This window comes from Chelonoidis abingdonii, chromosome 1 (assembly GCF_003597395.2).
Source record: "Chelonoidis abingdonii isolate Lonesome George chromosome 1, CheloAbing_2.0, whole genome shotgun sequence".
NCBI lineage: Eukaryota > Metazoa > Chordata > Testudines > Testudinidae > Chelonoidis > Chelonoidis abingdonii.
Genome location: NC_133769.1, coordinates 152,679,256 through 152,751,344, shown reverse-complemented (window position 1 = coordinate 152,751,344; position 72,089 = coordinate 152,679,256). Strand labels below are relative to the sequence as shown.

Here is a 72,089-nt window from a genome sequence, read left to right as displayed (position 1 = left end):
TAAGGATGAACATGGGGTGTAGGGTGTTTCCCCCAAGGTACAGAGCATCACAATGGGTTTTAAGCGACACCACCAGTCATCATCTCATCCACCTGCCCAGCCTGGTCTTCCAGGGACCAGGGCAGCCAAAAGGCGTCATTTTGAGGGTGTGCCTGAGGACGATGCCCCAGTCAGTGCACTAGATCCGCTCCCCATCTTCCTCAACTGCCTTCGCCCTTTCCGGTCAGCCTGGTGCCATATCACCTCGGACAGCTGAGTGCTTGACACTGCCTCATCAGGCTATACCCCGCAGTTTATAGCCAATCAGCCCTTCCACCCCACTTCCCTGTCCCTCTTCGGAGACCCTTCTCACAAGCAACTCCTCATTCAGGAACCTCTTGTGCCTAGGGGCAGTGGAAAAGGCTCCACAAAACATGGAAGAAAGAGGATTTTACTCCTGTTACTTCCTAATTCCGAAGGCAAAAGGGGGCCTCAGACCTATTCTAGACATGTGTTGCCTCAACAAGTGTCTCAAAATGCTGAAGTTTCATATGGTCCCCCTGGTCTCTATTATTTCCTCCCTGGATCCGGGAGACTGATATGCTGCCCTGAGTTTAAAGGATGCCTACTTTCATATTTCCATCTTGCTGGGGCACCAGCATTTCCTCTGTTTCACACTGGGCCAGCGCCATTTCCAGTTCATGACGATGCCCTGGGGTCTCTCATTGGCCCTGAAAATGTTCACAAAGTGTGTAATGTCAGTGGCCACTTACCTGCAATGTCAGGGAGTCCAAATCTACCCATGCATTGAGGACTGGTTGATAAGGTGTGGAAGCATCTTGATCTGATCTGTTCCACCTGCTGCAACCTGGGCCTAATAATAAACGACAAAAAGTCGTCCCTCACCCCAGTGCAACATATAGAATTCATTGGGGCAATACTCAACTCCACTCGGGCCAGAGCCTCCCTATCTGAGACTTGATTCCAAGGCATGGTGAACCTCATCTAGTCTCTTCATGCCCAACCACTCAGCACCGTCCACACCTGCCTGAGACTGTTGGGTCACATGGCAGCATGCACTTACATGGTCCAGCGCGTGCGACTCTGCCTCAGGCCCCCATAGGCCTGGCTGGCATCAGTCTGTGTCCCCAACTGGCACAGCATGGACCTGGTGATCAGGGTTCCAGACAGCGTACTGTCACCTCTCACCTGGTGGCAAGATCCCACATAGGTCCTGGAAGGAGTCCCCTTCGCAGCCCCAGTCTCCTGACACTTTGGATCTGGGTTGGGTAGCCCACCTGGCCGACCTCAGTACTCAAGGCCATTGGTCCAGTCACAATCAGTCCCTGCATATCAATGTCAGGGCGGTTCCCCTACCCTGCCAAGCCATTCTGCCTCACAAACAAAGTAATGTGGTTCAGGTCCTAATGGACAGCATAGCCACAGTCTTCTATATCAACAGTCGTCTGTGCTCTGTCAGGAAGCACTCTGGCTCTGGAACTTCTGTCTGCAGCACAACATCCATCTTGTGGACGCTCACCTCCCAGGGGCCAGGAACACTTGGCCAGACTGCCTCAGCAGGACATTCTCATCTCACCACGAGTGGTCCCTCCATCCAGAGGTGGTCAGTTCTATCTTATACAGGTGGGAAACTCCTCAGGTGGACCTATTTGTGTCAGGCACAAAAGAAAATGTCACTTCTGCTCGTTCCAGGACAAGGAAAGGGGATCCCTGTGGTCAGAAGCTCTGATGTATACTTTCCCTTCGGTGCCATTGCTGCCCAGAGTCTTCATGGAGATCAAGCAGGACAGGGCAAAGGTCACCCACATAGTGCCAATGTGGCTGCACCAACTGGAACCAACTGGTTCAGCACTCTGATGGACCTCTAGGAGGCGACCCCATTCTAAATGCCGCTCAGGGCAGACCTGTTGTTTCAGAACCACGGCAGCCAGCATAGCTCTGTCGGCTGGATACCTAGGCAGAGTAGGTGAGTTCATGTAAATACTGTCTGGTCCTGAAGCCTTTCCACCCACCACTGGCTCATCACTAGCTGTCAGGGGAGAGCTCATTCAGACCTTGCTTATAAATAATAATTTGAAATTATTAGGTAGGCTAATATAGCCAAAACAAATGTGCCAACATTGCCACAAATAACAGTTGTATGAGAAAGCTAGTCTTTGTTCATACTTTTCAAACCCATTATGCTTTCTCAGGTACAAGTATTTTTTCATATACTCTATATGCTTTTAAAGTGTGTATTAATGTTTCCATTTCAATTCAAATTTCCAACCAATGAATAAATTGGCAACACTGCATGTAACTGGGGGGGAGGAGTTGAGGGGGAAATTCAGGGGTGTGTACACTCCCCCGGGGGGGTGGTCTAGGGAAATCTCTGACATCAGCCCGCCAGGTATCTGAGATTCAGGCGCTCACTTTGGAACTTCCTTACATGGTCTTCTACAAGGACAAGGCCCAGTTAAGACCACACCCAGTCTTCCTACCCAATGTAATCTCTGTTTCATTCAAGCCAAAATTATTTACTTACTAGTCTTCTTTCCAAAGCCACATAAATTGGAGGAGGAGACCAGGCTGCATGCCCTGGTCATCAGACAAGCCCTGACCTTCTATATTGACAGGACCAAGCCGTTCTGTAAATCAACGCAATTATTCATTGCTATAGCCAACAGAATGAAAGGTCACCCTATTTCCACTCAAATAATTTTTTTTAGTGATCACGGCCTGCATTCACTTTTGCTATGATCAAGCGAAGATGCCTCCCTGGCAATCGTCACTGCCCACTTTATCAGGGCACAGACTTCTTCGGCAGCCTTGTTGGCCCAAGTGCCTATCCAGAACATCTGTAGGGCGGCCATCTGGTTCATCAGTTCATACCTTCACGTCCCACTATGCGCTTACCCAGCAGGCCCGGGATGATGCTGGCTTCGGTAGAGCAGTACAGCAAGCCGTCAAGCGGTGAACTCAAAGCCCACCTCAATATATGCTGCTTGTGAGTCACCTAGACTGGAATCGACACGAGCAAGCACGCAAAAAAGAAAAAACAGTTACCTATCTTTTCATAATTGTTGCTCTTCGAGCTGTGTTGCTCATGTCCATTCCATTACCCACCCTCCTGATGGGCCATTTGGTAAAGATGCATCAGCCGGAATCTGTGTCTGGGCTGATTTCAAGGCAGTAACAGATGTTTTAAGATCATTACTTTGTTGTAGTTTTAGTATTTTAAAATAAGTAAAAGAATGCCAGGATTGTTTTCTTGTGCATTGCAACTTGATGTTTCTGTTTAAAATGTTCTCTGTAGATTAATTCTGGATTTTGTGTGAATGAGGAATGTATGTATAAAGAGATACGTGTGAAGGCCATCACTGAGCCAGATGTACGAGGGAGGAACCAGAGACAGACACAAGGGCACCAGGAGGCTGCAATACGCCCCTATTGAAATGTCAGAGGAGGACAGATTGATGACTCTAATGAGACAGGCATTTATCAATGGGGACAAGATAGCGCTGTGATAAAGAATGAGAAGGACATTTTAAGAAAACAAGCACTCGTCAAACAACAATTGATTACAGCATGACGGTGCAAAACTCATTGGTCCCAATGAAGGAAAATCACTATATAAATAAGGCGCCTTGCATGAAACTTTGGGTTCGTCCTGCCAAGACTTCCTTGGAGTATTGTGCTGCAGCCGACAGAACTCAGCTCCTACCTACCTGTGATCAACCTAGCTGGCCACTAGATTGATCCGGACTCTGGACTGGTAACTAGAACATCGACTGGCGGGACTGTGGGGGGGGGTGTAGGGATGTGAGTGTGGTGTGATTGAATGCATCTGTTAATTGTTGTCTCTTCAATAAACACAGTGTACTGCCTTTTCCCCTGAAAAAGTTCCCATGTGCTTCATAAAAGCATAACACTGTGGAGGAAGAAATAAGGCAGCAATTCTTAGAAACCTTCAGGAAAGGATTACAGAGTATCTCCATGAAAGTTTAATTGAGATCCCTCAGGAGGATACAAGGGACATGGTTATGTACCTAAACTGCTCCACACGCCCCTTCCCCCTGTCCTGCCTAACCCAACAGAGGAACGAAAAGCAGATGCCAACCCAACCTCTGTTGTACTGCTACCTCTTATCAAATGAGTAAAAACAGTGAAAAGTTTATAACTGAATCTTGTTAACTTGTGGGTGGGCAAGGTGCCATCTTTATATTTACACTTTGTAAGGAAAAATGCATGCACACTGTCATGCGCTGGGGTGCAATCCAGACCAGTGAGAGGTAGTGTCACTGCCTGCCCTGTAACCTTAATTGTTTTTCCAAATAATCTGCAGCTGTAGTTCTCCTGTCTCAGTGCTCCCAGCGAGCATACAAGCCTGCACAGTGTGTGGGTGAAGCAGTTCTGAATCAGCAATTCTGATTCCAGCAGCCTGCTTGTTACACCCCAGCCACACTCTGGTTACACCTGCCAAAATGACCCCAACATACTCTCAATCCCAAAATTTACCCAAACCCTGTGCTCTGCAGTGTCTAGCCCTCTCTTGGAACACTCGGAGAAATAATCAGATTTGTTTGTTCCTTTAAAGAGACAAAACCCAACAGCTTGCCACTTGCTGGAGTTACCATTCGCTTGAATTGAAGCACAGCACTGGGTTAGCTTAGATTAAAAGTAGAACAAGTTTATTAACAAAAGGAAATAGGATTTTAAGTGAGTTGAGGTCAAAGGACAGAAATGGTTAGAAGCAAATAAAAGTGAAAAACACTTTGTAGAGGCTAGGACTTAACAAAACAAGCTACAGCCTTTGTTCAAGGAAGTTTTCTTACCAATCTGCCATACAGCACATTAACTGACCACCACCTCGGTCAGGATCTCCCACAAAGTCCAAAGTGCTCAGTTCCTTTGTCTTCTTAGGTGAAAGATCACTTGAGTTCTCTGCCCTTCTTGTCCAGTGAACCTTTGAAATAGATTCTTCTGAAGATTACCCCCTTAAATAATGTTCATTCAATCTCTGAGGAAGGTGAAACAGTGTCTCCTGGTCAGGGCCAGCTCTGGCTTTTTTGCCGCCCCAAGCAAAAAAAAAAAAAAAAAAAAAAAACCTGCACAGCAGCTGAAACAGCGAACCCCCACCCCCCCCCCCGCAGGAAACCAACCTGCCTGCTGTCTGGAGCAGCAAAGGGGGGCGAGAATTCCGGGAAACCTCCCAGCCGGTCGAAGCGATGAAGGGGGGGCGGGGTATGAAACAAACCTGCCGGCCGGAGCAGTGAGTGAGGGGGGCACGAAATAAACCTGCCTGCCGACCAGCCAAAACAGCAAAGGGAAGAAAAAATAAAAAAACAAAAAGAAAAAAAAATACCTGCAGGATGGCAGAAGCGCGGGTGCAGGGGGACTCCCAGCCCTGCAGACCCCAGCTAGTGGAGGGGAAGAGAGGGGGGCGGCCAGGGCTTCCTTAAGCAGGCCACTCGCCATGCGGTCCCTCCTGCCATGCCGCCTGCTGGGAGGGCTCCGTGCGGCTCCGGTGGGCAGGCAGGGAAGGACACGGTTTGTGTGCTGGGCTTGCAGCAGACCTGGCACTGCTCCCAGCAGCTCCCCTCCTCCGCCCCCTACAGGGCGGCAGGAGCACCAAACCAAAAGAAAAAACCTTGCAGGGGTGGCGGAAGCAGCGAAGTGCAAAAAAAAAAAATAAAGGATTGGATGGAATGCCACCCCTTGGAATCTGCCGCCCCAAGCAGCAGCTTGCTTGGTGGTGCCTGGAGCCGGCCCTGCTCCTGGTGAAGGAAGCTCCAGGCTGGTTTCTTCCCCTGCTGCTATTTGCTTAAATGCAATTTGATCTATTTCTTGCAATCTCCTCCCTGTCCTGATAGTCCTGGTTACCTTCCATGTAATTTGCATTTCCCTTGTCTCTTAATGTACCTTGGAGATGTCTTGCAGGTGGCTCTACCACCTTCCTTTGTCTAGGGTGGAGTAACTTTAGCCTCACCTGGCAGACATGTAATGTCCAATATGTTTGTAATTTTGAATTTCTCCTCTGTATATAAACCATGTAATACTAATGATCAGTATCTTATTAACTTTCTATTAATCTCTTATATTACAGCTTTTAGATACAGATACATTAGTGCATTGGGGTACATTCAGCCAATCAGGCCAGCTGAAACTTTCTACTGGCTGGACCTGCCCACTGCATTGCCCCTCTCGGTGTTCGTGGCAGGGATCTCTGTCTTGGGCTCTTCTGAGGTATTCACAATGGTCTGCAGGGTGGCATGTAGCTTGTTGTAAAGCAGCAGATCTGTACCTCAGAATCACATTGATCATTGGCCTCCCTGTGCTTGCAGTATGCCTGATTCAGTTCCTTCTCTTTCACGTGGCACTGCTTCTGATCCCTGTCATATCCCTTTGCTTGCAATCTTCTCATAGATGGTTATATTTCTATGACTGCTCCATAGCTGAGCTTGCACAGCCTCTTCTTCCCACATGCCCCAGAGATCCAAAGCCTCCTGTCTACTCCAGGCAGGAGCATGTCTGGTGTGTGCAGTTGGCATGGTTGGTTGGGCAGTTACACACAACAAGGGAGAGCTGCTAGGTGTGTTTGCCAAGATGGGCAATCAGGCACAAGTATTTCAAAAATACATGGGGGAGCTTAAAGAGGGTGGTGGCTTCCAGTTTCTATTACCCCTGGGCCATGGAGTTTACAACTATGACCAGAGTGGTCACAGTTGCAGAGAACGGGGCATTGTGGGACAGCTGCTGGAGGACTGTTAGAGTCAACACAGCTCATGCAGTGTCTACTTTCATACTGTCTCGACCTCAGAAGGTTGACCATGGGTCTATGCTGTTCAGGGAGGTGGTTTTACTGTGTCTCTATAACAGGGCACTTACACTGGCTGGAGAAAAATTTGAGTATAACTACAAGCACAAACTTGTCAACACAAGACAACTTACATAAACCTAACATTGTAGGCTAGACCATGTCTAAGAATATGATCCACAAAGCCAGCATGCTAGGCAGGGAGGTGCCTGAGCTTGCCAGTGGTAGATGTTGATGAGAGCATTGTGTCCTAAGCCCTGCTCCTTTCACAGAGCTGGGCACCTAAGTCCAGGCTGCAGGGGAGCATCTACCTCTGCTAGCTGTCCACAAACAGAAATCCCGCTCCTGGAGTCAGGCACATCAGGTGTTTCTGACCTCACTCCACACAAAATGGCCATCCACCATATACCTTTTAGGCCAGTGGTAAGAGCACTTACCTGGGAGACCAATGTTCAATTTTCCCCCTCTGCCTGAGGTGGCAAAAGGATTTGAACAGGGGTGTCTGTGATCCAGGGTGCTCTTTGTGCCAACTCGCAGAGGGCACAGGGGTACGTGAGGGTTAGAAAGATTCCCTGCATCTGGACTGTACATACTAGCCCACCGAAGAATGCTATGTAAGGTCTCTGATGAAAGCCTGTGTTACATGGGTCACCATCATCATTGCAAGTTGTACAGGCTCCCTCAGTTTGTCCTGTTGAAACTGTTCCATTGTGTATTAATACTTAACGAGGCACTGGGCCCGAGACAGAATGAGAGTATAGTCTGGTGACCAGGGCACCCCGCTGGGAGACCCAGGGTCTGCTCCAGTTCCCCTGCTCCAAGGAGTCTTTATTTATACACAAATCCTTTCTCCTCATCAGGCAGAAGGGGGAACTGAAGCTGGGTCTCCTACATCCCAGGCAAGTGTTCTAACAACTAGGCTAAAAGTTTGAAAATGCAGCACTTCACATGCCAAGGGAATGTTTACAGCAACAATTTAGGTGCCTATAGGGTTTGGCAGCATCTGAGCAGAAGTTTGTGGATGGTAATGGTACCTAAAACTTGGATTTAGGCATCTAAACCTCAGATTTAGGTGCCTAAGTACCTTTATAGATCTTGGCCAGACAGATTAAGGCCCAAATTAGTGGCCACCTCTTCATACCTAATATATCACAAAGGAAGTCAGTAGCAGAACCAGGAATAGAATCCAGCTCTCCTCAGTTCTGGTTGATCCTCTCATGGATCAGTAACTGGTTAAAAGATAGGAAACAAAGGGTATATATAAATGGTCAGTTTTCAGAATGGAGATAGGTAAATAGTAATGTCCCCCAGGGGTCTGTACTAGGATCAGTGCTGTTCAACATATTCTTAAATGATCTGGAAAAGGGGGTAAACAGTGGGGTGTCAAAAGTTGCAGGTAATACAAAGCTACTCACGCTAGCTAAGTCCAAAGCAGACTAAAAGAGTTACAAAGGGATCTCACAAAACTGGGTTAGTGGGCAACAAAATGGCAGATGAAATCCAGTGTTGATAAATGCAAAGTAATGTACAGTGGAAAACATAATCCCAATGGTACATATAAAATGATGAGGTCCAAATTAGCTGTTACCACTCAAGAAAGAGATCTTGGAGTCATTGTGGATAGTTCTCTGAAAACATCCACTCAATGTGCAACAGCAGTCAAAAAAGCTAACAATGTTGGGAATCATTAGGAAAGGGATAGATAATAAGACAGAAAATATCATATTGCCTCTATATAAATCCACAGTACACCCAAATCTTGAATACTGCGTGCAGATATGGTCAGTCCATTTAAAAAAAGATACAGTAAAAGCTTTTTTATCTGGCATGTTGGAGGAATGGGAGGTGCCAGTAAGTGAAAAATGCTGGTTAACTAAGATGGAGGGAGTTTGGGTGCGGGAGTGGGTGCGGGCTAGGGTGTGGGGCATAGGTTCTGGGTGGGAGTTTGGGTGCAGGAGCTCGGGGAAGAGAATTGGGATGTAGGAGGGGGTGCAGGGCATGGACTCTGGGAGGGAGTTAGGATTCAGGCAGGGACTTGAGGCAGGGACTTGGGGTGCTGAATCTGGGGGGTGCTCAACTCGGATGGCTTCCCACAAGTGACAACCTGTGCCAGTTGCTGCTAGGCAGTGGCATGGCGTGCTGCCCCTGCCCATCCTGAGCACTGGCTCCGTAGCTCCCATTGGCCAGGAACTGTGGATAGGGGCAGTGTGCAGAGCCGCCTGCTGCACCTCCACCTAGGAGCAGCCAGGACATGTCACCGCTTGTGGGGTGCCGCCCGAGGTGAGCACCTCCCAGATCCAGCACCCCAAGTGCCCTCCCACACCCTAACTCCCTCCCAGAGCCCATGCCCCACACAGCCCCAGCAACCCAACCCTGCAGCCCCCTTCTACACTCTGAACCCCTTGTGGCCGTTCCTTCACCTAGGAACAGCAGGGACATGTTGACACTTCCAGGGAGCCACACGGAGCCAGGTAGGGAGCCTGCCAGCCCTATGCCAAATGGATTGTACACCAGACTTTCTATGAAGATTAGAAATGTCAGTTTATAGAGCTTTCTGGCTGGTACAGGGCCAGATAACATAGTTTTTACTGTATATTGAAATTGGGAAAGGTTCAGAAAAGGGCAACAAAGATGATTAGGGGTCTGGAACAGCTTCCATATGAGGAGAGATTAATAAGACTGGGACTTTTCAGCTTGGACAAGAGATGACTAAGGCGGGGATATGATAGAGGTCTATAAAATCATGACTGGTGTGGAGAAAGTAAATCAGGAAGTGTTAATTATTCCTTCTCATAACACAAGAACTAGGGGTTACCAAATGACATTTATAAGTAGCGGGTTTAAGACAAACTAAAGGAAGTTTTTTTCTTCACACAATGCACAGTCAACCTGTGGAACTCTTTGCCAGAGGATGTTGTGAAGGCCAAGATTATAACAGAGTTCAAAAAAGAATTGGAAAAATTAATAGAATCATAGAATAGCAGGGCTGGGAGGGACGTCGGGAGGTCATCTAGTCCAATCCCCTGCTCAAAGCAGGACCAATCCCCAATTAAATCATCCCAGCCAAGCTTTGTCAAGCCTAACCTTAAAAACCTCTCAGGAAGGAGATTCCACCACCTCCCTAGGTAACCTATTCCAGCACTTCACCACCCTCCTAGTTAAAAAGTTTTTCCTAATATCCAACCTAAACCTCCCCTACTGTAATTTCAGACCATTACTCCTTGTTCTGTCATCTGCTACCACTAAGAATAGTCTAGATCCATCCTCTTTGGAACCCCCTTTCAGGTAGTTGAAAGCAGCTATCAAATCCCCCCTCACTCTTCTCTTCTGCAGACTAAACAATCCCAGTTCCCTCAGCCTCTCCTCATAAGTCATTTGCTCCAGTCCCCTAATCATTTTTGTTGCCCTCCACTGGAACTCTTTCCAATTCTTCCACATCCTTTTTAGTGTGGGCCAACACTGGACACGTACTCCGATGATACCTCACCCAATTCAAATAGAGGAAATATCACAATCCTCGATCTGCTGCATGCCCCTACTTAACAGCCCAAAAATGCCGTTAACCCTTCTTGCAACAAGGGCACACTGTTGATCATTATCCAGCTTCTCGCCACTGTGACCCCTAGCCTTTTCTGTAGAACTGCTGCTAGCCATTCGGTCCCTAGTCTGAGCATGCATGCGGATTCTTCTGTCCTAAGGCAAGCTCTTCACTTGTCCTGTTTGAACCTCAGCAGCTTCTTTGCCCAATCTCAATGTCTAGTCCCTCTGTACCTATCCCTTGCCTCCAGAAAGTATCTATCACTCCTCCCAGTTTAGTCGATCTGCAGACTTGCTGAGCAGTCCAATCCACGCCACCTCCAATCATTAATGAAATGTGACAAAAACGGCCCCAGGACCGACCCTTGAGACTCCGCTTGATACCGCGCCAGCTAGACAGGAACACTGAATACTAGATTGCAGCCGGAACATCTACGCTAATCCTTATAGTTCATCATTCCACCATACTTCTTTAACTGCTGCAAAGATACTGTGGAGACAGTAACAAAAGTTTTGGTAAAGTCAGGAATAACATTCCCACTGCTTTCCCCTCATCCACAGAGCCACTTATCTCACACAGAAGAACAATTAGTTAGTTAGCAACCTGCCTTGGTGAATCCATTGCTGACGGTGTTGACCCTTTCCTCTCCTGTAAATGCTTCAGAATTAGTCCTGAGACTGCTCCAGATTTTTTCAGACTGAGGAGAGGCTGTAGGTGCCCCAGGATCCTCCTCTCTTTTCCCTATCCTAGATTGAGCACTACATTGCCTGTTTCCCAGTCATCCCGGGACCCCCCGCATCGCCATTAATTTTCAAAATAATGGCCAGTGTCTCAAATCACATCCCCAACTCTTTACACTCTTGGATGCAGCCGCTCTAGCCCCAGGATCTGGGAACTGACCTGTTGATGAAGACCAGAGGCAAAAAAGGCATGATACCATTAGCTTTTCACTCCTCTGTCACTAGGTTGCCCCCTTATTCAGTTAAGACCCACCAACCTTTCCTTGACCACCACCTTGTTGCTAACGTACCTGAAGAAAACCCTCCTGTACTCTAACTCTTGCTGGCTGCCAACTCCAAGTGTAATTGGCTTTCTTGATTTCACTCTTCCTCATCAATTGTTCCAAGCTTCCCATTGTGTTAACTTCTTTGATGTTTAAGTCAGCGAGGATTTCACTGTTAAGCCAAGGTGTCATCCTGCCATATTTACTATTTTTTGTACACATTGGTATGGTTTTGTTCCTGCAACCTCAATAAGCATTCTTTAAAATAAACCCAGCTCCCTGGATCCCTTTCCCCGTCATGTTATTCTCTCCAGGGGATCCTGCCCTCAGATTCCTTGAAAGGAGTCATAAGTCTGCTTTTCTGAAGATCCAGGGTCCGATTCGCTGCTCTCCTTTCTTCCTTGTGTCAGGATCCTGAACTTCACCATCTCATGTACTGCCTCCCAGGTCCCCATCCAACTTTTGCTTACCCCTACTATCTCCCTGTTGTGAGCAAAGCCGGTCAAGACAGATCTCTCTCCTTAGTTGTTCTTCCAGCACTTCGTTTTCCACCAGGCAAATGTCCCCTGACACTTCCAAAAACTTCCTCGATGTCTGTGCACCACTGTTAATGGCTCTTTCCCATGCAGTATCGGAGTTTGATTGACTTCTCCCATGAGAACCAAGCCTGTACCTAGACTATTACAATAATACAACATCTAGAAAGACACTCTCGAGCGTGCGATCCCTTCCTGTGTGTTGGTGGTATCCTATAGCAGATTCCCACCATGACATCACCCTTGTTGCTCACACTTCTAAACTTAATCCAGAGATTTTCTGCAGTTTCCTACCGGAGCTCTGAGCAGTCATACTTGTCTCTAATACACGATGCAACTCCTCTACCTTTTCTGCCCTGCCTGTCCTTCCTGAACAGTTTATATCCATCCATGAGAGTTCTCCAGTCATGTGAGTTATCCCACCAAGTCTCTGTTATTCCAATCACATCGTAATTCCTTTACTGTGCCAGGACTTCCAGTTTTCCCTGCTTGTTTCCCAGGCTTTTTGCATTTGTGTATAGGCACTTAAGATAACTCACTGATCATCCTGCTTTCTCAGTATGAGGCAGGAGTCCTTCCCTCTTGTGCTTTCCTGCTCGTGCTTCCTCCCGGTATCCCACTTCTCCACTTACCTCAGGGCTTTGGTCTCCTTCCTCCAGTGAACCTAGATTAAAGCCCTCTTCACTAGGTTAGCCAGCCTGCTTGCAAAGATGCTTTTCCCTTTCTTTGTTAGGTGGAGCACATCTCCACCTAGCAATCCTTCTTCTTGGAACACCATCCCTGGTCAAAGAATCCAAAACCTTCTCTCTGACACCACCTGCATCGCCATTCATTGACTTCCAAGGTTCAACGGTCTCTACCTGGGCTTTTTCCATCCACAGGGAGGATGAACGAGAACATCAGTTGTGCCTCAAACTCCTTTATCCTTCTTCCCAGAGCCACATAGTCTGCAGTGATCCACTTAAGGATGGCAGTATCACTGATGCACACGTGGAGAAGCAGGAAGAGGTAGCCATCTGAGGGCTTGATGAGTTTCGGCAGTCTCTCCATCACATCATGAATCTTAGCTCCTGGCAAGCAGCACACTTCTCGGTTTTCCCAGTTGGGATGGCAGATAGATGACTCAGTCCCCTGAGAAGGGAGTCCCCGACCACCACCACCTACCTCCTTCTCTTGAGAGCGGTGGTCGTGGAACCCCCATCCCTCGGACAGTGCATCTCATGCCTTCCAATCAGTGGAGTCTCTATCTGCTCCCTTCCCTCAGCTGTACCATCTAGTCCACTCTCCACATTAGTACCTGTGGAGAGAACATGAAAACGGTTGCTCACCTGTATCTGCATTGCTGGTACATGGATGCTCTCCTTTCTTCTTCTGGAGGTCACATGCTGCCAATTTTCTTCACCATCCTTCTGTCCCCGCTGCGCAACCTGCTCTGATTCCTCAGAATGTTGTGCCCGCAGAAGCATATCCTGACATATGTCCAGGAAATCTTCATTTTCTCGTATGCAATGCAGGGTTGATACTTATTTCTCCAGTCCTTGAATCTTCTCTTCCAATATGGAGACCACTTGCACTTTGCACAGACAACGTTGCTTCTGTCCTGTGGAAGACAGACAAACATGGCACTTCCTGTGCAGGTCACAAAAGCTGATCGCTCACCATCCATATCACCTTCCTTCTAAGAGCTTCCTCAGGTATTGCAGCAACTACTCAGAGAAGTCTGCAAGTCAAAGGCCTCAGTGGGCTCTCCCCAGTCAAACTCCCTCTGTTAGCCACTCCGCTGTTCTCCGATCCACTGGTTCACAGCTGACTGCCTTTTTATAACAGTCAGGCCCACTCAAGGCCCACCTGGAACAAAGCACTCCCAGTTCACACTTTTCAAACAAACAATCAAGCACACAGTCTATCAATGGTTATTAGCCAGGATGGGCAGGGATGGTATCCCTGTTGCCAGAAGTTGGAAATGGGTGACAGGTGATGGATTACTTGATGATTACCTGTTCTGTTCATTCCCTCTGGGACATCTGGTATAGGCCACTGTCAGAAGACAGAATACTAGGCTAAATGGACTTTTGGTCTGACCCAGTATGGTCGTTCTTATGTTCTATTGTATTAACCATCCTTTTTCTTCTTGCAGCTCTCTTTGTTGTTCATTACCACTAGAAATACCATGAAATGAGCCAATTCACCTGTGTATCTCATGGTTCTTTGTAGGTGCAGGGATGGAGTAGTCAATCCATTACACAGAATTATAGCCACATACATAGATTTGACCTAATCTTTCTGAGAGTCCAAGTAGCCAAATGGGTAAGCATTTACTATATAAGGAAACTTGAATTTTATTCTGGCTCTCCTAGAAGTGATCTTGTACAACCTTTTAGGTACATTATCTGTAAAATGCTAGGAAGAAATCCTAATCATGGTATAGTTCCTTTGCTAGACAGAGGTGATAAACATCAATAATGATAGAGAAAGGCAGAAGTGTTGAGTAAATATATAAATTTCCAAACACAGAAAGGAGCTGGATGATGTAGCCGTATCTTACAGTGATAATGAAATATTTGCTATTTCAGTGGTAACCAGGGAGACTGTTAAACAGCAGCTACTAAGTAAAACATTTTTAAATGTACAGGACAACATGCACCAAAGAATTTTAAAAGAATTGGCTGAGGATTTCTGTTAAATATTTATATAGATTAACAAAGCTTACGACACTGGACAGGTTCTAGAAGAAAGCTGATGTTGTGCCAATATTTATAAAGGGCAAATGGGATCAAAGATAAATATAGGCCAAATATCCTAATACTGATGCTGCGCAAAATCATGAAACAGCTGACTCAGGATACAATCAGTTAAGAATTAAATGATGATAGCATGATTAATGCAATTCATAGAATCATAGGACTGGAAGGGACCTTGACAGGTCATCTAGTCCAATCCCCTGCACTCATGGCAGGACTAAGTATTATCTAGATCATTCCCAGCAGGTGTTTGTCTAACTTACTCTTTAAAATCTCCAATGATGGAGATGCCACAATCTCCCTAGGCAATTTATTCCAGTGCTTGACCACTCTGACAGTTAGGAAGTTTTCCTAATGTCCAACTGTGATACAACATGGCCAGAAGGCAGCAGGAGAGGGTTAGAAGGGAGCCTTATTCCCTGTAAGGAGAAGAAAGTTTGCTATAGATTAACTAGAGCACCTGAAGCCAATTAGAGCACCTGCAGTCAGTCATATGATAAACCCCCCCCAGCTTCAATCAGACAGTGTGGGAGTTGGAGCAGAAAGGATTGGTGTTGGAGCAGAAAAGAGTTTGAGGGGAAGAAGAGGAAAGTTTGGAGAAGTGCTGCGGTGGCCTAAGAAGTCCAAGACCCTAAGTAAGAGGCACATGGCTCGTGCAGAGGGAGGGCAGGAAGCCCCCCACAAGCTGAAGGGCAGGAAAGGGAAGTAGCCCCGGGGAAGGAACTGTCAGTTCAAGTGGTTCACCACTATCCTCAGGGCCTCTGGGCTGGGACCTGGGGTAGAGGGTAGGCCCAGGTCCCTCTCTCTCCACTCCCCTCCTCTAGGACACTAGTTGGGCAATTAATACTCCAATTCAGGGGCAAGAAATGGCACCCTGAGACCCCCCTCAAAGACGACAAAGCAAGAGACCCATCATAATAGTGCTAGCAATTTGCCATACCAACCTAAACCTCCCTTGCGGCAATTTAAGCCCATTGCTTCTTGTCCTATCCTCAGAAGTTAAGAAAAACAATTTTTCTCCCTCTTTCTTGTAACAACCTTGTACAAACTTGAAAACTTATGTCCCCTCTCAGTCTTCTCTTTTCCAGACTAAACAAACCAAATTTTTTCAATCTTCCCTCATAGGTCATGTTTTCTAGACCTTTAATCATTTTTATTGCTCTTCTCTGGACTCTTTCTAATTTGTCCACATCTTTCCTGAAATGTGGTGCCTAGAACTGGACACAATACTCCAGCTGAGGCCTTATCAGCGTGGAGTAGAGCGGAAGAATTACTTCTTGTGTCTTGCTTACAACGCTCCTGCTAATACATCCCAGAATGATGTTCTCTTTTTTTGCAACAGTGTTACACTGTTGACTCATATTTAGCTTGTCGTGCACTATGACCTCCTGATCCCTTTCCGCAGTACTGCTTCCTAGGCAGTCATTTCCCATTTTGTATGTGTGCAACTGATTGTTCCTTCCTAAGTGGAGTATTTTGCACCTGTCCTTATTGAATTTCATCCTATTTACTTCAGACCACTTCTCCAGTTTGTTCAGATCATTTTGAATCCTCCAAAGCACTTGCAACCCCTCCCAGTTTGGTATCATCCACAAAAGTTTGTAAGTATACTGTCTATGCCAGATATTCTTTGCAGATTCTAATAGAGCCTCATTAATTGGGAGAGCAACTCATCCCAGCAAAGATGTGTGCAGAATATCTAACAATTTATATGGAGATTCTTGAAGCCCTTTAACCTGGAGCTACTGTGATTCTGCCACTCTTTTAATGAAACTTGAAGTCATTGAATAAGATGATGTCGAAGGAATCACCACGTCATCCAAAGACAGAGGAGATGGCCACCACTGCCTGAATTTCCTCTTCCCTGGGCTGCTTTTCCTCCTCCGAGGGTACTCCAGGTTGTTTAATCTGAACAGAAAGCTCCTGTGGCTAAGTAGACTTATGCCCAAGTCACTCTCTCTCTGTGATTGGAAGTATGTTGCCAATAATGTGAGGGATTCCATTTTGGCCATGGTGGGGCACTATAAGGGAAAGAAAAAAGGGGTCCATGAGGATGAGTACCAGGACACATGGGAAACTTGATAATCCCTGCAGTGTTTAGAGTAGTGGGACATCCTACAATCCCTCTCTACAACATAATCTAGGGAGTGAGCTCTAGGAGAACAGATGGGCAAAGCATTTGCACTATGTTGAGAGTCAGGAGGAGGAGAAGTAGGGGTGGTGGGACATAACCCTTGAATGGAGTTGGTACCAGAGAGGAGGATGGTACCATTGAAATCCTAGACTCATGTACCAAAGGATCCTGACAGCGATGGGGACCTAGGTTCCTCAGTATACTGTAGGGCCCTAGATAACATATTTGATCAGTACTGATTAAGTTAAGATTTTGTCATGGTTACTTATAGTAAAAGTCATGGACAGGTTGCAGGCAATAAACAAATTACAGGAGCCTGTGATCTGTCTGTGACTTTACTAAAAATAACTAGGGGTCAGGGCTGGGAGAGGAATGACAGCTGAAGCCCCATGGGGCAGGGAAGGGGGTGTTGACAGCCCCAGCCATGGTGGGGGGATACACAGCCCCGGCTCCAGCACACAGAAGCTCTGCTGACACCCAAAATGGGCAGATGTTGTGAATGGAGTTCAAAGTTCTTTAAGATTAGACGGCTAAAAAGCCACAATTCCACAATCATGAAAGAGGACAACTTTGGTTAAAAAGTCCATCCTGTTTCAGTGGTGATGGAAAGACAGTAATTAGAAATTAAAAAAGCAACATAATAGAAAAAGGAGAAATAAATAGCAATTAATATGAATTAGAATTTATGAAGTGGTAGAAAATTGATGAGGGAAGCTAAAGACAACAGGAAAAAGTCCATGGCTTGCAGAATTAAAGACAATACGGTATTTTAAAATAGATTGGGAATAAAAGAAATCCCAGCAATGGTATGAGCCCATTATTACATTGAGATGTTAAAATTGTTAATAATGATGCAGAAAGGGCAGAAGTGGTCAATAAATATTTCTTTTGTGTCTGGAAAGAAACAGGATAATGTACTCGTATATATGAGGATGACGAAGGGATTACCATTCCATTAGTAATGAAGGAGGATGTTAAACAACTTCTACTAGGGATAAATGTTTTTTTTAAATCTGCAGGCTTGGATAACTTACACCCAAGAGTCATAAAAGAATTGGCCGAGGAGATTTTTGGCCTGCTAATGATAATTTTTAATAAATCTTGGAATATGAGGGAAATGGTAGAAGAGTGAATACCAGTACAATAGCACTTTTCCAAACAGGAGAAGTGGAAAAACCAGTTAACTATAAGCCAGTTAGCCTGACATCAGACCTGAGGGAAATAGCAGAAAAGCTGATACAGGATTCAATTAATTAAGGATAGGAATATAATTAATGCCAGTCAACATTTTTAATGGAAAATGACAGGTTTCAGAGTAACAGCTGTGTTAGTCTGTATCCACAAAAAGAACAGGAGTACCTGTGGCACCTTACAGACTAACAAATTTATTTGAGCATAAGTTTCCGTGGGCTACAGCCCACTTCTTTGGATGCATAGAATGGAACATATGTTGAGGAGCTATATATACACATACAGAGAGCATGAAAAGGTGGGAGTTGTCTTACCAACTCTGAGAGGAATGGAAAATATGACTCGTTAAACTTGACTTTATTCTTTGAGATCAAGTTTAGTTTATAAAGGTAACTGCATAGTTGTAGCAGACTTTTGCAAAGCATTTGATTTTGCACCACACATTCTGATTTTAAAATTTCCACTGTTAAGTATCAGAGCACAAATTAAATGGATTAAGAACTGGCTATCTGACATACCACAAAAGGTGGTAGTCACTGAGTAATCATCATCATTGAATGGGAATATTTTTAGTGGGGTTCTACAGCAAGCAGTACTATTCAACATTTTTATCAACGTTCTGAACGTAAATATAAAATCACTACTGATAAAATGTTTGAGTGACAAAGTTTTGGTGGAATGGTAAATAATGAGGAGGACAGGGTAGTCATATAGACTGATCTGAATTGCTTCATAAACTCGGCGTATTCATAGATTCTGAGACCCGGGACGAATGTCATCATCTAGTCTGACCTCCTGTTGAAAACAGGCCCACAGACCTTCCCCAAAATAATTCCTAGAGCAGATTTTTAAAAAATATATCCAATTTTGATTTAAAATTGTCAGTAATAGCAAATCCACCACAACCTTTGGTAAATTGTTCCAATGGTTAATTACTCTCAGCATTCAAACATTACATCTTATTTCCCTTCTGAATTTGTCCAGCTTCAACTTCCAGCCACTGTATTATGTTATACCCTTGTGACAAAGTTCCTCCTCTACCTTGGTGGGTCCTGCGCTTATTGGTGGATTTTGCTAGCCTCAGAGATCTTCCTGTGTTGGATCAGGAGTGGGGAGGAACTCAGGCCCGCCCTCTACTCCAGGTTCCAGCCCAGGGCCCTGTGGATTGCAGCTGTCTGTAGTGCCTCCTGTAACAGCTACATGACAGCTACAACTCCCTGGGCTACTTCCCCATGGCCTCCTCCAAACACCTTCTTTATCCTCGCCACAGGTCCTTCCTCCTGGTGTCTGATAACGCTTGTACTCCTCAGTCCTCCAGCAGCACCCCCTCTCATTCTCAGCTTCTTGCTCCCAGCTCCTCACACACGCAGTGGCGGTTGCTAACCCAGAGCCCAGGTCTGTGGGCAGCAGCACAGAAGTAAGGGTTGCAATACCATACCATGCCATCCTCACTTCTGCGCTGCTGCTGCTGGTGGCTCTGCATTCAGAGCTGGACTCCCAGCCTGCAACTGGTGCTCTGAAGGCAATGACAGCACCAGCAGCAGTGCAGAAGTAAGGGTAGTAACACTGCAATCGCCCCCCCGACCACCCATACAACCAACAACCAAATCATTTGGTCAAGGAGTTCGTGATATACAGCCTTCCCCCCACCCCCCCACATGTGATGCTTTTAACATTTTCAGATTTTTGAGTGTAGAGCTAGGGAAAATCTAAGGCACATCTTCATGAAATTTATAGTATGGACTGCTAGAATCCAAGGATGAGTTCAAATCCTCCACTCAAGCAATTTTTGCTCTGAACATTAGCCCTCTCTCTGAGTGAATGAGACAGGCACATAGTGCTCAGACTAGAGTAGGAGCTGAGAATGAGCATGCTCAGTGCATGGTACAGGCCCAGGAGGGCTCATACTGCTTGCCCTTTAATATTATCTGCTCTAGTTCAAACAGGAATTATTCTGGGGAAGTTGTATGGCCTGTGTTCTACAGGACATCAGACTAGATGATCACAGTGGTCCCTTCTGGCTGAGAATTTATGCACCTCTCAAATCTCACTGACAGTTCTGCCAATCTGCTCCAACTAATCTCTCCACCATTCAGTATTGCTATACCCGACAGTGGACACAACTGCAATGCCTGCAGATAAATGCAGCAGTTCAGTGGAGCACAACACAAACAATGACACATTCTTATAGTCCTTCCTCATGTCATCTTCTTATGGTACCACCCTTACCGAACCACTCTCAGATCCAAGGGGCAGAGATAAGATTGTGTTGTTAAGGTGGAAAGCATCTTACCTCTTTTCCTGGTTTTCAGCAGATTAAGTTTAGCCAGCCATTTAAATTAATAAATAAGAGCAGGCATGAGGCACGATTAGGCAACTTTGCCTCTGTTAATGAAGTTTTCGGGCTGTTAATAAGAAGTTGTAAACTTGACACAGGAACTACTGAACAAAGTGTTATGATCTGTGTTACGCAATAGGACAGACTAACCTATCACAGTGGACTTAATAACAATGAATAAAATAGAAGGAACTATAGTTACCAATCTGTATCCCAGTTCGGACTTCAGGCTTTGTTCAATAATGAGGGTTGCAAAGCACACAAATGATAATAGTAAGTCACTGTATGAGGTTAGTCTAAAAGTCATGGGCTCCTAGCTTGTGACTCAGTGTACCTTCTACTGATCTATAGGATATTTTATGGGTGTAACAGCTCATGTCAGGAGTTTACACAGTGTGCTGGAGATCTATAGTGGCATGCCAGCTGCAGCATGACATTCCCTAAATCCAAAAACAAAGTCTAATAACTATTTTTATGCCAAATGATAGACCTTCAGCATGACACCATGCACTAGTGCTCACCAAGAACACTGCAGCAACATATTGTATACATCTTGCAAAATTCAGCTTTCAACAGGAACCATGTTACAATTTTAATTGCAGAGCAGCTATTGCTGCCCTATAATACAAATAAAATCCTGTATTGTTGCTCTCTATGGGTGAGTTTCAGCATCTTTTTTTCAACACTACACTCCAATAGTGGAAAAGAATACATTTCTCACTGAAAAATGTAGGTTCAGAGTAGATGATCTGTTAACATCCATGGCAAAAAACAATGCAAAGAAAGGTAGCTTCTTTGCAGTGCCCTTAATCTCTCTACTTCCAGATATTCCAGCAGGCCCACTGATTCTCTTACAGGCAGTCTTTCAGTTTCTCATGTCCTTAAGAAATCCCTGTTTGTAGGTCTTTAGTTAATTGCTCTTCATAATCTACCTCGTAGATGTATAGATTCCAATGCCAGAAGTGACCATTATGACCTAGTCTAACATATATCACAAACCATAGAACTTCCCTGAAGTACTTCCTAGAGCAGATTTTTCTAAAAATATGCTATCTTCATTTAAAAATGGTAAGTGATGGAGAATCCACTGTGACCCTTGGAAATGGTTCCAATAGTTAACTACCATCACCGTTAAAAATTTATACCTTATTTCCAGTCTGAATTTGTCTAGTTTCAGCCTCCAGCCATTGGGTCATGGTATACCTGTCTACGTTAGACTGAAGAGCCCATTATTAAAGATTTGTTCTAAATGTAAGTACATACAGACTGTAATCAAGTCATCACTTAATCTTCTCTGTGGTAAGCTACATAGTAACTAAAGGAGCTCAATCACTATAAAGCAGGTTTTCTAATACACCTCTACCCCATTATAACACCATCTGATATAACATGAATTCAGATATAACATGGTAAAGCAGCTCTCTGGAGGGGCAGGGCTGCACGCTCCTGCAGATCAAATCAAGTTCAATATAACACAGTTTCACCTATAACACGGTAAGATTTTTTTGGCTCCTGAGGACAGCCTTATATCGGGGTAGAGATGTACTTTAATCATTCTCACGGCTCCTCTCTGAATCCTCTCCAATGTATCACAATCATTCTTGAATTGTGGACACCAGAAATGGACACAGTATTTCAGCAGCAGTCACGTTCACATAAAATAACCTCTCAACTCCTATTTGAGATTCCATTTGTGCATCCTAAGATCACATTAATTCTTCTTTCTGTCTTACATATTGTCTGCTGTAATTTGTGCTCCTTTCCATTGGCTTCAGTAAAGTTGGATTTCCATTGTCTGAAAGATACTTGCTTGGCTTGACAAACCTCAGACTTCGCCACTTAGCTATACAGCACTTTTTTGGTCTTCCTTCTTTCTTATTTTAAATAGCTGGCTGGACTTCACTGTGTCCATCTATTTTGGTATCTATCTGGCTCCCATCAGCGTAAGATCTGCCTGCTGGAGGTGTTTACCTGTCTTCAGTGTTAAACCATCTGTTTAGTGCTGAGGTTAGAGGGTCCTTTGAAAGGAACCTGTTCTTGAGTTACAAAAAACAAACACTACATGTTAGGAAGTGGCTTTCCAGGTTTATCAGGGCATGAGCAGTTTTCTTAGAAATAATAATAAAAAAACCTAATGAAATTGAAGTACAAATATGCATCTAATGCACTATTAAGGTTGAAAATTTAAATACCCCCCAAGTCACGAAAGGAAATGTGAAAGGTTATCAGAGCATGCTGAAGTTCAGCCTCACTGAACCTATGCAGTATTTTTAAGCATGAACCAGGCAGTCAAGTGAGCCCATAATATACCTTGGGCAAACTCCACAGCCAGTGGTTTCAATCAGGTTAGGCAGATGCAAAGAAGAGTATATGGCCCAGTAAGTGCAAAGTGGCATGTGTATACTGCTCAGACCTTTAACATTTCCTATCTTTCAAAGAACTACACTTAGGAGGGAAAAAACAAATGCACAAATACAAAATGAGGAATAACTAGCCAGGTGCAGTACTGCAGAAAGGGATCTGGGGGTTATAGTGGATCACAAAATGAATGAGAGTCAACAACATGATGCTGATGGAAAAAGACAATTGTCATTCTGGGGTGTATTAACAGGACTGTTGTATGCAAGATGCTAGAGGTAATCATCCCCTCTACTTAGCACTGGTGCGGCCTCAGCTAACCTAGTGTCCAATTTTGGTCACCCCACTTTAAGAAAAATGGGGACAAATGAGAGAGTTCAGAGGAGAGCAACAAAAATGGCAAAATATTCAGAAAATCTGACCTATGAGGAAAGGTTAAAAACTGGGTATGTTTCGTCTTGAGAAAAGACGACTTGGAGGAGGCGGGGGACTTGAAAATACTCTACAAATATTTAAGGGCTGTTATAAAGAGCGAGTGTGATCAATTGTTCTCTATGTCCACTGCAGATGGGACAAGAAGTAATGGTCTTAATCTGTGGCAAGAAAGATTTAGGTTACATACTAGTAAAAAAACTTACTAATTACATGTATAGTTAAGCACTGGAATGGACTTCCAATGGAGGTTGTGGAATCTCCATCACTGAAGGTTTTTAAAAACAGGTTGGACAAAAAAAATGCTCTAGGTAGATTTGGTTCTGCCTCAACACAGTGGGCTGGGCTAGATGACCTCGAGGTCCCTTCCAGCCCTACACCTTCAAAGATTCTGAGACTTGGTGCACATCCATCAGATGCCCTTAACACTGCATTAACTGAGAGGTTTTATACTGAATATAAAACAATTCATGATGTTCTGTCACCCCCAACTCCTGCAGTCAGTTTCATCTTAACAGAAAAAAATCTTGTGCCCAGTGTGCAAGTCTCTGAATGGCTGCTCCTGGTGCACAGGAGCAGGAACACACAATTGATACATTCCCCACCTGCTCACACCCATGCTGGTGCACAGGGGCAGAAACAACTCATTCCTATAGTGGCTCACACTCAGTCTTTGGGTACACAAAAACAGGAGTGCATGATTCTCCCATGTTGCTCAGTCAGGCTCCAGTTCACTGCAGCAGATGCACACACATCTCACATTTGGTCACATGGACAGGGCATGGTTACCACAAACCTACAGCTGCCCATACTCAGGTCCCGGTACGTATGGACAAGAACACCCAATTCACTCCCCTTCCAGATGTCCATTTCCATCCTGGGTTCACCAGAGCAGGAACGTATGAATTCTCTCATTTACACCTACTTCCTCCCACACCTCAATGGCAGGTCATACTCAACCTGCAGCCAGAGGAAGGCGTACGATTCATAAACTCTGGTGGCTAGATAATTCTCATACCCACTAACAGATGTGTTTATCCTTCCATTCCCATTCTCATTCATACTAATACTCCCTGCAAGGGGGACAATACTGCATAATTCTCATAGCCCATAGTCACTGATTCACTTCTGGAGCAGCAGCATATGAATATCACACTCCCATTGCTATTTACCCCCCAATTCCATCCACAGGAACACAGTTCTCATAATCCCATAGCCATTTCACTCCCTCTCTGGGGAGTAAGGCAAAAGCATGTGCTTCTCCTAACAAGCCATTCATGCACAGGGGAAGGAGTACACAATTCTTACACTCATACAGCCTCAGGCTAACACCCAGCACATCATTCTCACCTTTTTAGCAGCTGCTCATACTCAAAGCCAATAGAGGGCCAGGACAATTTCACAGTCCCTTATGCCCAGTACACAGAAAAGGAGTACATAATTCACAAAAAATTAATTGGATTTGAATGCATGGGAATCAATGTCCTGACAAGGCCGAAGGTGGTCTGCTACAGAACACTGAATCAAACCAAACAGGATGTTACTGCTTAAACATCTGTCTGATGCACAGAAAGAAAAAAATTGTGTTGATACAGGGAACTTCAATTTGCAAGATACTAGCTAGAGGACTCATATAGCCAGTAGAAATTATTAGTTTCTAAAAATTATAGATGATGATTTTCTAACAAACAAGGTATTGCACCCAAATCATTGGACTGGAAGTTGGCAGTTGCCTAGGGACCAGTGATCATTACCTGATTACATTCAATACAGGAAAAGAGAGGATGGTCCCAACCAGTAATATGAAATTTGGTGCTTCAGAAGGGCTAATTTCCCAAAGCTGAGGAAAACTATCAGTGACACTGATTGGGAGGAAATATTCAGACAGAAAAACGTGAGTGAAAATTGGGAGTTCTTTAAGAATTTATTTGATGGCCAAAAAGCCACGATTCCACAATCACAAAAAAGAATAACTTTGGGTAAAAGCTCATCCTGGTTCAGTGAAGTGAAGACAGCAATTAGAAATAATATATGTAAAAAATGGAAAAGGGTGGAATATATAGCAATTTATATAAATTAGAAGTTATGAAATGTAGGCAATTGATAAGGGAATCTAAAAACGTTAAGAAAAAGTCCATGGCTGGTAGAGCTAAGGACAAGAAGGCATTTTTAAAGTATATGAGAAAAAAACAGTTACCTTTCTGTAATTGTTGTTCTTCGAGATGTGTTGCTCATATCTATTCCAGTTAGGTGTATGCACGCACTGCATGCATGGATGTCAGAAACTTCTTCCCTAGCAGCTACCTGTCGGGCTGGCTGGAGAGCTCCCTGGAATGGCGCCGATAAGGCACTCTATATAAGACCCTGCTGGCCCAACCTCCCTTCAGTTCCTTCTTGCCAGCTACTCCGATGAGAGGGGAGGGGGGAGGAATGGAATAGATATGAGCAACACTTCTCAAAGAACAACAGTTATGGAAAGGTGAGTAACTGTTTTCTTCTTCGAGTGCTTGCTCATATCAATTCCAGTTAGGTGACCCCCAAGCTTTACCTCGGAGGTGGGGTGAGAGTCAAGGAACTGCAGACTGAAGAATCGCTCTGCCAAAGGCTGCATCATTGCGAGAGTGCTGAACAATGGCGTAGTGGAACATAAAGGTGTGCACTGAGGACCACGTGGCAGCCCTGAAGATTTCCTGGAGGAGAACATTTGCTAGAAAGGCTGCTGCTGATGCCTGAGCTCTTGTGGAGTGAGCCGTGACAGCAGGCGGAGGGACGTTTGCCAAGTTGTAGCAGATATGAATACACGCGGTGATCCACAAAGATGTCCACTGGGAGGAGAAGGGTGTGCTTTTCCTCTGCTCTGCAATGGCGACAAACAACTGGGTTGTCTTATGGAATGACTTTGTTCGGTCTATATAGAAAGCAAGCGCCCTCCTAACGTACAGCAAATGGAGGCGTTGTTCCTGAAGGTTGGCATGTGGTTTTGGGTAAAAAAACAGCAGGAAAATAACCTGACTTACATGGAAACAGGACACCACTTTTGGCAGGAAAGCTGGGTGAAGTCTTTATCTTAATGAAAAATGGTATAAGGCGATTCACACGTGAGAACCCATAGCTCAGACACCCGACGTGCCGAAGCGATATCCACTAGGAAGGCAACCTCCCAGGAAAGCTAGAGAAATGAGCAGGAGGCCAGCAGCTCGAAAGGAGGGTCCATAAGGCAGGAAAGAACTAAGTTAAGGTCCCAGGTAGGCACAGACGGCTTCCTTGGAGGATGCATTTTTTCCAAGCTTTTGAGGAAACGCCGCATGACTGGGTGTGCAAACACCGAGCGCCCGGCCACTCCTGGGTGGAACGCAGAAATGGCTGTGAGGTGAACCTGAAGGGATCCAAAAGCTAAGTACTGGTCCTTCAAGAACATCAGACAGTCCAGGATGCACAGGATTGAAGCCTGGAGCAGGGGCACCTGCTGATGAGCACACCAGCTGGAAAACCTTTTCCATTTAGCTTTGAAAGTAAGTCTAATTGAAGGCTTGTGACCTTCCAGGAGCACCCACTTTATCACGTCCGAACTGGCACGCTCAGCCTGGTTCAACCACAGATCCTCCAGGCTGTGAGGTGGAGTGACTGAAGGTCCGGGTGTAGGAGACTACTATGGTTCTGTGAGATGAGGTCGGGGCTGAGAGGTAGGTGTAGGGGAGCCCAAATTGACAGGTCCAGCAGGATAGGGTACCAACACTGGCACAGCCAGGCTGGGGCCACCAGTATGACGTCCACCTTATCCTGGCGGACCTTGAAGAACACCTTGTGGACCAGAGGAAATGGTGGGAGGGCATAAAGCAGTTGTCTGACCATGTGATCAGGAAGGCATCTGCGATTGAGCCCAGGCTGTGACCCTGGAAGGAGTAGAAGGCTGGGCACTTCCTGTTGGTCCGCAAAGTGAACAGGTCAATTTGGGGAAACCCCCAGATGTGGAAAAAAGATTGAATGATGTCCGGGCAAATCGACAATTCGTACATGAGAAAACACCTGCTCAAGCTGTCCAACAGTACATTCTGGACACCCGGCAGGTATGAGGCCTGAAGGGTGGATGGAGTGGGCTAAATAGGGAAGTGCTTCTTGGCAGATCTGCAATGACCAGGCTCTGCCTTGTTTGTTCAGACAGAACATGGCCGTGGTGTTGTCTGTTCAGACTGCTATGCAATGGTCTTGTAAGCAGAGAAGGAATGCTTTGCATGCAAGGTGAATCGCCCTGAGCTCCTTGATATTGATGTGGAGGGGCAGCTCATTCTTGTGCCATAAACCCTGCATTGTCATGCTCCTGAGGTGTGTGTCCCCCATCCCAGGGCAGATACGTTTGTAACTGGGGTCAGGGTGGGTTGAGAGGGATGGAATGGGACCCTGGCACCCAACATACGGGGATCCAGCCACCAATGTAGGGAGTCAAGTGTGAATCTTGGGACCGTGAGCACCATATCTAGATTGTTGTGGCCTGGTCAATAGATCACTAACCACGTCTGGAGAGGCCTGAGGCTTAGTCTGGCGCATTGCACCACATAGGCGCAGGATGCCATGTGACCCAGCAACCTGAGACACTGCCTCGCTGTGGTGGTGGGAAACCCGCAGAGGTTGGTAATTATGCTTGCTATACCAGGCGCCAAGCCTCAGGGAGAAAAGCCCACACAGTTGGTGCCGTGGCAACAGCAAGCATGGGGATTGGTGCCCCGAACGGTTTGGGTCTGAACGGTGCCATGAGGTTGCCAAGCGCAATCTGGACCTCGAGCGGGACCATATTCTGGCAGTTGATGGTGACCTCGAGCGTGAACAGTTCCGAAGGTCGGGGCTGTGGGACCAGCATCACAAGTCTAACCGGTGTCATGAGTCAGACCAGTATGTGGAGCGGTGCTGAGACTCCGACCGATGCCGGGACTCAGAGTTGTGTGGAGATGCTGGTCTGAGAGCTGACAGTCCAAACATCACCAGTTTGCCCCTATACAGTACCGGCACTTGGGCAGCAGCTGGTGCTTGAATCGGGGACACTGGTGCTGTCATTTCGCTGAGCCCTTTGGCAGCCTCGAGGGTATCTGGAGTGGAAGGTATTTGTCTAGCGGCTTTGTCAGCTTTAGAGGCCTGGTCCCAAGTTTGCTTGTTTGGGGCTGCAGCGACCGCTTCGGGCCTAATGGAGGGTCCTCCCAAGGCTTGCTTTTTTCGAGTGACTGGGGACTGAGAGCAGCGCCTGGATGGACGCCTTTGGGGCCCAGGAGCTCGTCGGTCCTGAGGCAGGTGCAGGATCTTTAGCAGTGCCACAGCCAGTACCATTGGGGGAACACTGCACACCGAGGCACTTGGTCCTGTGTCTTGGGAGGGACACAATGCAGATTCCATGAGGAGTTGCTTGAGATGGATTTCCCTCTCTTTTCTTGTTCGGGGCTTGAACGCTTTGCGGATCTTGCACTTGTCAGCCTGATGGTCCTCCCCCAGAAACGTAAGGCAGGAGTCGTGGGGATCGCCCGTGGGCATGGGCCTGTTACAAGAACTGCAGGGACTGAAGCTCTGGGATGGCATGCCCCAGAGTCCCGCAGGGCAGTCGCTGTAGGGTGGAACTGCACCCAACTACTAAACTACACTTAATACTACAATAATCACTAAACTACATTTAAAACTAAGATAACTATCAACAAACAACTAACACAGGTAACTATGAAGATAAGAGAAAGCTAGGAATTAGCGGAACACTTGATAAACAAGAGACCACTGTTTAAAGAACCGTCACAGGCGGTAAGAAGAACTAAAAGGGGGTTGGGCCGGCAGGGTCTTATATAGACTATCATATCGGCGCCACTCCAGGGGGCTCCCCAGCCAGCCTGCCAGAGAGCTGCTAGGGAAAAAGTTTCTGACATCCATGCACAAGGCGCACACACGCACCTAACTGGAATTGATATGAGCAAGCACTCAAAGAACAACCAAAGAAATCCAATCAATGGCATGGGCCCATTACTAAATGGAGATGACAGAATTGTTAATGATGCAGGAAAGGATAAATGTTCAATAAATATTCCTGTTCTGTATTTGGAAAGAAGCAGGATGATGTAACGATGATAAAATACTTTCCAATCCATTAATAATTAAGGAGGATGTTAAATATCCTCTAAAAGGGATACACATTTTTTGATCAGGAGGCCTGGATAACTTGCACATAAGAATCCTAAAAGGGTTGGCTGAGATCTCTGGCCCATTCAGGTTCATTTTTATTAACTCTCAGATTACCAGGGAAATTCTAGAAGATTGGCATGCCAATATTCAAGAAGGGGAAGTGAGATGTGTGACAGTCTGTACCCTTATCTTCACTCCTTTTACAAAACTGATAAATTCTGTACAAAGTATATCCTGTGAGGTATCATTTAAAGACGCATAATTTGCTGATCATTATTGTCCTGGCAAAATATGTTTGGCAACAATTTATAAGATTCTACTGTACAGGCAGTCCTCAAATTTATGACATTTGACTTATGACAAATGGCACTTACGTTTATAAATTGTCATTGTGTTTCGACTTTAAGATGTCGGGTTCAACTTTGACACTTGATCCAACATTGATCCTATGGGAAATTCGCGTTAAGATGTTTTCAGCTTAAGATGAGATTTTCAGGAACCAATTGTGTTGTAAGTCTGAGGACTGCCTGTATAATGTTAAGACATTCGAAATCTGGGGAAGCAGGTACAAACTAGTTCCTCAGAGACAAAAGGCAAATGGATGCCTCAGTCAGGTGTCAATGAAATCAAATGGACTATCACCTGGTTGAGTGGCCGTTCTTTGGCAGGAAAAAGGGTGTAAGTGAGAAATTAACATCTTGGCAAAGGAACAGCTGGAGGTTCCTGTTCCCACAGACTTCTTGTCTCCTGAACCCCAGCCGGAGATGACTCTCAAAGAATAGGAGAAGATACCAGAAGGGGGAACAGATGCTCTCTATCTCTCTACTCACAGTAGCTGCAACACCTGAGAAACAAAGAAACTGCTTTGTACTGAGGAAGGAAGTCAGCCAGTACGACTACTGAAGCATGTGGTGAGACTTTTGCTTCCAATTCACTTAACTTGTTAAATTGGGTATTAATTGTATTTTACTTTTTATTTCTTTGTAACCAGCTCTGACTTTTATGCCTCATTTGTAATCACTTAAAATCTTTCTGTAGTTAATAAACTTATTTTATGGTCTTATCTAAACCAGTGTGCTTGGATTCAAGTGTTTGGGAAACTATTTGAGATAACAGGACATGTGCATATCAGTTCCTATTAATAAATAACAGACTTTGTATGAGCTTGTGTCGTCCAGAAGAGGGCTGGGCAGTACAAGACACATTTCTGGGGTAAGTCTGGGACTGGGAATTTGCTGGTGTTGCCTCACCGTGTATTAAATGAGTGGCTGGCCATAGCACTCATACTGTATAACTGGAAGTCATTTACAGGCTGGAGGCTGTGTGAGAAGAGACCAGGACTGGTTGCTTTCACAGCAGCATAAAAGGCATGCCAGGTTGGAGAATTTAGAGGGGACAGCTGTTCAACAGTTCAGACTGTACCCTGGGTAATGTCACAGGATTGACCCAAATAACTATAGAATGGTTAGCCTGACAACAATCCCAAGAAAAATAATAGAAAAACTAAAAATAGGATTCTATTAATAAAGAATTAAAGGTTGGAGAGATCATGAATGCCAGTCAAGATGATTTCATGGAAAACTGGTCTTGTCATGCAAATCTGATTTCATTCTTTGTTGTGATTAAAATTTTGGTTCATAAAAGGTAACTGCATATATGTATCAGAAAGACTTTTGTAAGGTGTTTTGACTTAGTACAGCACAAGAACATTCTGATTAAAAAACTGCACTATATATCACTAGAGCACGTTAAACTGGCTGATAAATCTCAAGGAGTAGTTGGCAGTGGAAAATTATCACTGAAGAGAAAAGTGTTTCCAGAGGGGTTCCACAGGGATTGCTACTAGGCCAGATTTTCAGCAGTGATCTAGAAATATAAAAATCACTGTTTGCACAATTTGTTGATGACACAAAGATTGGCAGAATCAGGACAGAGCAGTTCTACAGAGCAATTTGAATTGCTTAGTAAGCTGGGCCCATTCAAACAAAGTGTGTTTTAATATACCCAAATGCAAAGTTACACATCTAGGAATAAGGAATGATTGCTCACACCTACAGACTGTATTCTGGAAAGCAGGGGCACTGAAAGGGATTTAAGTGTCACAATAGACAAGCAACTCCCAGTGATGCAAAAAGGACCAATAAGATCCTTAGATATATAAACAGGGGAGTACTGAGCAGAAGTAAGGGGGTGATTTTACCCCTGTACACGGTATTAGTCAGACTGATACCAGAATACTGCATCCAGTTTGGGAGTCCATATTTCAAGGATGTGGAGAAACTGGACAGAGCGTAGAGAAGAGCCACAAAAGTGATTTCAGGGCTGTGGAGAATACTTTACAGTAACAGACCTAAAGAGCTCCATCTGTTTATGTTCTCAGAGACAAGACTGAGAAGTGACTTGATTTCAGTTCAAACTATCTTCATGGGGAGAAAATATTGGGTACTAAAGAGGTCTTTAATCTAGCACGAACTGCTGGCTAGAGCCTGAAACTAGACTAAGTTAAGTTAGAAATTAGGCACAATTTTTAACAGTGAGGGTAACTAGTGGAACAAACTACCAAGGGAAGTGGTGGATTCTCTACCTATTCAAATCAAGCATGGATGCCTTTCTGGAAGATAGGCTTTAGCCAAACACAAAAAAGTGATTGAGTTCCACAGAGGGGTAACTGGTTAAATGTAATGGTCTACAATATACAGATCAGACTAGATGATCTAGTGGTACCTTCTGGCCTAAAATTTGATGATACAATCCCACAGCCATTTGCAGCAATGCATGCATAGGAGCATAAGGACATAACGCTCACAACTCCAGCCCACTCATGCCCAGCACAAAGAAGGAGGAGTATGTTCCTCTCTGTCAAAACTGTTCACACTCAAAGGCAGAGATGCACATTTATACAGCTGCTCACATAGATACGCTGGTGCACACAGGCAGGAACACACAATTCTTGCTCGCTTACCTTGTGCATAGGGGCAGAAAGATGTTCATGCTTACACCAGCACCTCCGTGCCCCAGTAAGCCTTTAACACCAATTTCTTTCTATACAATGTTGTAAAACACCCACCCTCCCGCGGTAGTTTATACAGAAGCTTGGGATCTTGGGGGTTTGGGGGTTTAATCTCAATAAATAATTTTTCTCTTACTTCCTTGTTCTCTTTCTTCTGAGCCAGTCTTCATGATCCAATTAAAAGCCAGACAGATAATTACATGATAATCCAGAAACCATATGGACCAAAAAAAGGGGACATTGAAAATAACTCAAAGACAAAAAGAGAAAGAGGAAAGAGGGGGGAGACACAAAGATTGAAAATAAAAATTTGCCTGGATAATGCACTTTATAAACACAGAGACAGAAACAGTTACAGCAAGAACAGAGCGGGCCAGGGGTAGGAAATAGATTTTTTTTTTTTAATAAATTCAAGGGGCTTTCAGTTTATTCTTGGCAGCTCCCCCTTCTCATTGGTTTGGTCTCTCCTTGTTGGGGTGTCTGTTCCCTTCCCTCAATTGTCCACCTTCAGGGGAATCCATCTGGTCCTGTTTCTAAAAGAAGCCACCATTACCATGTGAGTCCAGCCCGTCTTGGCAAGAGGGAGCCTGGAAGAATGCCCATGGTGAGACACGAGCAGGAGGAATTAGCCTTTTCCTGCCTCTTTGAAGAGGCTGGTCTGTTTCGTCTCCTGCTTTGGGAACCAGAAGTGAGACTGCTGAACTGAGCGGAGGAAGGGTGAGGGTCAGAACCCCTGCCCCTCGTTCCTGGGAAGGGGACATGGGAGGGGTGGGCAATGAGCACTGTGGCAGTTCTCTTATCCTCCCACTGCTTTTTTGGTTTCCTGATGCTGCCTGCAGACTCTATTGGGGGGAGAGGGAGACTGAGCTACTATTGCATTATCCACAAAGGGCAGGCCCAGCAGCGACCTGGAACCCTCTCCTGGATCTCTGTGGGGTGGTCTCTCTCCTACAGCTGGGTGGCAGACAGGGCAGCTAGACCAGACACAGACCCTGTCCATGTTCTCCAGTAGGGGAGAAGAGAAATTGCAGCTCTCCCACATCCTCCAACAGCTTAGGCAATGTCAAACCCAGGAAATACACATCACCTGCCCTGTCCCCAAAAGTTCTCCCTTTCACCCAGGGAACAGGGGAATTATCCTAGCCTAGGGCTGGAGAACTGACCCCTCCTCACTTCCATAAGTAGGAGAAGGGAATTAATGTTTTCCTTTAGCCACATTAGAAAATCCTAAAAAAACCCATACAGTGAACCTTGTCAGAACCGTCAATGCTCTGCTGCCAGCATGTGTTCAAGCCCCTCTACACAAAAACAGCCTCTTTCCATCCCATCCTGCCACATGTGGCCCAGGGGGTGCCCCCTCCACCAGCCTTCAAGACACGTTTTAAAATTATACAGGAGGCAAAAATGAGGCCTTTCTTATGTGTGTGAACTCAGGGGCTCATATGTGAGGAGCTGGCTCCCAGCACACGAAAGGGGCTCTTGCAGGTGAGAGTATCCCCTCTTTGGAGCAGGCTGTTGCATAAGATGCCTGTGGAGACAGGCTATCACTCCAGAGGCTGCCATTAATAGGGTACACTGCCAGGAGAGGCTGTTGCACAAGGAGAGGCCAGAGGCTGTTGCACCAGGAGGGGCCATTGCACAAGCATTGCCCCTGGGCATAGGCTATGCACGAGAGATTTTCTGCTCCCTGGGTCAAAGTCGCTCTTAGGAGCTGGAAAGATGCTCCACTTGGATGGTGCTGGTGCTGACAGTGAGGCAGATGTTCTTGTGGTGCTCTGAAGTCTTGTAAGGGGTCAGGTCAAAGGAGCAATGGGATGGAGGGTTGGGGGGGTTAGTGTCTCCAGAAGGGCCCCCCGCTGCCCCACCACCCTGCGGCTGGAAGTGCTGCTGGGAGGCCTGAACTTGAGCCTGTGCCACTTGCTGCTGTGGATCAGGGATGTTGTGTTTCCGCATGTGCTTCATCAGGTATGTCTCCTGTGAGGGGGAAGGAATCAGGGTGAGAGCGAGCTCCTGGGAAAACAGGCATCAGTGATCCACTGGGGACAGATCTCAAGACCTCTCCCACCCAGCACCTTCTCGGGGATGAGGACTAAACCTCTGCCCACCAGGGGAGTATTTCCATGCCTGACCTGCCATCAAGGATACTCACTGAGGTGTAGGCCCGGCTGCAGATGGAGCAGGTATAGACCTTGGCGTGCTTCACTGTGTGCGTAGCCAGGTGAACTTCCAGCGAGGCAGCATCTGTGTACGCGCGGTGGCAATTGTGGCACTTGAATGGTTTGTCTTTGTTGTGCTGCCGCCTGTGGGACTGCAGAGGGGTGGAGGAAGGAGGGAGAGAGAGTGGGGGGAGGGGAATTGGATGTTAATGCTGAAGATGCCCCCTCATAACCTCCTACTTCTCAGGCCACAGGCCTCCTTATTCCCAGTATCCCAAGTGATTGGGCTCTAGGCTCGTTCCTTGGGGAGGAGCTCTCAGTTCTTGTCCCCCACCATCCCAGTCTCCCTCCTGCTGGTTTACTGGCTGTATTTGAAGAGGGGAATCTCCCAACCCTCAACAGGCTACACTCCTACCCCTCTCCTCTGTCCTTCCCTACCCCCTTCCCCTTCCTCTCAACTCCTTTCTTATATCCCACATTGCTCTCCTAGGCTCTCACCACTGCCTGACTCACTTTAACCCTATACACTGAACTCCTCCTCCACAGTCCCTTTATTCCTGGCCCTCCTTGTTATTTACAGCTCCTCCCCATCTAGGGTCGCCTATGACCTCCCTTAACATGTTGCTCACCCCCTCTTCCAGGGCACTAAAGAAGCCAACAGTCCAGCCCATGAACCGTGACGTCTCTGATCCCTCTGGTCCCCCAGCTCTTCTCTTTTCCCTCCACACCATGGGGGCAAGGGCAGTGCTACCAGCTCCTGTGACTTTACCACACGTTTCAGAATATCTGATGTTCTCCCGAGAGCCCCAGCTCCAGAGTATCATAGGGAAGAAAAGGTTGAACACGTGACCTCAAAAGCCAGACAGCAAATGAAAAGAATCCAATATTTTTCAAAATCTCTTATTATAGGGCTTTTTGGGGGGATGGCAATGCTGCAAGTCTCCTCCTCTGCTGCAACTCCACCATACCTGGAGCAGCCTCCCTGGATTTCCCTGCTCTCCTCCCCTACAGCCCCGTGTGATCCCCCCACTGTGGCTTGGGGTAAGCTCACACCCTTACCTGCAGGTTGGAGAGCTGGGTGAAAGCCTTTTCACAGCCTGGGTGGGCACATTTGTAGGGTCGGTCCCCAGTGTGGATGCTGTCAGAGAGGAAGACACAAATAGGAAACAGTGAACAAAAAGTTAAAATGGATCCCCATGGACCGATGCCCTGACAAGATCTCAAAGCCACTCAAGCAGGAATGGGTGCGATGCTACCCACAGACACTATTCTAACCTCACTGAGACAAGGGGGCCCTGCTCTGTTCCTATGCCCAGCTAAAGAGAAACTAGGGAGATTATATAGGATCAGGCTGGGTACATAGGATGACGAGACAGGAGTGACAGGCCAGCTTGGTATCTGTAGCAGTGCCGGGAGAAGTGGCTGTATGTCCAGGTTCTCTGTCCCCAATATAGCGTCCACATGACTAAGGTGCATCTCTGGCCATACAGGGCCAGGAGACATGCCCCTCCTCAGGGCGCACACAAAATCTCTGCCTCTCAGGGTGATATCTGTGTCTCTGCGCCCCCTGCAATGCCAGGGAAAGCTTCCACACACTCAGTCTCAGTGCCCAACCCCCATAGTGCCAGGCTGGGATCCCTCATGACCAATGTCTCTCTCTCTGTGCCCCCCACGGTGCAAGACCAAGGATCCCCCAAGGCCAGAATGTGCCAACCTCTGCCCTGACGTGGTCAGTGTCTCCTGCGCAGCCTCCACTCCATCCTCTCTCTGGTGGGCCGCGTCCTTCTGGGGGTGCAGACTGCCGCATCCCCTGCCCGCCCCCCTGCATGCTCGGCTCCAGTACTCCACAGGTGCATGCCGGCAGTGGGGGGGGGCAGGGCCAGGGCCAGGCCCCAGCCTCTTGTGGCCCTTACCGTGTGTGCTGCTGCAGGTGGGAGAGCTGGCGGAAGGCCTTCTGGCAGTAGCGGCAGGTGTAGGGCTTGGCCCCCGAGTGGATGCGGAGGTGCTGGGCCAGGTAGGACGTGTTGGCGAAGCTCTTGGAGCAGTGAGGACACTTGTGCGGCTTGACAATCGCTGTGTGAAGCTTGGAGTGGATCCTGCCGAAGAGGAGGAGGAGCAGCAGCAGTTGGACACGACCACCATCTGGCTAGTGTGGATGGAATTAGGGCACAAAGGAGGTGGGACAGCACCACGCTACCTGGCTACATAGGAACTCCAGACGTGGACTGAACCCACACACCCCCAGGGTGTACGAAACCAAGGCCTGTCTGCACCAGGGGGCCAGAGAGAGGAGCTGGACAGTCTAGACTGAGGGGCATTGGCAGAGCTGTGTGTGGGAAGCCCAGGACTGCAACAGTGGCAAGACAGGTGGTGGTACAGGCAGAGCTGTGTTGGGGGTGAGCGGGAAGTGGACTTCCCTATACCTACTCAAGACTCCCACTGGTAATGTCAGGCTAGGATTCACAGCAAGTATCACCTCTCTTCAGATGCCCCTAAGAAAAGGCTGTCCTGACTTTCACTGTGGCAACAGTCCCCACGTGTTTGGGTGCACCACTACAGAACTAGTGTGTGTAGGAGATACCCAGCCTATGGGACACAGTGACTGCTCCAGTATTTTTCACGGCATGCATCCGATGAAGTGGGTTCTAGCCCACGAAAGCTTACGCCCAAATAAATCTGTTAGTCTCTAAGGTGCCACAAGGACTCCTCGTTTTTTCCTGAAACCTACCCCAGCCTAGTGTGTTGGCAGCATGCTGGGATGACGGCAACATGCAGTGAGCAAGGCCCCAGCCTTCTCCACCCTTACCGTGTGTGCTGCTGCAGGTGGGAGAGCTGGCGGAAGGCCTTCTGGCAGTAGCTGCACGTGTAGGGCTTGGCCCCCGAGTGGATGCGAATGTGCTGGGCCAGGTAGGAGCTGTTGGCAAAGCTCTTGGAGCAGTGAGGACACTTGTGTGGCTTTGTCTCCGTATGAGACTTGGAGTGGATCTGCATCTCCGACTTGGAATAGAACGTCAGCGAACACATCCGGCACCTGGGACCGGGATGAGGGGAAGACAGAGTGTCATATGGGGCAGGCCCCAACATGTACCAAAATTAACAGGGTGGGGTCCTCACTACCAGAGGCTTAATGTCCCTCTGTGTCTCTGGGGAGACCCCACCTGGGATATTGTGCTCAGCTGTGGGCTCCTCAATCTCAGAAAAAGAGCAACAGATTGGGGGAGATCAGAGAAGAGCCACAGACACACTCCAGGGACCAGGCTGGTCAAGTTCTTGGGACAGTCAGAGCTAAATCCACTTAGCCTGGTGAAGAGATGAGAGATGGGAGACAAGACAGCACCCTAGAAAGGGCATAAGCAGATAGGTATGATGGGAATAGAAATAAAAATTCCCAGACAAAAAACTTTGTTCATCTATTATTTATTTGTTGGGGGGTGAAAAAAGGACAGAAAACCTGGGATTTCCAGGTTAAGGTTCCACTTCACAATAAAAGCTGACCAGGAAGTGCTGGAACGTCTGCAAAAGCAGTTAAGATCACCACCACCTTAACTCTGCCCCCTCTTTGGAGAAGGTATTGTACTTGTACAGTTTGAGTAGAATGTTGAAAATGAGAAGTACAGAGAATGCTTTTATAACTGGTTTCATATGTGCCCTGAATACCAAACATGATACTTCATCACCTCAACACTTTTACTGTTTCCGTAGCCCTGTCATATTTCATTATATTGCTTTAAGACTTTGGACACATTAGCACTATGGTTATATGTATATCTGGTGGCACATGGGCTCTTTAAACAGGGGGAAATGATTTACCTCTGTCTGCTATTTATCAGTAATTGATAAAGAAAGGTTTTTTCCAAGGACTGCACATGGCTCCAAGACACCATTTGTCTAATAGTGTCTAAAAGTTTTAAAGATTGCTGCTGCAATGGAAAGGTAAGACTGTTTAAGTCTCTGGCTACTCTTCTGGGTGCCACTATAGGGGCAGAGTAACGTATGTTGTAACCTTAACTATTCATTTGTAGACTTTTCAATATTTTGTGGGTTTTTTAGCAAAATGAAACATGCCCACGGAATATGCACTTGGAACTTCCAGGCTAACATTTGAGAAAATTAAAAGGCCATCTAAAGGATTTTTCACTAATCCAAAGATTATTCCAACTTTCACTTCAGATTGATGACTTTTTTTTGTCTGGGAATTTCCTTAAGTATTAAAAAAATGTTTAAGAATTGCTTGGTGACAGGAGTCCTAGTAGATACTGTAAGTCAGCAGGAATTAGAACCCATTCTTCTCAGACATCCCCTCAAATTCAGATGTGGCTTTTCCCTCTCCCCAAGAAGATCCCTTCCCCTCCATGTGTTTGTGTCTACCCTATCCATCCATCCATCTCTCTCTCTCTCTCTCTCACACACACACACACACACACAGCTATTCACATTGGGGCCTTGTGACAGTTATGAAATATGCATCAATTTGATTAGTATATGCAATGCAGAAAAGCATTTATCCAACACTTACCTGACACCTCCACAGGTCCTATCCAGTCATGCCCTTGTTCCAAGTCCAGTTGCTGAAGTCCCACCTCCCTGGTGCAGATACCTACCATTGCTCAGAGCTCCTTCTTCCCCCACCATTCATTCACTCCTTTTTCCAGTCATTCCCACATTCATCTTCCCCTGGTTCTCATCCAATCTTTTTTCTGGATCCCAGTATAAGGTATGCATCCAAATAATGCACTGACACCACACTCGGCTATCTAACTCACACCCTACCTGAGTGCGCCATTATCTTTTCAAGTAAAGTTAAATATCTCCTCAGACAATCATAGGCACCAGTGATCTCCTTCAGGACCAACAGAGCAGAAGACGTTTTGAATGTTAACATTAAACTGTTTTGAAGATGTGAACCAAAAGAAGCATTAGAATGATTTCCAAGAACCAAAAGCTCATTTATTAACCCAAATGTTTTATCCAATTTGCCACAGACGTTCCAAAGACTTTCAACACTGGACTTAGATATAGCATGTGAAATTTTGGGTGAATTTTTACCTCATACTTACAGGATGGCTCACCATATCCCTGAACACAGATGCTGAAAAGAACATCCAGTTGACACACAACCTCCCAATGCAATGCTGTGGTTAGGAGGGCTAATGTGACTAGAGGCTGTACAAGATATCAGGCAGATGTGCTGAATACTGGGTAGGATAATGTAACCTCCATACAGCATTGGTGAGACTGTTACTGGAAAATCATGTCATATCATGGCATTCACACTTCAAAAATGATGTTGAAAAAACTGGACAGGGCTCAGAGAAGACTGGTTTTGTTCAATATCTTCATTAATGACCTGGAGGATGGCATGGACTGCACTCTCAGCAAGTTTGCAGATGACACTAAATTAGAAAGAGTGATAGATACACTGGAGGGTAGGAATAGGATACAGAGGGACCTAGACAAATTAGAGGATTTGGCCAAAAGAAATCTGATGAGGTTCAGCAAGGACAAGTGTAGAGTCCTGCACTTAGGACGGAAGAATTCCATGCACTCCTACAGACTAGGGACTGAATGGCTAGGCAGCAGTTCTGCAGACAAGGACCTAGGGGTTACAGTGGACGAGAAGCTGGATATGAGTCAACAGCGTGCCCTTGTTGCCAAGAAGGCTAATGGCATTTTGGGCTGTATAAGTAGGGACATTAACAGCAGATCGAGGGATGTGATCATTCCCCTCTATTTGACATTGGTGAGGCCTTATCTGGAGTTTTGTGTCCAGTTTTGGGCCCCATACTACAAGAAGGATGTGGAAAAATTGGAAAGAGTCCAGCAGAGAGCAATAAAAATGTTTAGGGGTCCAGAGCACATGATTTATGAGGAGAGGCTGAGGGAACTGGGAATGTTTAGTCTGCAGAAGAGAAGAATGAGGAGGGATTTGATAGCTGCTTTCAACTACCTGAAGGGGGTTCCAAAGAGGATGGATCTAGACTGTTTTCAGTGGTAGCAGATGACAGAACAAGGAGTAATGGTCTCAAGTTGCAGTGGGGGAGGTTTAGGCTGGATATTAGAAAAACTTTTTCACTCAGAGTGGTGAAGTATTGGAATGGGTTACCTAGGGAGGTGGTGGAATCTCCTTCATTAGAGGTTTTTAAGGCCCAGCTTGACAAAGCCCTGGCTGGGATGATTTAGTTGGGGTTGGTCCTGCTTTGAGGAGGGGGCTGGACTAGATGACCTCCTGAGGTCTGTTCCAACCCTGATAGTCTATGATTCTATAAGAACGATTTACGGTTTGGAAAACCTGTTTGCCTGAGAGACTGAATGAGTCCAATGTATTAGCTTGTTTCAAAGCTTAGGCAAAGAGGTGATTTGATCACTCTCTCTAAGTAACTATATGGGGGAGAAAATATCCAATAGCAGAGGACCCTTTAAAGTAGCAAATAAGTGCATAATGAGATCCTAGGCCAGAAGCAGAAGTCAGAAAAATTCAAACTGGAAATAAGACAAATTTTCAATAGTGAGGGTATTTTACCGTTGAAACAATTTACAAAAGCATGTGGTAGATCCTCTGTCATTTGGAGTCTAAGTTACGATTGGAGGACAGATCTTTAGGTGTGCTTAGTGCCGTTTTGAAAATCCAGCCTTAGATATCTTTCTAACAGATCTGTTCCAGTTTAAACTTAAGTTATTGGATTTGATGCAGGAGGTCTGACTCTATGATCACAACAGTCCCTTTAGGCCTTAAAAAAAAAAAAAAAATCAATGAATATTTTCACAGTATCAAATCTAAATAGCAACATTCACTGCATTCCCATTTGGAAATAATTTTGTAATGCAATAAAAAAAAGCCATCAGGTTTGCCTGCCAGGGTTCTCGTGACATACAGGGGTATATAAACACTCCTTTTCCCTACTCTAATACGGCTTCAGGTAAAACGCAGACAAATAAATTGGCTAGCTGATATGGAAGGATGACACTACCTTTGGGATGAACCTCGAATGAGGACACAGGTAAACCTTGTCTTTAAAGGTATAGTATAGAGAGGCTCAGACATTAAGGTAACAGAGCTCTCCTACTCTTCTGGCCAAGGTGATGGCAACCAAAAATGCCACCTTTGTTGATAGATGCAGCAGAGAGCAAGTAGCTAAACGCTCAAACAAGGGACCACTAAGGCTTGATAACACTAAGTTTAGATCTCACAGAGGAACAGGGTCTTGCACCTGAGGATCTAATTTGATTAGGCCTTTCAAAAACCTTATGGATATGTCATTAAAGAAAATAAAGCAATTATCCATCCTTGAGCCGAAGGTTGAAACAGCTGCCACATGTAGTTTGATCAAACTAATGGCCAACAGCTTGTGTTTCAGGTACAATTAGTCCAGAATATGTTGAACCAAAGAACGGGACAGTGGTATCACATACTGGTGAGAAAAGATGCTAAAAAGTCTCCGCTTACAGAGGTAAGTAGCTCCTGTAAAACACCACTTACTATTCAGCAGGATCTCTTAAATCTCTTTCAAGCAAGACCGCTCTCTAATATCTACCCAGGAGCAGCCATACAGTTAAATGAATGGATTGTAGGCTCAGATGGAACAGGTAACTCTGATCGTGGGAGACTGGGTCCAAGTCTAGTGGAAGCGAGATTGAAGGATTCATTAACAATGCCAAGAGAGTGGAGAACCAGTGTTGGGAGTCTCACACTGGGGATATAAGTTAGACTCTGGCCTGGTCCTATCTTGTCTTATCTTTAGTAATACCACATGAATATGCTGGACTGGGGGGAAAAATCACAGAGAAGCCTGCCTGACCAGTGCAGCAAAAACATGTCTGTCAGGGAACCAGGCTGTGATCCTGTAGGGAACAGAACTGTTGACTTTTTCTGCTGGTTCTTGATGCAACTAGATCTAGCTAGAGAAACTCACCATGATGGAAGATGTATCTGCCATATCTGGATGAGGAGATCACTTGTGGTAACTTGTAAATGATTAACCCAGGCAGTCTGCTAAATTATTTTGGACCCCCAAGACGCAAGAAGCTTCTATATCTATCAAGTTGGCAATGCAGAGCTCCCAAAGCAGAGCTGACTCTTGACCGAGAACAGCAGGCCCCTCCCTGCGTGTTGAGGTAGAACATTGCCGCTGTGTTGTCTGTGAGGATTAACAGGCCGTTTCCCTTGATAGATGGCAGAAACACTTGGTATACCAGTCTGTCAGCTTTCAGCTCTCTGATGCTGATGTGTAAAGGTAAGTCCTCTGGGGACCATAAACCCTGAGTCTATAGAGAACCCTGATTGGCCTCCCCAGCCAAGAGCATGTGTGTCCATCACTAACATGAGTGTCTGTTGTGGGCCAACAAAGGGAACTTATCCACCAATATAAGGAGGTGAGGACATAGGAAGGCACCCTCACCACTGAGTCTAGTTGACAGCTCAGCAAAAAGACTGGCATCAGCCCACTCTGTAGAATTCTAGGGAGCAGTTTGGCGTATTGACCCAAGGAAATGCAGGAGGCCATATGCCTCAAAGGCCTCAAATGATTTCATACTGTTGTGACTGGCTGAGCTTCCATATCTATAACAATTGATCAAATTGTCTGAAACCTTTAGTCTGGAAGAAAAACTCTTGTCTTGAGTAGAGTCCAGTACAGCCCCTATAAAACTGGACCAGGGAGAAGAGAGACTTGTCAGCATTGACTAGCAGTCCCAGAGCACTGAATATTGACTGGATGAGCTATACAGTGCACTGTACCTGAAGTCTAGATCAGCCCTTGACAACCCAGTCATCCAGGTAGGGTTAAAGTTGAACTCCCAATTTTTTGAGGAATGCAGCTACTACTGCCGCCATACCTTTTGTAAAGACTCACGGAGCTGGTTACAGGCCATATGGTAGTACAGTGAACTAGTAATGATTTTGATTTACCAGAAATTTCAGGTATTTCCTGTGAGCTTGGTTGACTGCCACATGAAAGCAGACATCTTTAAAGCCGAGGGCAGCATACTAATCTCCTCCCTGAATTGTGGGGACAACAGAAGCTAATGTAACCATGCAACACTATCATTTTAAAGAAAGTGTTAAGTTGACGCAGAACTAAAATTGGTCTGAGAAACTGCTCCCCATCCCTTTGCTATTAGAAAAACAGAGGGAATAAAACCCCACCCCTCTGAGACACTATGGAACTCCTCTAAGGCCCCCACGGAAGGAGAGATTGTACATCCTGGAAGAGTTCCTTGTGAGAGTGGTCCCTGAAGAGGGACGGGGATGGAGGAATTGAAACAAACTGGAAGGTACAGACCACCTCCACAGCGCTTAAGACACACTGGTCCAAAGTAATTTGGGACCAAGCACCAAGGAAGTGGGACAGAGTGTTTGCAAAAGTGGGGAAATTTGGGTCTGGAGAGATGGAGACTGGTATGGTGACCATGACAGGTCCACCAAAATGACTGTTTGGCACTTTCTGGATGTCTTGAAGGGCCTGGAGCTGGAGCCAAAGCAACAGGATGGGGAGGCCTGCACCTATGACCCCTGGTCGTCTTTTTTTGACAGGTCCTGCCAGAGGTGCATCTGCTAAGGTCGACAGTGCTTTTTGACTGGAGCAGGAGTGTACAAACCTAGGATCTTTAAGGTGGTCCTTTAGCCTTGGAGCTTGCTGTCCACCTGGTCTGAGAAGAGAGAAGGATTCTCAAAAGACAAGTCTTGAATAGTATTCTGGACTTTGCAGGGAAGACCAAAGGACTGTAACCAAAAGGGATCTCCCACACAGCAAAGGCAGAAGCCATGGTTCTAGATGCTGAGAATGCTGCATCCAGTCCACTGTGCAGCAATGTTCTCACTAAGAGCCTGCCCTCGTTCACCAAGGAAGAGAATTCCTGCCTAGTGTTCTCAGGAAGCAGTTTTTTGAACCTCTCCATGAAGCCCCAGAAATTAAAATCATAGCACCCCAGCAGCGCCTGTTGGTTGGCAATTCAAATCTGCAATAGCCCAGTTGAATAAATCTTCCTCCAAAAAAAGTCCAATCTCTTTGTGTCCTTTGATTTTGGGGATGGGGGGAGGGGAACGACAGGACACAGCCAGATGCCCTGTTACACACACTCATTAGCTACTGTAATGACTAATGACCCTGAAGGTGGGTGGGAGTAAAGATATTCAAAGCCTTGGAATGGCACATACGGCTTTCTCTCTGCCTGCTTTGAGCTGGGAGGCAATGAAGGGTCTGCCACAGAGCTTTCATAGAATCTAGTATTGCCTCATTAACTAGCAGTGCTACCCTAGAGGGAAGTATCCCTAATAAAATGTCAGACGTGAGGACTCCCTGACCTTTTCGAACATGAATGCCCAAGTCTGAAGCCACCCTCTAATGATTCCTGATAAGCCTGAAAGTCACCGGGAGGGGTGAAGTTGCCTCTGAGGAAACTGCCTCGTCCAGAGAACACGAGGAGGAAGCCAAGACTGGAGGGGGTTGAATTTCTTCCACAGACTGTTCCTCTGCTTCCAGTGCCTCTTCTTGATGCCCAGTACCAGGCCTGGTACTGGACACTGAAGATGGAGCAGCTCAGTGTGAGGACACCACCTGCCTAGATGAGGGTACAGAGTAGGCATGATGAGGGGAGAATCTAGAAGCTGTGGAGAAAATCCCAGAGGTTCCAAAAAGGCCACTGATATGAGGCTGGACCCCAGTGACCTCCTGACACAATTCCCATGGTAGCTCCCATCATGGAGTCACAATGGTAGGCAGAGAGAGAGGATCTCAGAGGGGACTGGTGGATTCTGCTCTGGGATTGTGAGATGTAAGATCCAACCTCTGAGTCTGATGACAAAGTTTCCCCTTCCTCTGACCATGGAGGGGCTGCTTCAGTTGGTGCTGGGGACCAGCACCGAGAACCTGGTGATAGATGAAGTGTTACCATCATTGCTGGCTTCCCCTTAGACAGTACTACTGGCTGACTGTTTGGGAATTAAGCACCTGGTGTAATCCCGCAAGTTGCAGTGTTGGTGCTGGGGGATCCAACTCCTGCACCGCCAGCAGCATCAGCACCAAAAGGCAGTGTAAATTCTTTGCCACTGTGAATCCCTCCAAGGTAGCCAGCATGGAGATTGTACCTTGCTGCGGTGACGCTGAAGTTGGTGGGTGGGTGGGCTCAAAGGTACTGGAGCCAAGTGTGCCAACTTAGGCACTGACTTGGAATGGGAGTGCTTAGATTTCAAATGCACTCCATTCAACTCGTTCTCCTAACAGACTTAGAGGGTGGAGATCTTCTCCTGGTCAGAGCCACTTTGGAAGATTCATTTCTTCTTCGGCGTGTGTGAAGATGATCAGTGCCAGGACTCTGACAATGTTCCAGGAAGCTTCTCACTGAAGCTGCAGCTCTCAGCACCAAACTGGACTGGGGCAGCTCCGATGGTGGTCTGAACACCATCTCCCTATGCTTTTTCATTCTACTTTTGAATTCCTGTTCTTCCATGTATACTTCGCGCAGATACTTAAGACAAATATTGTACAGGTTGCTCAATGGCATAGGCTTTGAGCAAGAAGCGCACTGATTGAAGCCCAGTGACCAGGGCACAGAGAAAACCATTCTGGCAATGGTAAGAAGGAATTGAGGGAGGACAGGGGCAGCTCTGCCCTTTATACCTGCACACACTAATGTGTGGGAACAGAGGATGCTCGAGCTGGCCTACGGGTTAAAAAAAAGTTTCTGATGGCCATGTGTTGTGTGCACATACACCAAGAACAGGATGCACATGTGAAATCACTGGAAAAACACTTTTTCCATTATAAGAGTCTCTACCACTCAGACAAAATGAAACTGATGAATGGGAAATTTTGTACGTGCGATCCTTGGCTAGAAGGCAAGTTTGTGGGGACATTGTAAAGAGTTAATTAGTTTGAGAAATGGGATGTTTTTCACTTTAGGAAAAGTTTTCACAAATATTTTTGCACCAAATATTATGCATCAGAGCAGCGTGGCCTAGAAACTTATTTAGTTGCTCTGCTTTCCTCACCAAGGCCCATGGCCTTAAAGGAGTTGCCTTTTAGCTCTTGTATAACGGCTTTTCATCTACAAATCTAGGAAAGATTTACAGAAAGGTCAGTATCATCCTCATCAAAGAGAAACTGAGGCAGTCAGAGTTGAATGAAGTGACTTGCCCAAAATTACACAGCAAGTCAGCAGTGGAGCTGCCAAACTCCTGGTCATGGACCTGGACCAACACATCTCTTATAGTCACAGTATGTTGCAACACCTCCAATAAAGGTTGCTGAAAGGATCTCCTTTAATCTTTCCATTATTTATAAATTTTGTCAAATGCGCACAGTAAAGCCAGAAATTCTCCAGGTCGGTCTCTGCCCAAGGGAGGTTTGTTTTTTTAAAGTCAGACCGAAAACGATTTTGCCATATTTTCAGAATAAAATAATTTAAAATAATGTGATTTATTTAAAAAGCCTTTCTAGCACCTGAGTAGAAGGGGAAGTAGAAACTTGATGCTGAGGAAAGATTATCCTTAGGTCATATGCCCTTTTAGTGTTTAGGTGAAAAATCTGTCTGCATTTAGCAATTATAACCATTTAAAGAGAGTATTTCATCCATGCTATATTTAAAATAATTCCTGGGTGTTTTTGTAAAACAATCATTTCCCACTATTCTAATAGTACAGTAACTCCTCATTTAACGTTGTAGTTATGTTCCCGAAAAATGCGACTTCAAGCAAAACAATGTTAAGCAAATTCAATTTCCCCATAAGAATTAATGTAAATGGGGGAGTTAGGTTCCAGGGAAATTTTTTTCACCAGACAAAAAACTACACCTCTACCCCGATATAACGCGACCTGATAAAACACGAATTCGGATATAATGTGGTAAAGCAGCACTCTGGGGGGGAAGGGGGGGCTGCGCACTCTGGTGGATCAAAGCAAGTTCGATATAACACAGTTTCACCTATAACACAGTAAGATTTTTTTTGGCTCCCGAGGACAACGTTATATCGAGGTAGGGGTGTAAATATTATGTAGATATACACACAGTATATGTTTTAAACAATTTAATACAGTTCATAGCTATAATGATTGTGAAGCTTGGTTGAGGTGGGGAAGTAAGAAGGTGGGATATTTCCCAGGGAATGCCTTGCTGCTAAATGATGAACTAGCACTCGGCTGAGGCCTCAAGGGTTAACACGTTGTTGATATAGCCTCTCACACAAGGCAGCATGACCACAAGGGAGGGGAGACAGCATGGCGGGGGAGGGGGGGGGAGAAGAGAGATGCACACTGCCCCTTTAAGTAAGCTCACCTATTCTTAAGTACATTGTCTTTTTAAGTCAGGAAGTTGAGACAGCAAGTGCTACCCCAAGCTCTCTCTGTCACTCTCCGTTCGTGTACCCTCCCTGCTCTATATGGAGAAGGAGTAAGTAGGGTGCAGGAGCAGGAGGGAGGGGGACACCCTGACATTAGCCCTCCCCTTCCCCCCCCTCCCCCACACAGCAAGCAGGAGTCTCTGGGAGCAGCCCCAAGGCAGAGGGCAGGAGCAGCACATGGTAGTGCGGGGAGGGACAGCTGAACTGCCGACAATTGATAGCCTGCAATTGATAGCCTTAGGGGAGTGGGGAGCTGATAGGGGGGCTACCGATCCACCCTAGTTCCAAATCCCCACCAGCTAGCTGCAACAGACTGCTCTTCCTGCAAGCAGCGGACAAAGCAGGCAGCTGCCAAACGATGTTAGAAGGGAGCACTGCACAACTTTAAACAAGCATGTTCCCAGATTGATCAGCAACATAACAATGAAACCTTAACCAGGATGACTTTAAGCGAGGAGTTACGGTGTCACACATGGGGGTGTAACAATTTTGTATGAAATTCTAGATTGTATTAAAATATTTGGGAAATTCTGCAAGAAGGCAGTGATCCGTATTCCAGACAGCTTCATATTACCTGGAAACCGGAATTGTCAATGCGTAAGACCAATGGTCCACCCAAACTAGTGTCCTGTATCCAACAGCCACCAGTACCACATGCTTCAGAGGGAGATGTAAGCAGCCACCTAGTGGACAATTATGGAATAATCTGCCCAAAGGGGAAGTTTCTTCCAAACCCCAAGCAGTGATTTGGCTTATGCCTGAAGCAACACGAGTTATCTACCTTTACAATAAATTTGTATTTATTATATATACACACATATAATTAATCAGTGGAACTTATTATCCTATTGAGACTAAGAGCTTAGCTGGATTCAAAATAGGTTATTTATATGGATAATGAGAACGTTCAAGTTACCTTAGGTAAGAAAATAATTTCCTTTTATAAAATTTTTGAATTTGCTGCCTCTCAATTTCATTGAAGGTCTCCTTGCCCTTGCATTATGATAAAAGTTTAATAAGGGCAACTTAATCAACCTTTTTTCTACTCCATTCATTAGTCTGTATTCCTCTCACGCATCTGTTCTCTCAACTGAACAGTCCCAATCTCCCCAAGCCTCTAATCATTTTCACTCCCTGTCTCTGAACCACCATTTTGATATGTCCTTTTTGAGAGGGAGGCCCAAAAATTGCAGGTGAAGTCCTTTATACAATGACATAAATATTCCCAAAATTATTACTCATCCCACTGTGTGTGTGTTTCAACAATTTTGTTTTTCTTAACTGGTGCTGCACACTGGAGAGTTTCAATGAAAATTTATTCTCAGTAGAGCCCAGGATTTTTTCCTGAGTGGTTAGGGTTAATATAGTTCGCAACATGTCAAAGGAGTTCAAATTACTCCTTCCAGTATGCATTACCTTAACAGTGTGTAGTTACACAGAAGCCCTCACAACACGGAAATGCCAAAGTTAAGGGTGGATGTGCAACCTTAACTCTGTCCCCATAAATCTGGGTGATTGTGACACTATCTTCAAGAACACAATCACACTTATATTCAAGAGACCCCTGCTTCATCTGGTTCCCAGAAACAAATGAACAGTACTTTTGCCCCTCACTGTTCAATTAACAGTTTCTCTGCCTCACTCACTGGGCCTGCAGAAACACAACCAGATAATAATAGTATGCAAGGATTTTGATTCAAGTGCTTAACCATACAGTGTATTGTATTTAGTTATTAAATCCAGTTTTTACATGATTCTAAATGTTTCTCTGAGTCTAGTATGAGCTTTAGGAAGTCAGCATGGTCCAGCAGACAAAAGAAGGGCTTGACTCAAGGTTTCATGTACATAATAGTAGTTTATGAAGAGGACAAAAGAGCATTGCAGATTGAAAATAACGTCTGAAAGCCAGACAACTCGGATGTTACTCTCAGAACAAAACTGGAAAGAAAGGAGATGCAAAATTAAAGTAGTTTAAGCAACTTTAACTGTCTCCCAAGCCACCCTTCATTCAAACAAAAGACTGAATTTTATGCCTGCACATAGCAGGGCATGTAGAGTATGCATATTCTTAATTACACTGTTCAGTCATCCTACTAATGTACATACTATCAAACCTATATGTGCCACCTATATTCAGCTAGCCATCCCAGCCATGTACAGTCCTCCTAACACCTGAGGTGGCTTGACAAGATCAGACAATACCCTACATCATCTTCCCCACAAGACAGCAACACTAATACCTGCTTGCTTTTTGTAAGCACACCAGTGACCTATGCCAAACACTACTGAGCAGTCACATCAGTTCCTGGAAACTTCAAACATGTTAACACTTTTCTGTTTGCATTTGGTTGGATTCCCAGGGGCTACAGACGCCATAAAATAAATACATCATCCTGGTCCAACTAGATACATCACAGAATATCAGAGTTGGAAGGGACCTCAGGAGATCATCTAGTCCAACCTCTTGCGCAAAGCAGGACCAGTCCTCAACTAAATTGTCCCAGCCAGGGCTTTGTCAAGCCTGACCCCAATCCTGCTATATAAAGTCAGGAGAACGTGAACCAACATACCTAGCTTTGTTAAGGAGGCTGTAGGTTTCTGAAAGTCCTCAGATGAAGCCTCCAACACAGCAGTCAAAATCAACATATAGCACTACATTGATGCTAATCACAGAAATCTACTAGGCTCAATAACTCCAATTGTTTGTAAGTGGTGAATGAGGAGGCCCCATGACTAGAGAATTTAAGCTCTCGATTATTTAAAAAGTTAGATATCTATGTGTTGTGCCTGTCACTCTAGCACCCAAGTTCTGTATATAAACTGCCCTAATCACCATCTGATCTTACATATGTGACTCAAGTTACTAATGTAGTGTCATTTTCCTGAATCTCCAAACAACTGATTCTGGTCACTGCAGCTATTCAGAGTTTTGCTAAGTAACAGTACAATCAAGTGAAATTAACCACCACTCTTGTCAGCTCAGGACTGTTATTCAAAATCCAGCCCACGACAGTAAACCTTATGAAGATGTCAATTTCACATTTCTGGATTGCATGGGAAAGCTCTGGGAGAGGCCTCTTACCTATAAGGTGCGCTCTACATTTTCTTTTGGTTAAGCTAAACAGATTGAGCTCTTTTTTAAGTCTCTTACTACAAGATATTTTTTCCAGCCCTCAAATAACTTTTGTGACTTTTCTCCAAACACTCAACATCCTCAATTTTTTCAACACCCCTTTCAAAGTGCAGATGCCAAAAATGGATGCACTATTCCAGGATCATTCTCACCAATGCCATAGACCAGGGCTAGGCAACCTCTGGCACACATGCTGAAGCTGATTTTCAGTGGCACTCACGCTGCCCAGGTCCTAGCCACCAGTCCAGGGGGCTCTGCATTTTAATTTAATTTTAAATGAAACTTCTTAAACATTTTAAAAACCTTAATTACTTTACATACAATAGTTTAGTTATATATTAGAGAGTTATAGAAAAAGAGCTTCTCAAAACATTAAAATTTATTACTGGCACGCCAAACCTTAAATTAGAGTGAATAAATGAGGACTCGGCACACTGCGTCTGAAAGATTGCCAAACCCTGCCATAGACAGAAGTAAAACCACCTCCCTACTCTTGCTCATACATACAAGGATCAGGACCACCAATGTGAATCAGTGTTGCATTGGGAGCTCCTGTTAAGTTATTTGTCCACTATGACACAATCCTTTAGAGAATCATTGCTTTCAGTGGTACAGTCCTCTGTTGTGTAGGTATGGCCTGTATTTTTGATTCCTAGATGTATAACTTGGCATTTGGCTGTACTAAAATCCATTTTATTTGAATGGGCCCATCTTACCAAGTGATCCAGATTGCTCTGTATGACTGCAATATCCTCGTTATCTACCACTCCGCCAATCTGTGTATCATCTGTAAATTTTATCAGCAGTAATTTTATATTTACTTTCCAGATCACTGATGAAAATATTGAATAGTTCTGAGCCTAAATCTAATCCCTGTAGAACACCACTAGAAACATCCCTATTAGATAAGGATTCCTCTCTGACCACTGTTTTTGAGATCCATCAGTTAGCCAATTCTTAATCCATTTAATGTGTACACTATTGTTTTGTATTACACCAGATTTTTAATCAGAATGTCATGCAGTACCAAGTTTGGGCTTTCAGTACTGGGAAGCTGGCAGAGGCAATGGTGACTCATTAACCTACTGCTGATGTGGAACTAGACATTACCCAGTATACTAATTACACACAAAAAAATACATTTAAAGAAGAGTGAGACTGCAAAGTCAAGCACTTGAAAGATAGGAAATGTCAGCATTAAGGAGGCCTTTGCAACAAGTTTGATGGATAGAAATAACAGCATTGATACATAATAGACTTGGCACCACATGGCATTTTGTTTAAAGAAACTAAACAGTATAAAACTGGCATGGCACACATTAAATGGATTAAACTTGGGGTTAATGATAGGTCTCAAAAACTAACTGCAAACAAGGAATCATCATCAAACCAGTAGACTTCTAATGGGGTCCCACAGGGATCAGTTCTTGGCCCTATGCTATTTAATATTTTTATCGATGACTTAAAAGAAAAAACAAAATCATCACTGGTAAAGTTTGCAGATAATGCACATATATTGGGGAAGAGGTAAATGATGAAGAGGACAGGTCACTGATACAGAGCAATCTGGATCACTTGGTAAACTGGGCACAAACACACACTGAGTTTTCCTATGGCTAAATGTAACTATATACAGCTAGGAACAAAGAACGTAGGCCATACTCACACAATGGGGGACTCTCTCCTGGGAAACAGTGACTCTGGAAAAGATTTGGGGATCATGGTGGCTAATCAGCTGAACATGAGCTCCCAGTGCAGCACCATGGCTAAAAGAAGCTAGTGCAATCCTTGGATGCATAAACAGGGAAATCTCCAGCACAAGTGGAGAGATTATTTTACCCCTGTATTTGGCATTGATGTAATCACTGTTTGAATACTTTGTGCAGTTCTGGTGTCTACAACTCAAGGATGGTGATAAATTTGGGAGGGTTCAAAGAAGAGCCACAAGAATGATTAAAGGATTAGAAAACCTGCCTGCTGGTGATAGATTCAAAAAGCTCCATCTAATTAGCTCAACAAAGAGAAGGCTATGGGGTGACTTGGTTACAGTCTATAAGTACCTACATGGTGACCAAATATTTAATAATGAACTCTTCAGTTTAGCAGAGAAAAGTATACATGAGCCAATGGCTGGAAGTTGAAGCTAGACAAATTCAGACTTGAAATAAGATGAAAGAGTCTGGAACAAGTTACCAAGGGTCATGATGGATTCTCCATCACTGACAATTTTTAAATCCAGATTGGATGTTTTTTGTAGAAGACCTGCTCTAGGAATTATTTTGGGGAACTTCTATTGCCTGCGTTATACAGGAGATCAGACTAGATGATTATAATGGTTTCTTCTGGCTTTAGGATGTATTAATGTTAATTTGCCCTCTTGTGCATATGCATTATGATAAAGCCTTTAATTCCATTGTCACATATTTCCAAAGAACCGCTACCTCATTCAACATACAGGGTGAACAGTGTTCACCATTTTGTTTTGTCCTCATTGTTTAATGTGTGGCCCTTTAAAATGCTGCTTTTAAAACAGAATTATTAATTTCTTCATAGGCTTTTCCATGGCACTCATCACGATAGTAGCTAAGTGCTTCACAAACATTAATGAATATATTTTCACAACCCCCCTCTCAAGTGAGGTATGATCCCCCTTCTCTGGAGCTGAGGCACAGAAGTATAGGTAAAAAATGTCTACTAATTAAGGGGCATCGATTTGAAACGCCATGGGCCTGATTTCTATAGAGTACTTAGCATTATATATATTCAATGCATAGCTTCCATTCATCCCTGCTGCAGTTAGGAATGCTCACTACTTCTGCAAATCAGAACCCAGAGAGCACATTTGACACTCTGAAAAGGAGGAACACATAATTAGTCACCACCTGGGAAAGGTTTGGTGTGACTTGATGGAACACTGTGGCAGGGTAAGGATAGAATCCAATTTTCTAGTACAGCATTCAGTTGCCTTAACCATAAGACCATCTTCTTTCTTCCCGCAGCCCCCTGCCTCATTCACTACAGACCTTCCAACTTCTGTAACATATGAGACGGGGTCCTACAGATGAGGAACTTTTCTACACTAAGGTTGCCAGAATTAAGCCTGTGCATTTCTTACTTTGCAACCCTAATTTTTTTTTTTAACAGAGTGTGTGTGTGTAAAAATTTCCTTTGTTTCTTAAAAAGCAAACTGAAAAAACCTCAAGAATTCCACTCTGCGGCATACTATTGCTATCCACATGGGTCATCAGAGTCACTGCGCAGACCTCTGATACTTGAACTAACCAAGTAACTGAGAGCAAGAGCAGGTTGTCATCCCCTGTAAGGACTAGCACTAATGGGGAAATGAGATATTTTGCCAATGAGTTTCACAGATATTTACTGACAGCAGAGGAACGGTGAAACTCAGGAATTTTGGGTTCCATTCCAGGAGAAGCTCTCCTGCTGACATAGTGCTGTCTACACAGGGGGTTAGGTTGGTATAACTATGTTGCTTAGGGGTGTGGATTTTTCACACCCCTGAGCAATGCAGTTATATCAATACAAGTCTGTAGTGTAGACAAGATCTGAGGAACTATCCCAAATTCAGGTGTCAATAGAGGTGGTTTTGGAATAAATTGATAAACTAAACAGTAATAAGTCACCAGGACCAAATCGTATTCATCCAAGAGTTCTGAAGAAACTCAAATATGAAACTGCATAACTTCTCACTGTGGTATGTCATTTAAATCACCTTTTGTATTACTTGACTGGAAGAGAGTTAATGTGACATCAATTTTAAAAAAGGCTAAAGAGGGGATCCTTGTAATTACAGGCTGGTAAGCCTAACTTCAGTACCAGGCAAACTGATTGAAACTATAGTAAAGAATAGAATTTTCAGACACATAGCTGAACATGATTTGTTGGACAAGAGTCAACATGATTTTTGTAAAGGGAAATCATGCCTCACCAATCTATTAGAATTCTTTGAGAAGGTCAACAAACATGTGGACAAGGATGATCCAGTGGATATAGTGTACCTGGACTTTCAGAAAGCCTTTGACAAGGTCTCTCACCAAAGGCTCTTAAGCAAAGTAAGAAGTCGTGGGATAAAAGGAAAGGTCCTCTCCTGGATCAGTAACTGGTTAAAAGACAGGAAACAAATGGTAGGAATAAATGGTTAGTTTTCAGAATGGAGAGAGGTAAACAGCGGTACCCCCCAATGATCTGTACTGGGATTAGTACTATTCAACATATTGATAAATGATCTGGAAAAAGGGGTAAACAGTGAGGTGGCAAAATCTGTAGATGATACAAAATTACTCAACATAGTTAAATCCAAAGCAGAGTAGAAGAGTTACAAAGGGATCTCACAAAACTGGGTGACTGGACAACAAAATGGCAGATGAAATTCAGTGTTGATAAATGCAAATTGGAAAACATAATTCCTTCTATACATACAAAATGATGGGATCTAAATTAACTTATCACTCAAAAAAAAAAAAGATCTCGGAGACACTGTGGATAGTCCTCTGAGAACATCTGCTCAGCGTGCAGCGGTCGCCAATAAAAGCTAACAAAATGTTAGGGATAGATAAGACAGAAAATATAATACTGACACTATATAAATCCATGGTACACCCACACTTTGAAAACGGCATGCAGTTCTGGTTGCCCCATCTCAAATAAGATATACTGGAATTTCAAAAAGGACAGAGAAGGGCAACAAAAATGATTAGGGGTATAGAATACCTTTCATTCCCTCTGAAGCATCTGACATTGGCCACTGTTGGAAGACAGGATACTGGGCTAGATGGACCATTGGTCTGACTCAATATGGTCATTCTTATGTTCTTATGAGAGTGTCCGCACCAAATAAGGACTTAACTCGTTTCAATGATTCTGTGGATTGCATTCGAGTAAATATCAGTTGAGAAACTAACTGGTTTTTAAACAAAGCTTATCATTTCCTTGTATTTTTAGCTGACAGGGAGTTCCAGGCCCCAGGATTTCCTGCCTCTCCAGCCTTTCTGATGCTCTGCAACTGTCCTCATCCGAACACTGAAAGAGAGGCGAACTGGCAGAGAAAGTCTTTTGTCAAGCAGAGCTCCATTTCTGATGAATGTGCATGGGTAGCCAGATGAGGAGTTCTGCGACAACCAGCCAACAGAAGTTCATTGGGTTGCGGGCTCTAGCCCCTCTGATCAAACAAGTAAAAGCCTTAGGGTGGGGACAAAGGACATGGAACTTGGGGTTTGAGGTGGCACAGAGAAGCTGGCAAGCATGAAGTCCTGTATAACTACTGTACCTCAGCCTGTGGCTCTTCTGCCCTGTCCTTTCTTTTTTCCAGGACCCTGGGCTTCCCTAGCTACTCTCAACTTTCCCTCCATCCCCCAAAGTCAATCTGCTCTTGTGCCCCCATTTCTCTGTGCTCCTCACTCTGTTCCCGCATCTCAGTCTTCCCAGCACATCTCCTGTTTTCCAGTCGCCCATATCCCCCAGCCCTAAGAAAGCTGTTGATCAAAGAGCAATGGAAGGTAGGGGAACTGAGGAACCAGTGAAATGGCAGGGAGAGGTACAGGACCCCAAGGCAGGGAGCAGTGGGAAGGCTTTTTTGTCCCCCATCTTTAAAAAAAGCAACCCCACAACCAATAAAGCTATTCCATGTAGCGAACTGACTAATCATCCTGGTCTGCACAATCCAGGCATCAGAACCAAACACCACATGCAAAGACCTTTCATTTTATTTTAGAGGAAAAATGAGCCACATAGCAGAGAGGCTTGCCAAGGCAGAGAACTAAACTGGACCAGACAGCAGTAACTGCCTCACCAGCCCTGGCAGAGCTGTGCCATATCACACACAAGGAAACTCAGAAGCTCTGAGAAACATTTCAGCCACCATCCGTGAACAGATATATCCCAGTGTAACGAAAGCCCGCCCATGAGTGAACATAAAATGTCCTTCCTAACATAAATCATTATTGCCTCCTTCAGAAAAGTGAACCCCTCAATCTCCCTGAAAAATACTGTAATCTCGGTCTGATCAGAAAAGCCAACTCTGGGTGCAGAAATTCATCTACTGTCCAGTTTCAAACCACCCATTCCTAAACAAAGTTGTGATACCAAGTCACCCAGATCCTGGATGTTTTGCTATGCAGACTAGGGAACAGCATGAGAAACCCCTAGAGGCACCAAATAATTACCTCCTCATGTCAATGGAAAGAAGGCACAGCTACCTCTTGGCCTCCCTGCTAACTTGAACAATTGACCACAAGGTGCTGCTGACTGCATCCACAACACAACTAGAACACAAGGTACAGCTTTACAATGGCTCTTATAATTCCACTCCAGCAGGCCCCCAAGTAGTCATGGACAACAGCTCCTCTTTCCCCAGTATCCACAGGGATCTATGCTGTCCTCCCTCTCCTTGAACACCTACGGTAGACCATTTGAAGATGTGGTGAGAAGCAACGTGCTCCACTGAACTCCAAAACCAGCTATCCAGCTCATCTCCCACGAACACAGCCATCACAATCACAACGATGTCACAATGCTGAGAAATCAGCACCTAGCTGAAGCAACAGTTGGCTGACACTGCATGCAGGCAAGACTGAAGTGACGCTATTCAGAAAGGAAGACATTTCAAAGAACTGGTTTAGACACTATCCTCTGTCTCGGCAGGCATTCCCCAGCAGTACAATGCAAAACCATAGGGTTCTGCTGGACTCATTGCTAACCCTAGATGAGCAGTTAGTGCTAACACTAAGAGGATCCCTTCTACCCCCAGCTTGCTGAAAACTCCACCCTTTCCTCCCACAGGAGGATTTAGCCACTCTGGAGCCTCACATTCATCATCTCCAGACCGAGTTACTATAACTTGCTGGGTGAAGGCTGCCCATTCCTCCGTGGGCTGATGTGCTGTGAGTACATCACCTCTAAGCTATGGTTCTTCCACAGGCTCCAACCTATTTCTATTGCCACTTCTGTTGCCTTAGTCTCTATCTTCTTCAGTGAGTTAGAAGCTAGGTATTATCAGCAACCTGCACAGCAAGGCATCTCAGAAAGGCTAGGAAGAAACACATGGAAGCCAAACATTAAGCCATCTCAGAGCAGGGGGTTGGAGTTACAGAATGAGCTCCTAGAAAGCAGACTGACCTAGTTTAACCCTCTTCAGGGCACCCAGCCAGACTCTCAACGATGAAACATTTCTACCAGAATCGGTGTTTTTATGACACCACCACACACATGTACATCCACACCCCAAGCAAAGCTTCCTCCAACCAAGAAAGGAGGAGAGTAGAGACTTCATGAAGACCATTAGGAACCTCATCAGGCAGAGGTAAAATACCTAACAAGCACTTTGATACTGTAGCAATGAGCACTACAGAAACCCCACTAGAGCAAGGAACAGAACCCAGGAATCCTCAACGAATGAGCCACTTGGAAAGGTCCAGCTTGAAAAGTTTGGCCATATTTGCACTATGTGATTTTTACAGAGGGAAAAGTTACATTTTTTCCATCTCTGTCACAGGTCAAATAAAAGATAAGATTTTGCTCAAAATTTCAAAAAAATCTACCTTTGGGCTGAGAGTAAGCATGGAAGATGGCAGCAAAGAGACTGCAAAGGGGGCAGAGCTACTACCTGATCACCAGTGAACCTCATGTCAGTTTCCCTTTCCCCTTGCACAAGTGCTCAAGTTTCCTTTGTTCTAAACATTGGCCTGTGAGGGAAAAGCCCAAACTTTGCATGTTGCTTTTTGCGGAGTCATTCCACCTGCTTAGAGGCATTTTTCAGACTTACAAGCAAACAGGGCTATAATTAAAGTCCCGGTGTAGCTTTAATTCTAGTGTTCACTGCCAAGCGCATCCTTTATAAATATACCTTCAACAACCTAACTAGCGACCCAGAATGACGCTCGAGTCGCATAGTGTTGTGGTTGATGCCCAAAATAAATGGTAGGGCTGCAAGTACCAGACTCCCCCACACTTCCTGCAGGTTGATCATATTTTCAAAGTGAAAAACTAGGACACTGGTCAAAGGGCTGGCTTCACATGAAGTTTTTGTATCAATTTCACATATCGGTATAGTTAAAGTGATACAAGCCCCATGTTGGACACAGTTATACAGAAAAAGGTGCTTGTACTGAAATAGCTTAGTTACAGAAATTGAGTTATATTGGTATAAAAACTAACCAGAGAAGCCCAAAGGACAGGTTTTGTTAAGAGATTAAAGAAGGTTAGTAAGGAAGTGGGAAAAGAGCCCCACCACTTCCATCTTCCACTACAAATACAGAACTGGGACACTGCTGTAAAGGCCAGGGTGGGAGAAAATATTTAGCCTTATGACCTCTTCAGCTCTCCCTACTTACCACTATTCACCCTCCCATTCACCCATCAACCCAACCCACTCAGCTCAGAAACACCCCTGGCCTCCTCAACCACATTCAATGTTCACCTTTTCAGAAACACCTACGCTCTACCCTCCCCCAGAATAAGACCCTCTCCTCTTCCTACTTACCCCTCCACAACTCAGAACCAGCCCCCTCTCCCACCAATTGCTCTTGGCTCATAACTCTCCCCGACCCTTATCTGACACCCATCACTAGTCTCAGACACACTCCAACACCTAGCTCAGAAATCCCTCAACCTTTTGCTGGAGTGGAAGAGTAGGAGCAGAGCCATCAGGGAGCATGTTACCTGAAATTACCCCACAGAAGTCTATTCCTTGCTCATTGCGCCTCTGTCCTCTGCTGTCTGGGGTCTACATACTGCAGAGGCAGGAGCCCCACCTCAGTGACAAGCAGGTGTACTGCAGTTCCTAGTTGCAGCAAGTGGTACTACACCCTGCAGTACAACTGACACACTACACACATTATTGGGTGAGGTTTTGACTAATAAGACTCATTAACCAGCTGCTCCAGGAGCATTACTTCCTGACAGTGCAGCAATCCTTAAAATCAGAATGATCTGCATTTTTTAATTTGCCTGATTTGTTAAAAGAGAAAAGGAAATGAAATATCAACTCTTTCTGCAGCTGGAAGAGTCTGCACACTGGGACTTCATAGGGAGAAAGCACAAATCTTCTCTTCCCCATGTAACCGCTTCCCCCACCCCACACCGTGAAACAGCCATGGTTGAGCCCCACTCCCCACCTGTACGTCTTGCCATCCTTGTGCTGGTCCTCATCATCCTCGTTTGACAGCACAAACGGATCGCTCATCACTGGCAGCCCCGACTCCTGCAGTCGCTTCTTCTTCCGTCCCCGGGGAGGTTTAGGGGCAACTCCCCCACCTTCAGAGAGGGAGGTTATCACCTTCTTCGACAGGTCAGGCACCACCTGGAGGGCAGCCTGGGAGCCAGGGGGTAGTGCAGAGACAATCATTGGGGCTGAGATGGGGAAGGTTTGGGCAGAAGATGCTGTGGTCACCAGGGAACCTGAGTGGGAAGTAATCACCAGGCCAGGACCTGCAGGGAAAGAAAGGGGAAAGAGCTCAGATATCAGCCCCTCCAGACATCAGGGGCAGGGTCCAATCACCTTTCAGATCCCCCACCCCAATAAAGTGGGGCCTCAAAATTCATTTTTAACCCTGATCCGCAAGGAACAGTAGCTATCCTCCCTATTCCATCCCACTGTCCAGTATTGGACGTCAAATGCTCAGCAACACCTGGAGAGGAGAAACACCAGAAGTACACTGGGCACAATTAAAAGGTATGACCAGGACCCACCATGCCATCTGTTATCCGAGACCTGAGTCAATCTACAGCCTCAAAAGGAAAACATTCAGAACCCTATCCACTTCATTCCCTCCAGATGCTGAGACTACCCTTCCATTCCTCCACAACCCCATGATGTTCCCTACCTGCTGTCATGAGCCCGGTAGACTGCACTGGCACCACAGTGATGTTCTGGGTCACGGGGGCTTGGCTGTGTGGGGTCAGCTGCTCCGACTTGGTGTCTGAATCCATGGAGATGCCAGTGGGTAGGGCCACAGAGGTGGGTACCGTCAGCAGGGTGGGGTAGTGAGGGGGAGCCAGGCTGCAGCCCTTTTCAGGGGGCAATAGCTGCTCCTTCATCTTGTTAATGAACATGGTATTCTCGATCTACATGAGTGTGAAAGAGTTTTTTTTAGAATACCCCAGAATTGACACCTCCCAGCAGTAGGCGCTGTAGGAAATAGATCAGGAGCACTCTGGTCCCAGCAAGGAGCAGAACCAAACAGACCATGGTGGAAGACAGAAGCCCTTACCTGTCCCGAGACTGTGGGCGCTGCTGGCCAGAAGTACGGAGAGGAGTTGAAATGAGATTCTTCCATCCTAGCTGGGCAGAGGGGGGAAGACAAGAAAAGAGAGACAGAGACACATGTAAAAGGAAAACATTAAACCCAGAGAGACTGTGATAAGGAACTGGCTCAGCCTAATGCAGTAACCCTTGTGGGATCTCCCTTTTTAAACTAAGCAACATGGCCCCTCTTCTGATCTTTCTGCCAAGACCCTGTCTCCCAGCAAGGAAAAGAGGCTGCTTCTCACCACTCACCCAGGACTAGGTTCCTCTCAATTACCTCCTGACCGAAGCTTAGAACTTACAGTCTCCCACCCTAAAGATGACTAATTTCCCCTGTGGGGAAGGGGTGGGTGGGTTTTTGTTTCTGTAGACATGACCCTCACAGGTGGAAACAAATTCTCACAATATTGCATATAATCCAACCCCCAAACAGTGTGAATTCCAGATCCTGCCTGCCCCTGACCCTTCATCCTAACATAATGTCAGGCACTAACTACCCCTCACCCACAGGTAGCAGGAGAATGTTAGCATAGTGTTACACAGGGGGGAAAAGACAGAGAGGGAAACAGACTTGCCCAAGATAACATAGTGAGCCAACAGATGATCAGGAAATAAAATCCAGGACTCCCAATTTCCTGTTTCCTACTGCTCTAATCCACTGGACCCCACTCCCATGGGAAAGTGTAAAACAGAACCTAAGGATCCTAAGTCCAAGCAGACTCCACTGCATTCCCCTGGGAAGAGAACCCAGGAGTCCTGATTTCCACATTCCCCCACTTCCAAAAGGGGTGAAGGAGTGACTCACTATGCCACCCCCCTTTTAGTACCATCCTTCAGCCATGTTTTGGGCACACGATCGTATATCACCACCCCTTAAGTCACTGCTGCCCAACCCCAGCTCTCAAGTCAACCCGAGGCTATGTCTACACTGTAGAGACTATACCATCCTAGATACCTCAGCACAGCTATGCCAGCATAACCCCGTAGTGTAGCTGCAGCTTACATCAACAGAAAGAGGTTTTCCATTGGTGCAGGAACACAACCTCCCCTAACAATGGAAGCAATGTCAACAGAAGCATTTATCTACTGCCAGAACTGCATCTTCACTGAGGGTTAGGTCAGCTTAGCTCTGTCTGTCAAAGGTATGGATTTTTCACACCCTTGACCAATGTAGCTAAACTGACTTAATGTTTAAGTGTAGACAGACCAGGCCAGACACCAAATGGCAGTCCTCTCCAGACTGGAGGAGCTTCACCTCTGTGAGCACAGCAGTTGGGAGAGAGATAAAAAAATCCACTCCCTGGGATAATATGCTCAGCTGGCAAAGCTTTCAACACCAATGAAATGGCTATTTAAAAACTAAGGACATTCATATACAAAAACTGTGTTATGATAGAGTGAAGGCTGAGACCATTCACTTAAATATATGTTGATAATTAAATATACGTTGATCACTTGATAATTAAATTCCATTCAATAAAAACTACGTTTGGATAACATGAAGTTTGAAAAGTGAGTTAGAAAGTCATAGTTAGAAAGTGTCTACGGTAAGGTTACTAGTGCAGCCTCAACTTGCTACATTTCTACAACAGTTATGAAATACAGTCTTTAATTACATGGCCATATATTATTTTTCTGTAGGCCCCATCTCATTAAACAGACAGGTTGCTGAGCAGTGTGCAATGAATAATGTAGAAATAAGACATTTTTAAAAAGTGTAATAAAACCAAAATGAAGATGAACGCTGTACACACAATTCCTACAGATCAGCCAAAAATCAAAGAATTTTAAAGAAACCCAATTACTTGTAGTTTTTTAAAATCAACTACTTCCTTTCTGTGTAGTGAACCCACCCTCGCCTCATTCATTACCTACTGTCCAACAAGTACACCTCTACCTCGATACAACATGACCTGATAAAACACGAATTCAGATAAAGCAGTGCTTTGGGAGGGCAGGGCTGCGCACTCCGGTGGATCAAAGCAGGTTCGATATAACGTGGTTTCACCTATAACGCAGTAAGATTTTTTGGTTCCCAAGGACAGTTTTATATTGAGGTAGAAGTGTATACTTCAAGGCCAAATTTTGTTCTTAGCTACTCCAATATAATTTCACTGTAAATTAACTGATTTTGATTGAATTACTTTGGATTTACACTATTGTCATTCAACCATAACCTGGTCCAGAACATGAGAGAGTTACAGAAGCCATCTCATCTTCATTTCCTTAATACCACTCAGCCCATGACTGAAGCAGGGGCCTGTGTACATTAGAGTCTAATTATGTGACAGAACATAATCATAATGCAAGTATACGAGGGGGAAGAGTTAATGCATGTTTGTGACTTCTGAGTGCTTCCTATGGCATTTCTATAGTTTACCAAGGCATTTTAAAACCCCCCACAAGATTTAAGTACTTTCACTATTTGCCCAGACAGAATCTTAAAACCAAAATGAAACTGGGTTTGTACAATACAATCTTTGAGGATTTTATGCACTATGCAAACACAGCTGATGGTGATGCCAGATTCCCACTGTTTCACCTGTAAAGTTTTAGGTGTAGAAGATAAGGGCTCATAAAATTAAGTAAAATCCTGATTTTGCCTCTCCCCCATCCCCACAAACATAATATACAGCCTTCTTTCATTTAGAAAATTGGAAGATAGTTAAAAGCAATTCAGTTTTCAAACTCAAATCCAAACCAATGTTGATGGTGACAATTAATAACTTCCTACCCGCAACTAGCCCACTATTAGAGTCGTTATTTAGTCACAATTTTATTTATAAAGGCTAAAGTACATTTTCCACTGTACCAGTTCTCAGAATATGGCTAACTCCCCAAACCCTTCACACTTGGGGCGAGATCAGGCTTGGAAAAATTCAGTTTAAAAGATGAAAGCTTGACAAAGTTATTATGAACTGCAGGGTGTGAGAGAGGGGGAGTAGTCACAACAGAAGATTTCATGCAATTTCAGCAGCATGCCAACCCTTCAAAGGGAGGAAATTTGAAGATAAAGTTCCTCCATCAGACTTCTGTTCTCCTACCCACAGCTAGCCACCCATTGTAGTCTAATAACCCTTTTGGAAATATGAATCCATATTCACCATCCCACCCCCTTAACACAGCTCACACTTACTTTACCAGAACTCTGCATGTAACCTTTCCAATTGCTCTACCACTATCACATACGGGATGGAGCGTCAACCCTGTACCACAGCATGTTCCCACTGAAGCGCCTTCATCATCTCAGCTTCCACAAACAGGCCACAGATGGGACCTTCTTCCCATTCACCAGTCTAGTATCAGACAGATGTCAGCGTACCCTCCTGATATAAACCAGAAACAATACCTTCCATGTACAGGCCAAATTTACATGCACCGAACAAACAATTGAACAAACAAGATAGTTCGATTACTGCTCATCATGAGGGACAAGATATCATCACTATGGCTCTCACAGATTCACACACTTCACAGGCTGGGCTTACATTTCATGGAGTTACTGCACTGAATCACTGGCACATACATGAAAAGCATAGCAAGGACTTAGAGTGGAGAAGTGGTGTGTACGAGGAAGTACAATTAAGGCTAAATATGCAAGAATAGATAAAGTAGACTTTAAATATAATTTTCCTTACTTTCACAGTTAATTTAATTATTGTGATGTTCCACTTCCAACTTTATAATAATAAAAAAAACAAACCCTGAGGCTGACACATGGGAGTGGTGCCTAAAGCATCATTATATCTGTACAAAACCTGATTTCATGGTGGGGAAGTTTTAGGCACAAGTCATGCTGGAAACAATTCATGATGAAGTGCACACACTGAGCACAGGGCATTTGATGAGATGCAAAAGCATCTTCACAGAGTTCTGAGGAAGAAGAACTAAGGAATTCTATGTAACCATTTGAAAACCCATCTCTGGTTCCATGCCATCAATAATCTAACAATAATGGAGAAAAAAGAACTGGATTCACCTTCCCCAACCACTAATAATACACTAAAGGTCAACAATCTTCATACCATTCCCTCAGACATCCAATCCCACCTCCCCCATACCTTCAAGCTAGACAGGAAGTCATGCCCTAGAGGTGAAGCACCCTATTGCCAACCCTCTGAACAGGTCAGTCCCTGGAACGGAACTCACTCCCAGAAGAAAGGCCCCAGATCCCAGAGCTGGGCACTAGGGCCACCCTACAAAACTGGGGCGGGGCAGGGGCAGCCAGTACTGAATCATACCCGCAGCTCCCCGCATTTTCCTGGAAGTTTCTTACCCCCACTCCCTCTCATTCTCCCTCCTCTCGCATTTCTCCTCCTTCCGAGGCCGTTTCTGCGAACAAACTACCAGCCTTACTGGACGCGTTGGCGACACCAGGGCTCGGGGGCCTGCATAGCGGCGCCGGTGGGGGAGGAGAGACGCGCCCCGCAGCCAGCGCAAGGGCCCGGCCACAGGGAAACGGGGACCCCCCGGGGCATGCACATCCCACGGGGGCAGCCCCGCCCCCGGGGGAGCCCCCAGCCCGCCCCCCGCAGGCACAGAGGGCGCCGAGCCCCAACTGCGCAGCGGCCGAGCCCGAGGGAGGGGCCGGGGCCGAGCCCGAGGGAGGGGCCGAACCGATCCGGAATCGCAATCCCCGCGCGGCGGAGCCCGGAGGCTGACGGCACTCTGCACCGACACCCAATCGCGCCTCCCCGCTTCCGCTTCCGGGTCATTCTAACCCGGAAGTACCCTTGCCCAGGGTCTCTCAGAGTCTCGCCCACCGCCGATTACCGGACACCACCCCCCAGCTGCGACCCCGACCCCGGCTCCAGCGGCGACAGCAACCTCCTCACCGGAAAGAGGAGCGGCAAGTCACTTCCGGTTCAGGAGGCGGGGCGTGTTTTGGTACGTCCGGGGCTCTAGAAAGGACGGAACTGACGTCATAAAAGGAGACTTTTGCAGTGCAGGAGGAAATGAATGAATGGACTCGCAAACCGGAAGTGCTAATCATGGGCACGGAAGACGGAGGCGGCGCTCGCGCCGCACCGGACTAGCCGCAGGGCCAACCGTGGAAGGGCGGGAATCACCTATGACAAATCAGAACCACCAGCAGCCTCTCAGGACGAGGTGAGATGTTCCTGCCGGAAGCAGTTGACTCCAGGCCGGAAGTAAAGGCTGAAGTAACGATTTTTGACAGCGGATGATGCTCCGCTTTCAGAAGCGGAAATAACTCGAGTTCCTAGTCTGTGATGTCATTTCCGCCAGGGGCGGCTTTTATCGGAATGATGTATCTGCTGAATATTCATGAGGCTCATCAATAATTGACTGTCGGCTGATTGACAGCGTTTCCCGCTGCTGAGGGACAGGGCGCGGCCCCATGCGGAGCCCGGCGGGCTGCGGGAGAGGCCCGCGGAGCAGCCTGGGCCGGGCTGTGTCCCGCAGGAGGGAAGGGCCCTGGGGCAGCTTGTGAGCCAAGCAGCTGGTGCAAACGTGCGCCCAGACACGGCCCTGCAGCTGTTCCCTGACTGTGCCCACAGCGCCACCCCTAGGCCTGCGGGGACTCCTGCAGCGGTTTGGCTGAGTGGTAATTCTGGCGTGTTGCCCCCCGCAATATACACCCTGAGGTGGGCCCAGGCCCTGTGTACATGCCAGAGGGCTGGACTGAGGGTTGGGGACTCTCCTCACTCCCTGCGCCTCTTCACTGCCTGCACTTGATCCTCTTCTGTTGGTTGTCTGGGCACACAGGGACCTTGGGGCCCGAGGGCTTTATGTGCTGGACAGGGAAGATGCTGCATGGAGCCAGTGTGGGGGCTATAGCTGTATCTCTGGGGCCCAATGTGTCATTGCACTCTAATGTTTTATGGAAATATGCGCATGAGTGTAAATATAATGTAACTGGAATATGCTTTATGCAAAAGGTCTCTTGTAAGGTATCATTACAAAGCTTATAATCTACTGAGTATGTTCATCCTATTTGTATGAATGTATCATTCTTGTAACTTAAGCTAGAAATATAAAGTATAACTCTGAGGTCCTATTGTAATTATGCAAAGCTTGGGCCATTGATGATGGTTTAAAATCTGATGGCTCCCATTGACTAGGACAACTAGTTGTAAATGGCTCTGTTTACTTGCAAACCTTCCTGTGTTCCTGTAAGCCACGGAATCCATCTTAAACCTGGTGCTCTTCCATTTAGAAGGAGGGATGGGGATCCAGACAGACAAAATATGCCCATCTTAGGCCAGAGCTATAGAAGGGGGTGGAAGAGAACAAAGGAGGATCCCAGTCATAGAGAAAAAAAAACATCTGCTTTTCACCTGAGAGAGCTGCTGGAACTAACAAGGACTGTACAAGGGGAAAGGATTGGGCCCCCACTAGGAAGGAGTCTGTGAAACAAGCTCATTGGAACATCTCTGAGGCTGAGATTTACCTGTAAACAGTCTTTTAATGTATTAGGCTTAGACTGGCATTTTGTGTTGTTTTGCTTGGTAACTTACTTTGTTCTGTCTGTTATTACTTGGAACCACTTAACTCCTACCTTTTATACTTAATAAACAAGTGATTATATTAACGCAGAGTAAGTGATTAATACCTGGGGAAGCAAACAGAGTGATATGCACAGCTATCAGTATTATAGAGGGCAGACAATTTATGAGTTTATCCTGTATAAACTTTATACAGAGTAAAACAGATTTATTTGGGGTTTGGATCCCATTGGGAACTGAGTGCTGGAGATAGGTGACCAGCTGAGCAGTTTTTGGTTAAAGTCTGCAGCTTTGGGGGCGTGGACCAGACCTGGGTCTGTGTTGCAGCAGGCTCGTGTGTCTGGCTCAACAAAGCAGGGTTCTGGAGTCCTAAGCTGGCACAGAAAACAGCCTCAAAGGTAATTTCAGCACATCAGGTGACAATCCCTTAGGGGTCTCTGTGACCGAACTTGTCACAACCACTGTATTACATTCATGAAAGTTCTCTGTATGATCGTGTTCTACTCCATAGGTTACCCCAGCTCCTCCACGAACTAAAAACAGTGGAGGTGATTACCCTGGGGGATTGTAAACCACCCTGGAAAAAACAGAGTAGTTTGCATTATTGGTTCAAGCTGGGTTTTCCACAGATTAAGCAAGGGCTTTTGGTATAAAACATGGTGGCCAAACAGCAGCTCACAGAGCCACCCCCGCCACATTCTCTGCCTACCAGACTGATGTGAGGAGCTTGGGGCTCCTGCTCTGAGGCAGAGTGGTGTGGCTCAGACCTTGGAGATGACTGGTGCCTACTGAAAATGGGGGTGAGGCGCAATTTAAAGGTTCAGGCCCCCTCCCCCAACCGCTTGAGTCATGCCCCCCCCAGGCGCACACACCCTTCCTGCAGCTCCACGTGGATAGGCAGCAGCAAAAGCAGTGGTTCTCCCAGCTGATGCTGCCTCTACCCATGGCTGCAGCTCCCAGCTTGCTGGCTACAGCAGCTGCAGTGCAGGAAGGGGGTCCGGTGGCACCATGTGACTGAATGGGGCTTGAAAATGTGGTAAATACCGGGGGGGCACATGACCCATGTGGCCCCCTCACACATGGCCTTTGGCTTCTGCTCAGCAGGGTGGGTGTGGTCTCAGGGCTTCAGCCCTGTGTGGTGACCTGCCAGGGTTTGGAGCTTCAGCAGGAGTGGGGCTGAAGCCCTAAGCCCAAGCAGGCACCTCCTGAAGCACCAAGACCCCCACCCCATTGGACAGAAGCCCCAAGATGCACACACCCCACACAGCAAAAGCCCCATACCACCAGCCCATTGTGGGGCTGAAACCCTGGGCCCAGCAGGTGCCTCTCAGCAGGGCTGAAGTCCCAAGACCCTGGCTGGCATGCCCTGGCACTTGAACTTCTGAAGATTGTCATTTGCAGCTCAGAGGGTCAGTAAGTTTGGCCACTCCTGGTATAAAGAGATGAGCTTGAACTGATACAAGGCTTTCTTTTGATTCAGCAAACAAGCAGGACTTCAAGGGCTCCAACCCTTGTGGAAGGGTTGGAAGAACTTTGGATTGCTAGAGCCCTATCAGACTGCTGGTTAGTAACCTCTGGTAAGCTCTTAGCGTGCATAGAGGAACTTTTATTGATATGTTTTCTCTGTAGTGCTCTTACATTTATTCTTCCTTTGTGAGGGCTGGTTGGTAACTGGTAAACATTGTTGTGGCCCCTGAAGAAGGGGTAACCACAGGTGCTATTCTCCAGTCAGACTTGCTGGGGAAATCAGTGAGGTGCAGAGGGACTGCAAATGTAAACCCACTGGTCTGCTGGGAGAGAGAGACATGAGTCTCCTCCCAAGCGGTGTGATGGCTGGGAGTGTCAAACCTTAAGTGGGTGCCCTCATGAAAGACCAGTAGTGGGGTCGAAGGTACTGTTAACTCTGAAATTGTGACATGGGTCCTGAGCTGCAAAAGAGGTGGCAGGCGAGGAGGCTGCCAGAGAGGCATAAGGGAGAATCTTAGTGGGGGCCAGATAAGGAGCTGCAATAATCCAAATCATAGAGGACAGAGCACAACCAGGGATCTCAGCAGAAATGGAGTCTAGAGAATAGTTGGCAAGAGATTCTAAAATTTACAGGCCATCTGTAGCAAAACTGGCTTCCCTCCCCTGTCTGTGCTGTTAGCATGGAATCTGGAGGACAGGGGAATGAGCACATGATGTTAGACAGCTTGACCGCATGCGCAGCAACCTTATTGCGGGACAGTATTGAGAAGGAGCTCTTGATGTAGGGGAAAAAAATACCAGTGGGTACAAAGGACAGATGACACTTGAACAGCAACTCCCTTTCTCGCTCTCTGACAGCCCAAGTGACTGAGATCTCACTGTACTCCCTAGGGAGCCTCCTACAGGGAAACACTAGTACTTCTTCAGTCTTCAGTAGGATACATCATGAGTGGGGAATTGTTAATGTATTTAAATAAAGGGAATTGACAGCCTAATCAGTTTGATAATTAATGTCCTTGTTAATTTGGGTTGTTTGAATTGCCTCATGAATATTCATGAATCCTGTAATTTATTTCTATATTTGACAGTTCAACCCTGAAGGTGACATTTCTCCCTCTGTGCCAGGACCCAGCAAGTGAGTTAGGATCTTAGGGGTCCAAATCTTATCTTTGTGAAGAGGGGCTGGAGCCAGGTACTCCTGCCTACCCTCCTTACTGTGCTTCAGGCCAAACACACATCTCCAGCCTCTGCTGTACCAGACTAGGGACTCTCCACTCCCCTGCCAAGGAAGGGATGAGACTGAAAGTCACTTGCAGGGGGAGGGCTGTCACAAGCTGAGCAGCTGGGTTGCTCTATGAAAATGCTCTGTGCCAGACAAATTCATTTTCTTAAATACTGACTAATGTACTGGAGAGGAAAATATATAATTCTGTTTTATTCTAAACCAGTTTTTATATCACTCTTGTCACTCCTGAGCACCTTCCAATAGTGCATTAAGAGACATGACTAACATCTGTCACGTTTAATTCATTCTGTCTTATCCTCTCCCCAGGAGGAGATAGCCAGTCTCCCTGGTCATAATCCAGGAGGTCTCCGATCCTGGTAACTTCTGCCAGGACCAACCTCTGGCGCACCACGGGGGACTCCGCCACCTCCACACGGAGCTGGGGATTGTGTAGCAGGGGCTCCATGAGGAGATCTGCCCCCTGTGGTTGCCCCATGTAGCAGGGTGGTTACCCGCTCCTGCCCTTCAGGGCTTGTAACAGCCCAGGAGAGGGCTGGGGAAGGGAGCAAAACCCTGGCTGATTGGGGGAAGTGGCTGCAGCTGGGGCCATGCCCCAAACAGACTAACTGGGCCTTATAAGAAGGCCAGGGCCGCCAGAAGCTCAGGATTCTCTCTCTGCTTGTAGAGAGAGAAGGGCTTGGCTGCTCGGGAGATGAGCAGGATACTGGGAATGGAGCAGGGCTGGGGGAAGGCTAGAGGAGCTGGGGAGCTCTGGCCTAGGAAAGCCCCAGGCTGTGGGCCTAGCTGAGGGCCTAAGACCAGTACTGGCGTTGCAGAGGGGCAGCCCAATTATAGAGAGAGGCAGCAGGTCCAACCCAACCTTGCCTGTGATGAGTGGCATGTACTGCAGTCTGCTCCAGGGAGTGGGGCTAGATGGTGACTGGCAGTAGCCTTACACTGAGGTGGGGTTAGTGGGTGGGGGTTCCCCAGGGTGGGGAGACCCAGAGTGTGGGGATACTGCCAAGGGGGCAGCAACTCGGAGAATGGGGCACAGGGGTCCTGGGAGGGACATGGGGGCCAGCGGTAAGGTGGATCACCAGTGTGCAGGGGGCGCTCCAGAATGCTGGAAGAGCTAATTCCCATAGACGACCAGCAGGAGGCGCCGCAGGCGTGAGTCCACTCTCTTACACCCCATCTCCAAAAAGATATTAGAATTGGAAAAGGTTCAGAAAAGGGTAACAAATTATTAGGGGTATGGAACGGTTTCTGTATGAGGAGAAATTAATAAGACTGGGACTTTTCAGGTTGGAAAAGAGACGGCTAAGGGGAGATATGATTGAAGTCTAATGACACCTTAGTCTGGGACAGTTCCTCAGATCTGTCACCTAAAAAATGGCTCAGGTTTGGGAATTTCCCTCACATCCTCAGCCATGAAGATCGATGCAAAGGATACATTTAGTTTCTCCGCAATGGCCTTATCGTCCTTGAGTGCTCCTTTAGCACCTCAATTGTCCAGTGGCCCCACTGGTGGTTTAGCAGGCTCCCTGCTTCTGACGTACTTAAAAAAAAAAAAAAAAAAAAAAATGCTATTACTTTGAGTCTTTAGTTAACCATTCCTCAAATTCTTTTTTGGCCTTCCTAATTGTATTTTTACACTTCATTTGTCAGTGTTTGTTCTCCTTTCTATTTTCCTCACTAGGATTTAACTTCCACTTTTTAAAGGATGCCTTTTTGCCTCTCACTGCATCTTTTACTTTGTTGTTTAGTCCTGGTGGCTCTTTTTTGGTTCTCTTACTATGTTTTTTTTTAATTTGGGGTATACA

The 72,089-nt window shown here is 45.8% G+C and overlaps 1 protein-coding gene across 8 annotated transcripts; it reads right to left on the bottom strand.

Annotated features, from left to right (window-relative positions):
- Window positions 1-32,536: 32,536 nt before the first annotated feature.
- Window positions 32,537-65,955, bottom strand: ZNF384 (zinc finger protein 384). Of its 8 annotated transcripts, none has more exons than XM_032801913.2 (10): window positions 65,881-65,955; window positions 64,244-64,433; window positions 61,073-61,143; window positions 60,686-60,926; window positions 59,978-60,290; window positions 37,190-37,414; window positions 36,297-36,479; window positions 35,443-35,521; window positions 34,377-34,535; window positions 32,537-34,201 (listed from the first exon to the last, which is right to left on the bottom strand). In XM_032801913.2, the coding sequence occupies exons 3-10, from the start codon at window positions 61,136-61,138 to the stop codon at window positions 33,932-33,934; spliced, it is 1,536 nt and encodes a 511-aa protein (XP_032657804.1). In that variant the 5' UTR covers window positions 61,139-61,143; window positions 64,244-64,433; window positions 65,881-65,955; the 3' UTR covers window positions 32,537-33,931. The 8 variants fall into 8 exon arrangements, with proteins under 8 accessions (XP_032657804.1, XP_074927555.1, XP_074927548.1 ...); XM_075071454.1 differs by having other exon boundaries at window positions 61,073-61,139; window positions 65,871-65,935; XM_075071447.1 differs by lacking the exon at window positions 65,881-65,955 and adding an exon at window positions 65,829-65,851.
- Window positions 65,956-72,089: the final 6,134 nt, after the last annotated feature.

What these genes read in the sequence shown, in the direction of transcription:
- ZNF384 (XM_032801906.2), bottom strand. An exon ending in TACCGGGCTCATGACAGCAG is followed by an intron (nt 60,291 to 60,685) that starts GTAGGGAACATC and finishes CTTTCCCTGCAG; the next exon opens with GTCCTGGCCTGGTGATTACT. An exon ending in CACCTGCAGCAGCACACACG is followed by an intron (nt 35,522 to 36,296) that starts GTAAGGGCCACA and finishes CCTCTCTGACAG; the next exon opens with CATCCACACTGGGGACCGAC.